This window comes from Pinus tabuliformis, chromosome X (genome assembly GCF_031772625.1).
Source record: "Pinus tabuliformis cultivar Carrire ecotype Pingquan chromosome X, CPIR1, whole genome shotgun sequence".
In the NCBI taxonomy this organism is placed as follows: Eukaryota; Viridiplantae; Streptophyta; class Pinopsida; order Pinales; family Pinaceae; genus Pinus; species Pinus tabuliformis.
The window spans coordinates 1,599,089,969-1,599,162,057 of NC_142308.1; positions in this window are offsets into that span (position 1 = coordinate 1,599,089,969).

The following is a 72,089-nucleotide window of genomic DNA, read 5'->3' on the forward strand; positions in this document are numbered from 1 at the left end:
CATTTAATAAGATAACTAAGAAACTTAAGATAATTTGGGAATGTACACAATAATTTGCCCTAACAGTGCGTAAGTACCTGAACCGTAGGTTAGGGCTGCGTGAAGGTCAATCAGGCCCCTTCGCGGAGATACCAAAGGGCGGAATTGATCAAGTGATCAAGTTCTAAGTGGAGAAAATGCTCAAATTTTGAATTGCTCAGAATTGGTAGAACCTAGAACAACGGGATAGGCCTCATTGATACGATCCTATAGCCACAAACGGCACTCAAATCTGACCCTGTATGTGAAAGTTATTCAAGTTTGAAGTTTACAATTTCCTTCAAAAATCAATTTGACCAGGGTTGACTTTCGACTTTGGCAAATATTAAAAAAAGAATATTCCACAAAATATTCTCTGTGATCCAATCACACACTGAAACTTGGCATTTAGTAGTTGGATAGGAGATTGACTATGTATGATGAGGATCAATCAATGAGCACCACGTGGCCTACTCGAAGGCCGCCAGGTGGCCCCAAGACTGCAAGTTTTGGTGTGGCAAAATTTTTGTGTGTTCGCAGGAATTGACCCCAAGTCGGGTGGCCGCCAACCCACAGGCCCGACCGGCCCGCCTACGAGTTGTTTCTTAACAGTCTTGGGACCGCGGAAATATTTATGTTGTTAATCATTGACAGCTTGGGAATAGACCGCCAGCAGTCCCGAGAAGCCTAGTCACATATGCTCTATCCGCCGGCAGTTACGGCAATGTCAACAAACCCGCCAGCCAACCTTAACCACCATCCACGTGGTCACATGTACGCGTTTTCAGCCAATGGTTACGGTCAACTTTTGGCGGTCAGTTTGGCAGAGTCTACCATTTTAGGCGCGTTTGCCAAAATTAGCGGAGTTAACTGCAGTTAATCCACATTTGGTGGAGTTTCATTAGGGAAGATTGGGAAAAATTTCAGTTGGTCATAACTTTCAATAGGGAGAACCTTTTGGAGCGAAATTGTTTTTGATTTTGTGTATTCTAAGCATTCCAGAGCCAATGGTACAGGTTTCAGAGCCATCAGATCTCATCTTCAGGTACTTTTACAACAAAGAAGCTTGGAGAGCCATCAAGGCCTAGGGAGTGTTGGAGCTGTATTGGGCTATGGTTAACCATTGGAGGTGAAGCAAAAGCCATTATTTACTGTTGTTTGTGTTCTGAACTCATTTCCCCAGCTTATTTTGCCTGTTTAGGCTTTCGTATCACTGTATAACCAATTTGAGCATCTAATAAGAGTAAGGACATGCCCATTTGGGAGCCTTGGACCCGGCAGATGTAGCCCAGGAGGGGTGAACTGCCTTATCAGCTGCTATGTTATATTATGTGATTTTATCTTACTGTGTTTTTCAGATTTGATATGCTAAACAGTAAAATGAAATAACACTCCTTCACACATAAGACTCAAAAATTTACCAAAAACACTTTGTTTCAATTGCAAGATATCAATAACAGTTTGCACATATAATTTAATGGAAATGAATACCTTGAATAGCAAATACAAGTAGTTTCATTTTTAGATCAGGAATAAAGGTCTAAACAGACAAAGCCCTAGAACTTAACGACCTGCGCGAAAGCAAGAACAGAAGGAATAAACCGACATCACGACCATCTTAGGGTGCGGAAACTTGGTTCCAGCATCCCCCCATACTGCTCCGGGTGAGACTTCAGTCTGCGCTCCGCGGGCTGATGCCGAAAGCGCCAGTAGTGTATGGATTTGTTTGGCTAACTAACATTGAACCTGGGTCAAGCGCCACGCAGCCAACACACTGAGTTCACCTTACATGTCCCCTTCATCATATGACACTGAAGGGTCATCACAGGGAGTTCATCTTGAGATTTCATAGTCACTTGAAGACCAAGGTCTTGAACTTGGAATTATCTCGAGTATTCAACCCCTTGCTTCTTGTCCTCCACCTCGAGACTCATCATCTCAAGAATCTGATCCAGAAACTCCTGAGAGTCCACAGAGGTTTGTTTTATTCCCTCCAAATCCACTTTTTGATCCATTGGTTATATCTCCTCAATAACCTTATAGTCCATATGATAATCCTAGTGTGCCTTTGGAGTTATCTCCATGATCATCTCAAATTCCTCCTCACCAACTGTTTCCACCCATGGCATCAGAAGGTGAGTTTCCAACCTCTTCTCAAGGTCCTCCAGAAGTCTCAGCCACTCATACTCCTGGTGTTGACAATGATTCTGAATATGACTTTCCACCTGAAGGTTATCCATATGTGGGAAGTGTTGCACCTCCACCGCCACCTGAAAGTAGTGAACCTCTCTTTCCTATTGGTTATACCTCTTTGGCTCAATTGATTTTAGGTACTCCAAGTGCGTCTTCACTTTATCACAATCCCATTTGGTCATTGGGTGCCATGCCTACTTCTGGTCCGTTTGTTTCAAACGTGGCCTCTCAAATTCCTGTACTGACTACAATTTCGCCAATTCCTATACAACCGACAGTCACGGTTGGGGCAATTAATGTCCCTATAAGTTTCTCAGGTCCTCCATTAAGTGGAAAATATGTGCCACCACCCATCCCACCGCATGGGGGTAGCAGCCACCTCCTCCATATGTACCTTCTGTTCCGGGTGGAACTTATGTGAGTGCACCTCAAACTCATGCTACTGGAGCTAGTCAAAGTGTCGGCAGTGTACCTTATCCTAGTGGATCATCAATTCCATTTGGATCAGGCCAAATCTCGTATCAATAGCCTCTTTTGGCCCAAATACCCTACCAGCAACCATACCCTCCATATGGCTCACAACAGCCTCAAAATTCACCTTTTACTCAACATGCACGCTCCAAAATGTAGCCTGGTTCAAATCCCTCGTTTGGGGGCATCCGGTGAATTTCAAGCTGGAACTTATCAGTACCAACTTGGAATTCAGCAAATTCCACAAGGAACTTTCTAACAACAATAGCCTTATGTACAACAAGGACCTTATGTGCAACAAGGGCTTTATCAACTACCATTGCAGCAGCAAGGACAACCTTTGTAGTGGCAAAAACCAATGTAAACTTTGAAATGGGAACTAATACGATTACCCGTTTTTTTGAGGTAGCAAAAAAATCAATCGATTTTGAAAAGTATTGATGCAAAATAAATCTTTTTTTTATTTTTGGTGCAAGTTTCTTTGTTGAGGAAGTACTTCAGAGGACCGAGACTTAGATGCTTGGATCATCCCAAGAATCATTTCAAAACTCCTTTCAGCAGGTTCATCAGCAGAATTGGCTCGTTGATAAGGAATCATTCCTTCTGGATTCCAGGCAATGGAAGACGTATCCACCTTTGGAACGACAGTATCCTAAATAGACCCCCGCTGGCAGAATTGAGAGACATGACAGAGTTGCACCGCTGGATGTCAGAGGCTAGCATCAACACATTGTGGGACCTCTCAATCTGGAAGGGTGATGTTTGGACGGGTTGGAAACAGCTCCCAGTTCCACCCGCCCTACGATCAGATCTGGAAATGTTCACCATGAAGTTACATGGGCTGGCTCCAATTCATGCACGCAGGCAGGATGTGAGAGGTTGGGGCTCAAATCGGGCAGGTTACACGGTAGCCCAAGGCTATGCTAAATGTCTAGAGCGGCCTCACGTGCCTCCCAATCCTGCCCCCTGGGTTGGCATTTGGAAAATACCTTCAATTCCTAAAGTCGACCACTTCTGCTGGCTTCTCTGCCATCAGAAAATTCTAACTGAAGACAGGCTTCAGAAAAGGGGCATCTTTGGGCCTTCTAGATGCACTCTTTGCAAGGAAAACTCATAATCCTCCTTCCACCTCATGATCGAGTGCAATTTCATAGCTTCCATATGGCAGGAGCTTCTTGTTTCCTCGAAGCATAAATTCACCTTCCCCTCCTCAGTTTCGGATCTGTTTGCGGGCTGGATGGCCAGATATCCAGGCTCATTTCCAAAAAATAAAAGAATCAGGACAGCGTGGAGTGCTCTGCCAAAATTCATCAGCTGGAAAGTCTGGCTGGAAAGGAACAGAAGGATATTCCGAAATAAGGAACAGGACTTTAGAATAGTTGTCAACTCAGTAAAAAGTCAGCTTGTTGAGTGGCTGGAAGACAAAGAAGATGATTCAAATCTAAGCCAGCAAGACATAGAGCTGGGAACTGCCCTCAATTTCAAATTTCCAAAATCGAACAGCCCTCCTCCATCTCGCAAAGAATGGTAAGTTAGGAAAAATGAAGTAGATTTTCAAACCTGGCTGTCCAAACAAACTCTTCACTCTCTCTTCTTTGATGGGGCAGCCAAAGGGAATCCAGGTATTGTTGGAGCTGGAGGACTCGTCATAAACCCAGATGAAACAGTTTTGCACAGATTTGCTTATGGATTAGGCCATTCCTCAAGCATTCAATCTGAAGCGATGGCCCTTTTTCAAGGAATCAAACTCCTCAAAGACTTGGGCTACAAGGAGGCAAATGTCTTTAGGGATTCCCAGGTTATCATCCAAGCAATAGCGACTAATTCTATTCCAGCAGACCTGCAGCTAGCAAGGATAATTACAAGGATCAAAGGCATGGCAAAGTCCCTGAATCTGAAATACTTCCATGTTTTGAGAACAAATAACAAAGAAGCAGACATTGAGGCAAACAAGATAGTCCATTTAGTTGTCAGTTCTATCCTCAGAGATAAGGAAATCCTTTGGGATCCAATCCCCTAAAGAGCCATGTTCTATTGCATCCTTTTGCAACAGTTTGTTTGTATCTTTCAGCTCAGGAAATCAGCAGCAGAAGTACACTATATTAAATGTAAAAAGAAGAGTTTGATGAGAGTAAGCGTTATATTCCTCTTGCTGATAAGGCATGCAGAAATCTGCCTCCTTTTGTAACCGAATTTGTGGCTCTCAGCTAATCAGTTAATGAAATCCCATAACCGTTTCTGTAAAAATAAAATAAAATAAAAAATAAAATTCAACATTTTTTTAATATATTCTTGACACTTTAAATTTTTTGCGTCTTTAGTATGCACAATTTTTTTTTAAATGTTGATTATTTAGCAATTTTTTAAAAAAATTATTTCTCTTCTTGTTTTTCATTCTATGATGTTAGTTTTTAAAGGGTTTTCCAAACAAGTGTTTTTTTGTTTTTGTTTGCAATTTTTTTTTATAATGAATTTTTTTTTTTTTTACAAAGTTAAAAAATTATTTCTCTTTGGTTAGACGAAGACCCTACTTTGGCTAGTAGGTACAAAAGGAGCTCTGAAGACCTCGGAGAAAATTTGTTTGGATCGGAGCTAGTCAAGCTCTGTAGTGCTCAGGATCTCATCATTTGCAATGGTCTAAAGAAGTGGCCCAATTCCAGCAAGATGACTTGCATCCATGGACTTGGTAGCAGCGTGGTAGACTACGTTATTTCCGATCTCCCAGCATACAACGAAATAATAAATTTTGATATCTTAAACGAGCACGAACCTGACTCTGATCATAGGCCTTTACTTATAACTCTCAATTTTGTCATGGATAGAGTTCCCACATAAAATAATACTTACAGCCAAAAGAACTTAATATTTGATAGAAATAAAAATGATCTCTTTCTAAATGAGTTAAAAACTAATTTTCTTCCTTTATCTAGTATAGACAACATAGAAGACCTCTACCATAATTTTACTACAACCCTCTCATATTCTATTAACAAGTTCTCAATTGAAGTTTCAAATAATAAAAGAAATAGCAAAACCAATCCATGGTATGACAAAGATTGTAAAAGTGCGAGGAGAGCAATTAAGGAAGCTGTTGATGAATCTCTTAAAATGGACAAGATAAAAATATACAAAGTCCTAACTAAAAGAAAAAAGAAGCAGTACATTCGTCAAAGACAGGAGAATCTCTTACACCTCTCTAAGGTAGCTCCTAAGAAATTTTGGAGGCAGATTCTGACTAGGAAGACTAAAGATAATAATAAAATTGCTCTTCATGATTGGAATTCCTATCTTAAAAAACTTTATGAGTCTCCAAATGTCATGGATAATTTAGAAACCTTGCTTACAACGAAAGAAGTTTTCTCTTTAGAAGACATTAAGTTTGGGGTTAATCGCTTCGCTAATGGGAAAGCTAAGGACATTGAAGGTTACCAGGCGGAAATCTTAAAAATTGGAGGTCCTGTCCTCATCCCCCACATTCACAAGCTTTTCAATCAAGCAGTCAAGCAAGGGTTCCCTAAAACTTGGACTGAAAGCCTCATTATCCCTATTTTTAAAAGTGAGGATACAAATAACCCCTCTAATTATCGGACAATTATGATCAGCCCTCTCTTAGCCAAGTTATATGGCAGTATTTTGGAAAAGAAGTTAAGCATATGGCTTGAAAGTGAAGGTAAGCGGGCTAAAGGCCAAGCAGGTTTCAGAAGGCATCACTCAACAACAGACCACCTCGTTACGCTTAGGATCATTGCGGAGGAATGTCGTAATGATAAATCCAATTTATTTTGTTGCTTTGTGGACTTTAGAAAGGCTTTCGATACGGTTCCTAGATACAACCTTTGGAATAGATTAGAAGAGCTAAAGGTTCCTCTTGAGTTAAGAGCTGCCGCTATAAGGTTATACGAGAATGTAATTGCCAAGCTAAAGAACAATGAGGGGTGGTCAAAAGATATTAAGTGTAACATCGGAGTTAAACAAGGTTGCCCCCTCTCCCCTACCCTATTTGGAATTTACATCGATAAGCTTGAAGGCTACTTAGAGGAAGCAGCATGTGATCGCACGATCTTAGCTGGGATAGTCGTCATCCTTCTTCTCTATGCTAACGATATTGTTCTTTTGGCAAGGTGCCCATCTGATCTTGATAAGAAACTCAGGCTTCTTAAGGATTTCTGCTCTACCATGGGTGTGACTGTTAACACTAACAAAACAAAAGTTATGATTATCAAATCCAAGAAGGACACTTACGCTAATTTTATGTATGACAATAATAACTTAGAGGAAGTGTATTCTTACAAGTACCTAGGAATTGATACTCATCACAAGCTCAACTGGAACCATAGTATTGAGAAAAGGATTAATGGGGGGTGGAAAGCTTATTTTGGTCTTGAAAATAATTGTAAAATAGTGAACCTCGTAATGTGGGATAAAAAGAAGTTCCTCTTTGAAACTTTAGTCACTCCTGTTATTTTATATGGCTGTGAGGTTTGGGGTTGTAGCATCTCCAGAGAATCATGGAGAAAGATTGAGCAAATTCAGAAGCGTTTTATAACTTATAACCTGAAAATTAAAAGTAATACACCATATCCTATTCTCCTTATCGAAGCAGGTCTTTCCCCTATTGAGAGCCTAGCTATGATTAGGTTTCTGTTGTACAAGCACAAACTCAATAACATAGACGATCATAGACTTCCTAAGCTAGCTTTAAATTCCAGCCAAAACCACCTAAGGCTCAATCGGGGGTGGCATAAAGACACAAGGGCCTGGTTAAACTATTGGGAGATCAACGAGAATGATGCATTGCAAGACATAAATAACATTAAAGATATTGTTACTTCTAAGTTCAAAGAAAAAATGTGGTGTGAGAAAGATTTAGCGGCTAAAAGAAAATTAAGTTATTATAAGAAGGTCATCAACCCCACCCTAGAAGATCAAAAGTATCTCTCTATTTTAACTAGCTCAAAGAAGAAAATTAATATAGCAAAAATTAGAACGAATTCTCATGAGCTCCATAGTGAAACTGGTCGTTGGGTAGTTCCTAAAACGCCATGGATGGAACGGATCTGCCATATATGTGAGAATAAGAACATCGAGGATGAAAACCACTTCCTCTTAGAGTGCCCCGCATACAACCACATTAGATCTCAGTTTCACAATCTTTGTTACAATACTGACCTTCATAGCCTTTTACAATGTCAAAATTATAGTGAGCTCGGAAGGCTTCTCTCCAAGCTTTTTGAGCATAGGAATAAAATCTTAAATCAAATTAAATAATTTGTTTTAAGGTCCGATAGACCAATGTTTGGTCTCAGGGGACGTTAACCATCATCATCATCATCATCATCATATATATATATATAACCCAAAAAATCAAATAATGTTAAACAAAAAAAATTAACAAAATTAACATATCAAAAATATTAAAAAACAAAAACCAAAAAATTAAAAAACTAAAAAAACAAAATAAATAAATAAAAAATTTTAAAAATTAACCTAAAAAAATCAATAATAAAAATAAACATTCAAATTAAATAAAAAAACATTTAAAAAAAACTTATAATAAAAATATAAAACATATAAAAAACAAAAAGAACTAAAAATATATATATAAATAATTAAAAACATAATTAAAAAAAAAAAAATTATGAACATTAAAATAAATAAATAAATAAAAATATGGCGCTTAAAAAAAAAATTATGAACATTAAGAAAAGAAAAATTAAAATATGGAGTCTAAAAAACAAAAACAAAAATAGAATAAAAATATATTTAAAAACAAAAAAACCACATAATTTAAAATAAAAAAATTATAAAGATTAAAATAAAAAATAAATAAATAAAATATGGCGCCTGGGCTGGGCAAGCCGATTCTGAGAATCGGCCTAGGCCCAAGGCCGATTCTCGGAATCGCCCTACCAAGCCTAGGGCCGCTCGCATAGCCACCAAGGCCACCCAGACCCATATTTAATTGTTGACCTTGTTTTATTTATTGATTACTTTTCTTTGCATTTATTTATTTATTTATTTGTTTATCTATTTTTATTTATTTTTTTATTTTTTTCGATGATGATGATGATGATGGTTAACGTCCACTAAGACCAAACTTTGGTCTATCGAACCTAAAGAAACGAATTATTTAGTTTGATTTAAGATTTTATTCCCATGCTCAAAAAGCTTGGAGAGAAGCCTATCGATCTCACTATAATTTTGACAACGTAAAAGGCTAGGAGGGTCAGTATTGCAACAAAGATTTTGAAACTGAGATCTAATGTGGTTGTACACAGGGCACTCTAAGAGGAAGTGATTTTCATCCTCGATGTTCGTATTCTCACATAGATGGAAAAACCTTTCAATCCATGGTGTTTTAGGAACTGCCCAACGACCCATTTCACTATCGAGCTCATGAGAGTTCGTTCTAATCTTGGCTATACTAATTTTCTTCTTTGAGCTAGCTAAAACAGAGAGATACTTTTGATCTTCTAGGGTGGGGTTGATGACCTCCTTATAGTATCTTAATTTTCTTTTAGCTGCTAAATCTTTCTCACACAACATTTTTCTTTGAACTTAGAAGTAACAATATTTTTAATGTTATTAATGTTTTGCAATGTAACATTCTCGTCGATTGCCCAATGGTTTAACCAAGCCCTCGTGTCTTTATACCAACCTCGTTTGAGCCTTGGGTGGTTTTGGCTGGAATTTAAAGCTAGCTTAGGAAGTCTATGGTCTCCTATGTTATTGAGTTTGTGTTTGTACAAAAGAAGCCTAGTCATAGCTAGGCTCTCGGTAGGGGAAAGACCCACTTCTATAAGGAGAATAGGATAGGGTGTATTGCTTTTAGTTTTGAGGTTATATGTTATAAAACACTTCTATATTTGCTCAATCTTTCTCCAGGATTCTCTAGAGATGCTACAACCCCAAACCTCACATCCATATAAGATAATTGGAGTGACTAAAGTTTCAAAGAGGAACTTCTTTCGATCCCACATTACGAGGCTTGTCATTTTACAATTATTTTCAAGACAAAAATAAGCTTTTCATCCCCCATTAATCATTTTCTCAATGCTATAGTTCCAGTTGAGCTTGTGATGAATATCAATTCCTAGGTACTTGTAGGAAGACACTTCCTCCAAGTTACTATTGTCATACATAAAATTAGCATAACTGTCCTTCTTGGATTTGATAATCATAACTTTTGTTTTGTCAGTGTTAACAATCATACCCATGGTAGAGCAGAAATCCTTAAGTATAAGTTGTTTATCAAGATCAGATGAGCACCTCTATATATATATATAGATATTTCTTTTGACTTGTGTATATTTTTGTTTTATTTTATTTATTTTCCATTAATTATTTTTATTTTTGTTTATTTTATTTCCATTAATTATTTTTATTTATTAAATGATCTTGTCTCGATTAGGGTCTTGACTCCCTTTTATAATTTTTTACTTCCCTCCTTGTTTAGGGTTTGATTTTGATTTTTTATTTTTTTCCAGTAATAGAAATTTTTAATAATATTTGATTTTAATAAATTAATTTATAGATATAAGTCTTTTGAATTAATCACATTGTTAGGATTTGGTTGACATTTCAAACCAACTAATGTGGTTCATCCTCAAGACAAAGTGAGAAATCAATCGATCTATAGGAATAAATAGCATGGATGCATCATTACCCAAAGTTAGTCATTGAAAATTAGTCATTGGTAAATTAGTTAAAATAATTTTTAAGAATATGTGGTAAGGAGTTATCTATTAAAATATTATATATTTAGTGAAAAAATAGTCGTTGTGGAATAATTACATATAAAATATTTTATTTAATAATATTATTTGTTAAGGGTTGATTTATTAAATATATTTAGTTGAAAATTAGTTGTTAGGACAAATTCAATTTAAAATATATTATATTTTAATAATTATTTATTAATATTATCTATTTATATAATATGATTATTTATTAATGTTATTGATTTTATATGTTCATTATTAGTTGGAGGATAGTTTATTTCCCTTAAATAGAAGTATAGCAATGTTAAATTATATAAAAGTTTAAGGCTAAGAATTATTACCAGAAAAATATTAAAAATCTATAAAATAAAAGGAGGTTACAACATGTTATATTATTAGGCGTATACATATTTTAGATGTATTAACCAATTTAATAATATTGCAACAAATAGATTCAATGAGAGGAATGGTCAAGAGGGCAACAAAATAATATAAAAACCAAAACCTAAGTGGTTTCAAAAAAGCAAAATTTCTAAAGAAATAAGAATAATATAAAGAGAGGTTTTATATATATATATATATATGAAATTAAAGAATATTAATAAGGATACTAGGGAATAAATGATGAAACCAGAAGAAGGAAATAACTAACCAGAAAGAAAAAGCTAAGAGAAAGGGGAAGAAAGGGAGGAAGAATCATGAAGAGAGAGTCGGAATCCATCTCTTACTCAATTTCCAACCATCATCCCTATTAATATTTTTGGCATGCCTTTCGATCTCAATCACTTCCCTAAGTTTCTTGTGGTGGAAGTGATCAACTCTAGCAATGACTTTGGATTCTTCAATGCAGACATGGTGTTTCGATTTCTCTGCATGTTCGGCTAGGGTTGATGTGCGGGAGCAATTGTGCCTGATGTCTACAGCATGCTCATTGGAGAAACGGGTAGGTCTATTAAATAGAGAATCAATGAGAATGATGCAGACATCAGGCACAATCGCTCCCGCACATCAGCCCTATCTGAACATGCAGAGAAACCGAAACACCATGTCTGCATTGAAGAATCCAAAGTCATTGCTAGAGTTGATCACTTCCACTACATGAAACTTAGGGAAGCGATTGAGATCGAGAGGCATGCCAAAAATCTTAATAGGGATGATAATTGGAAATTGAGTAAGAGCTAGACTTTGGCTCTCTCTTCATGATTATTCCTCTCTTTCTTCCTCTTTCTCCTAGTTTTTTCTTTCTAGTTAGCTATTTTCTTCTTCTATTTGCATCATTTATTCCCTAATATCCTTATTAATATTCTTTAATTTCAGGTATTTATCATATTAAGTGTATATATCTATATATATATATATATATATATATATATATATTAGCAGCGTCTCTTTATATTATTCTTATCTCTTTATCAAACCCCCCCCCCCTTTAAATAATTTTTTCTTTTTTGAAACCCCTTAGGTTTTGGTTTTTATCCCCTCTTGACCATTCCTCTTGCTGAATCTATTTGTTGCAATATTATTAAATTTGTTAGTACATCTAAAATATGTATATGCCTAAGAATATAACATGTTGCAACCTCCTTTTATTTTATAGATTTTTAATATTTTTCTGGTAATAATTCTTAGCTTTCAACTTTCATATAATTTAACATTGTTATACTTCTATTGAATGGAAATAAGCTATCCTCCAACTACTAATGAATATATAAAATCGATAACATTAATAAATAATCATATTATATAAATAGGTAATATTAATAAATAATTATTATAATGTAATATATTTTAAATTGAATTTGTCCTAACAACTAGTTTTCAACTAAATATATTTAATAAATCAATCCATAACAAATAATAGTATAAAAATTAATATTATTAAATAAAATAATTTATATTTAATTACTCCATAACGTCTAGTTTTTAACTAAATTTATAATATTTTAATAAGTAACTCCTTACCACCTATTCTTAAATATTATTTTAACTAATTTTCAGCAGCAAACTTTGGGCAATGATGCATCCATGCTATTTATTCCTAATCAATTGATTTCTCACCTTGACCTGAAGATGAACCACATTAGCTAGTTTGAAACGTCGACCAAATCCTAACAACGTGATTAATCTGAAAGACTTATATCTACATTATGGATCACAAAAGTCTTACATTTAAAATTAATTTTAGTATTATTTTTCCAAAACTAGTTGTTTAATATAGTCATTACTTATTAATATTTGTTTTAATAAATTAATATCATAATTTAAATATTTTTTTTTAAAACTGGTCGTTTAATATAGTTGTTATTTAATAATATTTGCTTTTAATATATTAAAAAATCAATATCATAATTTAAATATTATTGTTCAAATATAGTCGTCACTTGAAATTATGGTCTCTACATTGCTCTCTATTTAAGCCTTTGTCATGGTCTGTTTCTTCTTCTGTCCTGATGATGAACCACATTGATTGGTTCGAAACACATTAGCCACAAATTTCTCTTATGTGATTTCTACGAAAATATTTTTCTTAATTCAAATTTTTTTAGTTGTTATTTTTGTTTTTCATATATTTTATATTTTATTATAAGAAATTTTATTTAATTTGAATGTTTTTTTTTAATTATTAACCTTTTTTACTTTTGGGTTAATTTTTTAATTTTTTTAAATGGTGTGTTTTTAAATATTTGTATTTATTTATTTTTATGGTTTTTTTTTTATATTTTTTTCATGTTCATTAGTTCATTTTTTTAAACTATTTTTTTCATATGTTTTTAATGTTAATATTTTTTTCCATTAGTTTTTTTTTTATGTTTTTAATTTATTTATAATTATGTTTATGTTTTTGTATTTTTTTTAAATTGTTTTTTTTTTATTTATGATTTATGTTTTTACTCGTTGTTTATTTTTTTAATTTAATTTGAATGCTTTTTTGTTTTTTGAATTACTTAAAATTATTTCAATTTTGGCTTCATAATTTTTTTTATATTTGTTTAATTTTTTTTCATTTTTGTGTTTTTTTCTTTAATGTTTTATCTTTTAAGGTTAATTTTTTTTTGTTATTTGTTATGTTTGATTTTATTTTTTTTTTGTCTTTTATGTATATTTTTATTTTTGTTTTTCCTATGTTTTTTAATTTTTATATTGGGTTTTTTTGTCATGTTTTTATATTTGTTTTTTGTTATGTTTTTTAATTTTTATATGTTTTAATATATATTACTATGTACTTGTAATTATTTTTTAAATTTTTTTGTGTTTTTCTTTTTTTCAAAGTTTATTTTTTTGTTTTTATTTTTTTGTCATGTTTTTTTAATTGTTTAGTATTTACTTTTTGTGTGTTTTTTTATATTTCTCATATTTATTATTTTATTGTTTCCTACATGGTGTGTGTTGATACTCAACTAGTAACTCAATCTCATTATGTCTCAATTTGATTGTTGATTTTAAAGTTTTTGTTGTAAAGGATCCAGTCCACCCTCACAATGTGCCAATATCATGGTTGGTATTTAAGTTTTCATTACAATGGGTCGAGTTTGCTTACATTGTATGTAAATTTGATGGTTGACTTGAAATTTTTGTTGTAATGTGTCAAGTTGTCCTAGGCTAAGATTTTAAAGTCGTCATGTTTTTAATATTTAAAAAAGAAATTACTCCTGGTATAATGACTCTTTCATTCAGGTATTTTATTTTAAATGTTTTTAAATCATAATTTTTTTCCATAATGTCATAGTTGAAAATTTGTCAAAATTTTAAGATTTTCCTACATGCCAACATCAACATCTTTCGTTTTTACGTTGTTTTTCATGTTTTTTGGGGGTTTCTTGGCTAGAGTTCTTGTTTTGAGTTTATAGTTTTCGTTTCAAAGTTTACGTTGTTAAACCCAACCCTTGTATCAACAAGGCCAACCCTTACAGCCACAAGGTCAACCCCTGCAGTAGCAGGGCCAACAGTTTTATCACCAGGGTCAACAGTTGCAATAGCAACCTTATAATCCATATGCTTCGCAAGTTGTTTATCCACCTTATGGTTCTCAACGGCCCATGGCGGGTCAGTATCAACCTTACCCTGGTCAAAACCCACCTTTATGGGGACAAAATCCACCTTTGTATGGTCAGAATGCCCCTCAGTGGGGGAAATATCAAACTCCTTATAGTCAAAATCCATCACTTTGGGGGAAGAACCCATACCAACAAGGATAGAATCCAAAATTTGGGCCTTATCAAAGGCCTCCCATACCTTTCAATCCACAATTGTCATTTCTAGCAACGCTGGAACTACCGGATGTGTCAAGACTTACTAATGATCCAATACTTCATTCGCCATATTGGCCTTCGATTCCTACTAAGATTCTTGGCGATTGTCCAAAATTTGAATGAAATTTTGGAGAAGACCCCAAGGCCCACGTTATGACTTACCATTTATGGTGTTCATCCAATTCCTAGGTTAAAGACTATATTTGTCTACATCTTTTCCAGCGAACCCTGACAGGTGCTTACGCAAAATGGTACATCGAGTTACCTCGAGGTGCCTTTCAAGACTTCAATTCTTTCGAAATGGCCTTCCTTACTCACTTCCAATTACCAGTTCGATATGAAACCAGTACCCATCTTCTTACGTCTTTGAAACAGAATACTACTACCCACATCTCTAATCATATCCATGAATGGAGATGTCAGCGTCGCCTTATCAAGTTTGATATACCTGATGAGTTGTTAACTGAATGGTTTACCAAATCATTCGTCAACAAAATTTCCAAGGACATAGCTATGGGAGGTTGTGTAATCGAAGATCAAGCCATTTCCCATGCCCAATATTTAGATTTGGTATATTCCCAATCTGGCACATTATATGATCTCTTGCTTGATGCTTCGAGACCATCTACGGATCTAGCATCTTCTAAACCTCCAGACGTACCACCTGTCGATGGTATTATTGGATCAGTGACTCAAACTTCCAGTAAAGCTTCTTTGAAGCAAAAATCTATTTCAACTACTGCATCTAACCCTCCTTTGAATCCCTCTCCAAATCCTGGTAAAACCTCTGAGGTTAATGTCATTCACTCTATCGCGGCAGACAAAGCCTCAAAAGGTAAAAAGAAGAGTAAAGGAAAATCAAAATCTGATACCCAAAAACAGGATCCTCCAAAATCATTTGCTCATGATGCATCTAAATGTAAGCCCAAATATCCTTTCCTCATTTGTGAGGAAGATCACTATACCAAGTATTGTCCCTGTCGTGCGGAAGTTAGTCGCTTGTTAAAAGGCACTCAAGGGACACCGGTTGTACTGAAAGAACCTTTTCCATCACAACAGATCCAATTAGTAGAACAATTGTAATCTTCTACATCTTCGGGTTCTCAAGTTTATATGAGTGAAACAGTACCTATTTCTATTGCCACCTGGTCAAAACAGTATCCGACTCCTCCCAAATAGACTATGGAGAAACAAGTTATTGATACACCTTCTACTTCTACTCCACCCAATTTCGGTCCTCTTCATATTGAAATACCTAGTAATTACTCTGTTATCCAACCACCTCCCAAGGGTGTCCTTCACAAATCATCATATAATCTGAACGTGCGAGCTATCCAGCATTACAATATTGTTGAAGATTTAGCTCAAGCGCCTTCAATGATGTCTGCCTTGGAAGTTCTCCAAAGTTTTTCTTCACAATAGAAAGCATTACTATCCGCTATAGGAGGAATTGACACTACAGATTTGAGTTTGATTACTTTTGACCTAGAAAATCACGTTCCAAGTCTTCCCCATCAACTTGCTTTCTTAATCAAAGTCATTATAAAAGGGAAGATGATTCATTAGACTATGATTGATGTGGGTGCTTCCACCTGCATCATGTTTGTCTCATGTTGGAAATTTATCGGCTCTCCACCTCTCAACCAGTCTTCGAACGCCTTAGAAGACTTTGATGGCAAAGGATCTTGTCCTTATTGTATTCTCATGAGCTTGCCCATCATGTTGGAAGGGAAAACTGTTGAATTAGAAGTAGAAGTCGTTGATGCAAATTTGAATTATAACCTTCTACTTGGGTGAAGTTGGACTCATGTTATGTTTTTCATTGTTTCTTCTTTGTTCTGTGTGCTTCGTTTTCCTCATGAGGGGAAAATAGTCACCATTGATCAGTTAGCCTTTTTCTCTTCTGGTTCTTTGAATGGCAACGTGCCATATGTGGGAAATACTGACATCCCTTATGAGAGTGTTGGGGCGGGTATTTTCAAAGACTCTGCTCTTATGGGAACTTTTTCCCTCCCACCTCCAAACATCGCTTCTGTCAACATGATCTCCACTTCTCACGATCCTTGGATCGTTCCTTCCCCCAATTAGGTTTATTATTTTGGTGATGTCATGTCACTCAGCCCATCAGAACAAGCCTATCAATTTGTTGCTTTGGCTTCAATGGTCACTTCTGAAAGTCATGCTACTCTTAGTATGCATCTAGACGCATATTCACAATCCCCTTGGCTTGGTTCTTGGGATTCTCTGGATCCCTTTAACGAGACATTTCCCACTGAAAATAGTATCACCGAGGTTATGTTGGGTCCCTATAATACTAGTGATTACCCCATTACTATTGTAGTTATACCCCTTATTTATATTGATGTACCCATGTAGTGCCCATATTGTTACTATTGTGCCACATAGAAGCCCACTATTGTTATTGTTGTGCCCTACAATATTATTGTTATGTAGGTTTTGATTGTATTGGGACCACTTAGACTCCTATATATAGAAAGGAGGTATTTTCATTTGTATCATCCAAGAATTGTTCATTTATGTAATGTAAAGGAGGTTGCCCCCTCGAAGAGGCTGAATTCTAAGGCGTGGATCTCTCTTTTCTATCTTTTTGTGAGCTGGTTTCATAACATTTGGTATCAGAGCTTTGGATTCTAGGGTTTCGCTGCTCCAAACAGGTCATCGTGGAATTTTCGCTATAACTTTTTTTCTGTGACGTTTCAGAAGTCGCAAAAAAAACCCATTTGAGAAGAAATCGCGCTGAACCTTGGGTCCGAATTTCAGAGCTTTTCGCGCAATATTTGCGGAGATATGATCTGAGGAAGTTGGTCTTTTTGCAGACTCCTGAATTACATTCAAAACAGGTGACCTGGGGAAAATCGTCATAACTTTCTCTCTGAGGATCGGATTGAAATTTCGTAAGAAGGTACAGAAAGAGGACGGACTGTAGTTTCTTTTATGTGTGTTTCAGATTCAAAGGTTGAAACAGTGACTCGTGGCACGTCGTACAAGTTCGCTCTACTGAACCAGTCTAAAAGCAAGTCACTGTGGGAGATTTCACATAACTCTTCCTTGGAGAATCCAATTTGGCTCAGACTTGTGGCATTGGAAAGAGGACGCAGAAGGCTACTACAGGTAGCAATTTCAGAATTGGATGATCCGAAATTACAGAGATACATCAGATTCAATATCAGGCTTCTATAAAGAAAAAAAAGGTGTGTAGTTTTTTTTTAATTTTTGTGTAAGCTTGGTTTAACGGAATTCAAAGGGCATAGTAAAGCATTATTATCGGTAACTGATGCCCCGAGGAAAGAAAATGCAAACACCTAGTAAGGAACCTGAAAGCTCTAGCATGACTCATGAAGAAGAGGAAGAAATGCTACATGATATATCAAAATTACAAGAACAAGTGCAACAAATGTCACGCTCACAAAAGCTAACAGAAGCTAAGATAAGTGGCGTGGAATCTAAGGTAAATGGCGTGGAATCTAAGATAAAGGGAATGGAAGCTAAGATGGAGGATTCGATGGCAAATTTGAAGATAGATTTGAATACAAACATGGAAGAATTGAAGAAGTTGCTACAAGAAAGGGTCACTAATGGTGAAAAGGTAGTAAAGGAAACTCATGATGAGAACAAAAGAAATGTTAATCATGATTCCATAGACTCTAATGTTGGATCGAAGACTCACCATGTTCCAAAAATCGATATGAGGAAGTTTGATGGCAAGGATCCCGCCACATGGATATTACAGATGGAGCAATTCTTCGATCTCAATAATGTGCAAAACACACAAAAGGTACGTATGGCAACTTTATATTTGGAACCAAATCAGTTTGTATGGTATCAATGGCTTTGTTCTCGTAAACAATTTATCACTTGGGCAATTTTTACGGAAGAATTGATAGCACATTATGAGGATACAAAAAGCAACACTTTTTTTAGCCAATTGATAAGTCTCAAACAAAAGGGTTCAATAATGGAGCACATTGAGGAGTTCCAAAAATTGAACATAAGGGTAAAAGATATTCCAGAGGAGCATAGGATTGATGTGTTCATAGGGTCTTTAAAGGATAATATCCAACATGATGTGCGCCTTTGGGAACCTGATTCATTAGAGAAGGCATTCAGGTTAGCAAGAAAAATGGAAAGCAAAATTATGGCAACTAGGAAGCATACCATTCACAACTATAAAGACGGAAGTGTTGTTGCCCATAGTCTTCCACAACCTACAAGGTTGACACCACAACAATTGGAAGAAAAAAGAGCAAAAGGGCTTTGTTACAATTGTGATAGCAAATACACAAAAGGTCATAAGTGTGCTGAGAAGAAATTATTCTACATAGATTGTGAAGAGGAAGAAGAAAAGGAGCAAGAAAGGTCAAAAGAAGAGGATATATTCCAGGAACAAAGCCTAGATGAAGAACAAATAAATCCGACCATATCTTGTAATGCATTGGCGGGAATTACCACTCCTCAAACCATCAAGATAGAAGGACAAATCAAGAAGAAAAAGGTAATAGTGTTGATTGATTCAGGAAGCACCCACAATTTTATTCATTGTAGGGTAGCAAAAGAATTGAATTGCTTCCTATATCCAGCACCAGAGTGTCAAGTGATGATTGCAAATGGAGGAACAATAAATTGTTCTGGAAAGTGCCATAATATCAAGCTATCCATGGGAGAATATGTATTGACTAGCCCAATGCTTTCCATTCCAATGGGAGGTGCTGATGTTGTACTAGGAGTCCAATGGCTACAATCCTTGGGTACAATAGCTTTTAATTTTCAAGAACTTTTCATGAAATTTTCTGTGGAAGGAAAGGAAGTTGAATTAAGGGGTATTGCAGGGAAACCAGGAAAGATAATCAGCTCTAATGGTATGACAAAGCTTCTAAAAAAGGAGCAAAGAGGTGTAATTGCACAATTATGTTCGCTAGATGTTTCCACATTGGAATCATCTATTTCTCCAGATCTCCAAAAAGTCTTGGACAATCATTCCAAGGTATTTGAGACTCCCAAAGGTCTCCCACCTATGCGTGATCATGATCATGCTATTCATCTGATTCCAGGAAGTGTTCCTCCAAACATCAGGCCGTACAGATATCCCTATGTCCAAAAAAGTGAAATTGAACGTATGGTTGCAGAAATGCTAGAGGCTGGTATAATTCAACCGAGTCAAAGTTCTTTCTCAGCTCCAGTAGTATTGGTGCACAAGAAGGATGGATCATGGCGCATGTGTCCAGATTATAGGGAGCTCAACAAGCTCACTATTAAAGATAAGTTCCCCATTCCTGTCATTGATGAATTACTGGATGAATTGCATGGATCAATTTACTTCACCAAGTTGGATCTTCGTTCAGGATATCATCAAATCAGAATGAAGATTGAAGACATTCCGAAAACAGCATTTAGAACTCATGAGGGTCATTATGAATTTTTGGTCATGCCTTTTGGCCTTACCAATGCACCTTCAACATTTCAAGGTTTGATGAATTCAATTTTCAAACCATTCCTTAGAAAATTTGTGTTAGTATTTTTTGATGATATACTAATCTACAGCAAGTCTTGGAAGGATCATGTTGAACATGTTGACAGGGTGCTACAACTATTGGAGGAGAAACAATTATATGCAAAAAGATCCAAATGTTTCTTTGGAGTCCAGGAGGTGGAATATTTGGGTCATATTGTATCTCATGAAGGAGTTAAGGTAGACCCTAGCAAAATTAAAGCCATTAAGGAATGGAAAATCCCCACATCCATAAAGCATCTGCGAGGATTTCTTGGGTTGACAGGGTATTATCGCAAGTTTGTTAAGAATTATGGGAGAATAGCAGCACCTCTAACAACATTATTGAAGAAAGATGCATTTTCATGGACTCCGGAAGCAACAAAGGCCTTTGAACATCTTAAAGAGGCAATGTGCCAAGCACCGGTCTTAGCTACACCGGACTTCACAAAAACCTTTATTGTGGAATGTGATGCTTCAGGAAATGGAATTGGTGTTGTTCTAATGCAAGATGAAAGACCCATTGCTTTTGAAAGTCGTCCAATCAAGGGAAAGTTTTTAAGCAAAGCTATTTATGAGAAGGAAATGTTGGCAATACTCCATGCACTTAAGAAATGGCGACCCTACCTAATGGGAAGACACTTCAAGGTAAAAACGGATCATGATAGCCTTAAATACTTTTTAGAACAAAGATTATCCTCTGAAGAGCAACAAAAGTGGGTCACAAAGATGTTGGGTTATGACTTTGAAATCATCTACAAAAAGGGAAGCAAAATGTGGTGGCAGATGCACTCTCAAGAAAGGATGAGGATGTGGAAGCATTGTTGTGCGCCATTTCTATTATCCAACCAGATTGGATAAACGAAGCAAGGGAGGAATGGAAGAATGACGAAGAAGTGTGGGCACTTATTCGAAAGCTACAACAAGATTCCAGTACGTCTGATACATTTAGCTGGAAAAATGATTCGTTATGGTACAAAGATCGCTTATACCTCTGTAAGAATTCCCAGCTAAAACAAAAGATTCTTATGGAATTGCACACTTCTCCCTTAGGAGGGCACTCAGGATTTTTAAAAACTTACCACAGGGTTAAGAAGGAATTTTTTTGGGATGGCCTTAAATCAGATATTCAAAAGTTTGTGGCGGAATGTTTGGTTTGCCAGCAAAATAAAGTTGAAACAATTAAGACACCGGGTCTATTACAACCTTTATCCATTCCAAGCCAACGTTGGGAGGAGGTTTCAATGGATTTTATCACAGGTTTACCCAAGTCTGAGGGAAAGAGTGTCATCATGGTGGTAGTTGACAGACTTACCAAGTATGCACACTTTTGTGCATTATCACATCCATTTAAAGCCAGTACAGTTTCTACTGCATTTATGGAAACAATTCAAAAGCTACATGGAAACCCAAAGATTATTGTAAGTGACAGAGATCCCATTTTCACTGGAAATTTTTGGACAGAATTATTTTCTTGTCTTGGTACTCAGTTAGCTCATAGCTCATCTTATCATCCTCAATCTGATGGGCAAACTGAGATAGTAAACAAATGTTTGGAAGGATATCTTCGTTGCTTTGTATCTGATAAACAGACACAATGGGTCAAATGGTTGCCTCTGGCTGAATGGTGGTATAACACTTCCTTCCATACAGCAACAAAAATGACCCCATTTATGGCACTTTATGGGTATCAACCACCATCCATCACATCATATTTAAGAGAAAATTCTAAGGTTCAGGCAGTGGAACATCACATCGAACATCAACAACAAGTCCTCCAACTCTTAAAGGATAACCTCGTGTTGGCACAGAATAGAATGAAACAACAGGCAGATCAACATCGCAGTGAAAGAAGTTTTGATGTAGGTGATTGGGTATTCCTACGGCTACAACCATATAAGCAAATGTCCCTCAAGCAAGCTAAGAAGGATAATAAATTATCACCAAAGTATTATGGTCCGTACAAGGTGTTGCAAAAGATTGGTACTATGGCATACAAATTGGAGCTTCCTGCAGCTTCTCGATTGCACCCAGTTTTCCATGTTTCATGTTTAAAGAAGGTTATAGGTGACAAGCTCCCAGTTCAAACAATATTGCCAGAACTTGACGAGGAAGGAAAAATTATATTGGAACCGGAAGCAGTCATAGAAACAAGAACTCGACAGCTACGAAATCGATCAATTTCAGAGTATCTTATCAAGTGGAAGAACTTATCCGCTGAAGATTCCACATGGGAGGATGAGAATTTTATGCAGAAGTATCCAGAACTACTCAAGCGTTGAGGACAACACTTTTTTGAAGGAGAGGGGCATGTTGGGTCCCTATAATACTAGTGATTACCCCATTACTATTGTAGTTATACCCCTTATTTATATTGTTGTACCCATGTAGTGCCCATATTGTTACTATTGTGCCACATAGAATCCCACTATTGTTATTGTTGTGCCTTACAATATTATTGTTATGTAGGCTTTGATTGTATTGGGACCCTTAGACTCCTATATATAGAAAGGAGGTATTTTCATTTGTATCATCCAAGAATTGTTCATTTATGTAATGTAAAGGAGGTTGCCCCCTCGAAGAGGCTGAATTCTAAGGCGTGGATCTCTCTTTTCTATCTTTTCTATCTTTTTGTCTCTTCAGGAAACTCCCTAAAATGATGCTCATCATCATTCCTCATTTCTCCCAAGTCTCAGAGTGATTTCATCGTGTTTAGATACCTTTGTTTCCCGTACACTCACGCATCCGCTTCAAACGCCCATTTTGGTGCATGAAGTTTTGTCTAAGGGAAACATGCGGAAAATTACTGTTACGATGTCTATCGACATTTCTGCTAAACCAGGAATTGTCGAGAACATCCATGTTGGGGTTTCTTGTTCTCCAGATGAGATCAAGATTTACACTTCCCTTTTTAAGGAATTATGCGACGTCTTTACCTAGTCATATGAAGAAATGTCTAGCATAGATCCGAGTATAGTTGTGCATGAAATTCCTACCTATCCAGATGTGAAGCCTATTCATCAGTGACTTCGTCCAATGCACCCTAGAAAGGAAGCTGCTATAAAGGGAGAGGTTGAAAAACTTCTAAAGGCTGGTTTCATTTACCCCATTCCATTGACAGATTGGGTTTCGAACATTGTCCCTATGACTAAAAAACAAGGGACTATTCGCGTTTGTGTTGATTACCGTGATATCAATCAGGCATGTCCCAAAGACAATTATCCAACTCCTTTTATCGATCAAATCATTGATGAGTGTGCTGGGAGTGATATTTTTTCTTTTATGGATGGTTTTTCTAGCTACAACCAGATTAACATTCTTCCCGCCGATCAACATAAAATTGCTTTTATCTATCCATGGGGAACCTTTTCCTACAAGAAACTCCCTTTCGGTCTAAAAAATGTTGGCGCTACCTTCCAATGAGCAATGTCTTATGCTTTTCATGACATCAAACATGTCGTCCAACCATATCTTGACAATTTATTGGCTCATTCTGCTAAGTGGCACGATCATCCTAACCACCTACGAGTGATTTTTCTTCGCTGTAGAACTACAATATTCGTTTGAATCCGCACAAGTGTGTCTTCTGCGTTGAATCTGGTCATCTCCTAGGGCTTGTGGTATCTAAGGAAGACATCCATATTGACCCCCTCAAAGTTGAGGCCATTTTAAATTTACCCCCTTCGTTATCTTTATATCAATTACAGAGCTTGCAAGGGAAATCTAATTTCCTTCGTCGTTTTGTACCCAATTATGCTAAACTTGTCAAGGGATTTACTCGTTTGTTGAAAATGGGGATCCCATTTATTTGGGATGAAATCGCTGAAAAATATTTTGATGCATTAACAAACACCCTCATTAGTGCTCCTTTGCTGCATCCCCCCAACTATCACCGCAATTACTTATTATACTTCACCGCAGTCGATAATACTATTGCCATGGTACTGGTGTGAGAAGATGATGATGGAAACGAACACATTATCTACTACTTAAGCCAAAATCTTATCGATACCAAAACTCGATATGCCCATGTTAAGAAACATTCTTTAGCAGTTGTTTACATTGTTTAACACTTTCGACACTACATTCTCTTGCGGAAAACTACTGTGATTTCTGATTGCAACCCCATGACCTACATCCTAACTCGTCAGTTGCTGGGGGAGGGATATTCTAAGTGGATTGTTATCCTTCATGAAGTTGATTTGGAGTTTGCTACAGCCAAATCAAAGAAATCACTTTTTTTTCCCTGAGTTAATTTGTGACCTTCCCTCTGCAACCACATCTACGGCTTTTGATGAGCTCATTCCTGACGAGACTCTCTTTCTCATCAGCACTCTTGACCCATGGTACAGGGATATTATTGTCTATCTCTAGACCCAAACTTTTCGATCAGAGTTGTCCAATTTTGAATGTCATCACATTCGACATCAATCCCAACCATATCAAATCATTGGCGATACTTTGTACCGTGTTGGTGTCGATTCTATCCTTCATAGATGTTTGACACTCAAAGAAGTTGAGAGAGTCCTCAATGACTACCACTCTAGGGCTTGTGGTGGTCACATGTCAGGGTATGCTACTGCTTAGAAAATCCTTCATGCCAGTTATTTCTAGCCTTCGATCTTTAAATATTTCATTTTAGTAGTCCAAAAATGTCACGCCTACCAGATTTACAACCATAAACAGCACGCCCCACCTACACCCCTACACCCAGTTGTTACTGTTGACCCCTTTGCAAAATGGGTATTGATTTCATGACATGTAACCCTCACTCGGCCGGGGGACATGGTTATATCATTGTTATTGTTGATTATTTCACTAAATGGGTCGAGGCGATGCCCACACGTGATGTTGACGGTAAAACTGCTACTCAATTTCTTTTCAACCATGTCATAGCCTGATTTGGTGTCCCTCAAGCCATCATTACTAATAATGGATCTTATTTCTAAAATTACATGATGGAAGAGGTCACTGCTCAGGTGGGTTTGTGTCACAACTCAACTCCTTATTATCCATAGGCCAATGGAAAAGTTGAGGCAGTCAACAAATTCTTGGTTACTATGCTTCAACGCACCATTGGGATGCATAAATCAAATTGACATCTTATGTTATTTTCAGCTCTTTGGGATTACCGAACTGCAACTAACACTTCCGTTGGTTTCACACCCTTTTAGTTGGTGTATGGTATGGAGGAAACTCTTCCAATTGAGTGTGAAATTCCTTCACTGAAACTAGATGTCAAATTACTCCCTGATACCTCACCTGAAGAGGAACATTTACTTTATCTCGAAAATCTCAATGAAACTCGTTGCTTTGCAACGTTAGTAATTGAAGCCCAGAAGAAACGAGTTAGGACTCAATACGATACAACTGTTTCTCCCCGCATTTTTCTGAGGGTGACTTGGTCTTGCTTTATTATCAAGCCAATGACAAATTGGGAGTTGGGAAATTCAAACCAATGTGGCATGGGCCTTACATTGATAAACAATTTTTACAAAAAGGTGTCTATGAGTCAGTAGACTAAAGGAAATTCTTTGGCTGAGCCCTGAAATGGATTTTAACTAAAGAAGTATTATGTGTGATTATCTATGTAAATACTTATGTACATTAGTGTGTTTTCATTAGTGTGCAATGTGGTTTTGGTGTGTTAGTTTGCTTTTGCAAAAAATATCTTTTGCTCACCTCGTGCTCTACTTGGTTTACATATGTCATCCAACCTTTATGTCATTTTGGCTGATGGTGCTTGTCATAGTACACAGAATCTATCTTCCATTGCATGGGAAATCTATGACCTTAATTGTGACTTAGTGAATTTACAAGGTATATGTTTAGGTCGTACAACTAATAACATTTCCAAATATATGCAGTCATTGAGATTTTGTCAGAAGCTATTTCTCTTGGCATTAGAGAGTTAATCGTAAAACTTGATTCACAACTCATTGTAATGCAGCATAATGGACAATATTCAGTTAGAAACCCTCAGATTTTGAGAATGTATTTGTGAGTTCATCTATCGGAATGAGAATTTGATTTTATTACTTATGATCACATTCCAGAGGTGTGAACACATTAACAGATGCATTGACTAACTATGTGTTAGATAAACATTTGAGAAATGTGTAAATCATAAAGCATCACATATCATACATAACAAAAACACACACACATATATATAGTGTTTGCAAAAGTGTTTTCTACATCAAAATAACAAAATTTGTGTTCCAAGACACATGGCTTTATAAGCCCACAATAGTGCAAAAAGTAAACTAGATTTGGCTATTCACCCACATGGTGCTCATGATAGCACGAGACATCCCTAATGACTCGACCCAACAGCCGACGTAGTCTGGTGGAAACTCCTACATTTGTCTCTGGTAGCGTAATGACACCTCATCGATCGAGGCATACTCCGGAATCCCAATAGTCAAAACTTCCAGGTTACGCTTTACCTCGACGATAGGATCTTCTCCCTCCTCATAAGGAGGAGCCTCCTCAATCTAGCATGCCACTCGCCTGGATATTGAAGAAACCCTTAGAGGTCTCTCCGATCCCACATCTACACAACATCATAAGTCAAATCTCAGTACACATATAAAAAAAATAGAAAAACTTCAAAAATAGTTTTTACCTTAATCGATCCACTCTGCTCCTAGATGAAATGGAAGATCTGGATCTCCTCGAAAATTTGTGCCTGCATACGCCCAATCATCGACCATGATTAGCTGTTGATGTAACCATCCATAAAATTTCGGAGGGAAAGACATTTGTTTGTCGCCTCCATGTCGAGGAATCAACTCTCCCCATCTGAGTAATCATGGATCTTTGGGTGTTGATGGATCCACTTCCAACCACTGATAATGGAACAATGGCACACGTTCTAGGATGAACGTCACCAAAATAGATCTAAAACCAAATTGTTTTAGATTCCCTAACTTGCACTTGGTTAGTTGGCACTTCATGCACACCAACAAACCTTCGCTCCAATTGAAAATCGTGGGATTCAGACACTCAATTACATACTAGAAATGAGACTTTGTTGCCTCATGCAATGCTTGTGCCCCAGCTACTCGGGCCATGGTGTGTAGGATTATTCACAGTGGGAGGTTGGTAATGGTATTTATGTCAATTTTCCCACTGTGGGTCTTCTTGGCCCCCAGACAATGCCTCGCAATGAGCATATCCGTGCTCTCTCCTCCAGTGCATGATCCAGACAACTGCACCCGTTGTCCCTTTCTAGACAACCCAATGATGAAATAAATGTCGATGACCTCTATTTTGAGCTCTTGATCCCTGAACATGAATAGTTGGTGATCTACATCCCACCAACTGATCAGGTGCTGTAATAACTTAGGTTATGATCTGATCCCAGGAATCATGAAGAACTTGAGCAATAAACATGCTCATAGGGCATCAACACAATCTTGATCCTGCATAGCCTAATGGTCTTCAGCTTCATGACCCCTTTCTTTCCATTCAATCACCATTTTGGACTGGTTATCCTATGGAAAATAAATAAACCAACATTTCATGAGCATCCATGGAGAAAAAATCCAAGATAAAATATTTTACATGGAGGCTTTCACTTAAAAATGTTCACCTCAATGCCTAATTGACCACTGGGTGAGCAACATAAGTCTAATTGGTGAAACCCACACTGGTCACCACGATATGAATTTTTTGTGAGTCCTCCTTGCAGCCTATCTGTTGTGGGGAAAAATGCCTATTTAGGACGATCCTATCCACCTAAGGTGTGACAGCGCCTTAGCAACAAACGAATACAGCTATTATGATTTCTTCCTTTATGAAATGTGAAAGAGGGGAGATTGGCAGACTTACTGTTGTCTTCCGGTTGTCCCTCGATCTAGATCCTCTTTCCCTTTGTGTGTCTTCAGCTACTCGCCTCCCCGCTTGCTCAAGAGAACAGCTACTTGAATCCCACGAGGTCACAAGAGAACAGCTACCTGTAACAAGAGAACAGCTATTTGCGACAAGAGAAGAACACAATACAAAGGCAAATGTACATATTCATAAATGATTCAGGATTAGAAGTAAATCAAATACACTAATGCAATCATACAAAGTACACCAGCATATAGGAAAGAATCAAGATAGCTTTATTGAAAGTAACAGGGTTCAGGAAGAGATACAACCCATGGGGCTCCAATCCAGCATCTCCTTGCCAGCAGAATGGAATTCCCTCTTCAGCTCCCTTCAAAGCATAAACACCCAATGTATCCAGCCACAAACCAACAGCAATTCTTTACATTCACCAAATTCCAGCCTCTAGATCCCATGGAGGAGAGATCTATATATAGTTATTTGGAGAGAGGATGAGTCAGCTTGAGCTCTGACTAGTGTCCTCTCCCTCTATCAGTTCTTGAGTCCACTTGGAGGTTCTTGCTTCCACTTGGAGATTTGGAACCTCTTACTCATCACCAGTCGAATTCCCTGATACAAGTGTCATTTTGGAAGCTTCCTGGGCATTGACACCTTGAGAAATGAGCCTGCCACTTGTCCAGTTACGCTCAGCGCAAGTAGCCTTTGTTGCAGTTGACATTCAACGCAGGTAGACAGTGGAGCAGTTGACATTCAGCGCAGATGCTCAGTGGAGCAGTTGACATGATCCAGAATTGGCTTGTTTTTGAGTGTTTTCAGGTGGAGAACTTCTGTGAATTGCTGTGGTTACTTGGCCTTGTTCCTCTAGGGGTAGGAACAACATGTTTAGGGACTTTTGGATCCCTTGATTATCGACATTTCATGTTCAGTGATGCAAGGCACAAAAATGTCTATAACAGTTGCCCCCTAAAGTATGAGGCCGTTTATCGAGTGAAATGCTTTATCCAGGAGGGTCCGAAGTTTATCCATCTGCTGGGAGAAGACATGTAATAAAATACAATACAATACATTATGATTCATTCTGCTTTCATGATCTAGCTGAGGCGGGCATTCCCATGCTCAGATTTATAAATTAATTTTTGTACATAGAACAGACGATCATCTGATGGTAGACTGATAATTTTGGTGAAATTATCATCCTTTGAGTAGGATGATCATCTGCTGCAAAGATGTACATGTCAAATGTCTTTATCTTTCCTGAATATACATCGCAGCCCGGATGGATGAAACTAGATCCGGGGTCTTCAAACGCGTTCGATCTTCACTCTAAGTACAAGTCGATCCATGTGAGAATTGCGCTGAAGTCGAACATGGAAAGACATCGCTTGATTACCGGTCAATGATGTAAACCGTTAACAAGCGCGAGAGGAATCACCGATAATGATAATGACCCTCAAGGTACTGCAGTACAATTCACGTGGTGTGAATAAAGGACTTGGCGTCGAACACCACGCAAAATCTTCTGGTCGAAGGTCATTGATGTATACCTGTCGCCGGAAGTGAGAAACTTGCCATTGAGGCATGCAAGCTTCAAAGTACTGAAGGGGTTGTTCCTAGATCAACTTCTTGGATAATGAGCTGATGTCGACAAGAAGCGATCCATCACAGGAGGGCCTTAATGAATCCCACATCAGTGACACGGAACGGAGCTAATGATTTTAATGGAGGTGAAAACGATCTGTGACATATGATTCAGGGTGGCGGTCATGGATGGATGAAGGATAATGTATGGCAGTGGATGGGACACAGTTGACTCTTTCTGAACGACTTCTCTTGAACATATGGCGACACTGATACGATGGATTGGTAGCATTACCCCAAATATGGATGGTATGGTGAGACCATGGTGATGTGACCGGTGAATGAAACAACCCAACCCGAATGTGGTACGGAGGAAAAGTGTCATGTTCAAGAGCGACCTGCTACCATCAAAGTTTTCTTGATTTTTCCCAATTTTTCCCCAGTCATTGCTGACCAGTACCTCTTTATTTTTGTCAAGCTTGAGGATGATAACATATGCTTGTTCTATAACCTGCCCTTCGGGCAAGCTCATCGCTATGTTTTAACGAGCCTAGCGATAGGGAAACTCGTTCTCGTCTAAAGACAAGTTTGTCGCTATTTAATCATTTTAATGAGTCTAACAACAAGGATAACTCGATTCTTTTCATTTTTAGAGAGTCTGAAAAGATACATAAAGTTAACTCCAAAATTCCTTTTTCGTCATCTAATCCCTTGAGTCCGAAAAAGTATAAAACAATACAGAAGGGATGAGTTTTCGATAACTTTAACGAGCCGAATAAAACAAGTGCTCGACCTTTTTGTACAATAATCCCTCAGGTCCAAAAAGATTAAAATCTAGAGGAGGGATAGCTCTTCCAGTCACTTTAACGAGCTGGAAGGCCAAAACTCGGCAATCTTTTCATATTTTACGAGTCAGTTGAAAAGAGCTTAAAGAAGACTCGTCTTTTGAGGAACGAGTGATAAACATGGATAGAAACTGATTCCAGGTACAGGTTGGGATTTTCCAATCACGGCAGTGTCACAAGGATGGCTAGGTGAAATCACTCTTCGCAGCTGTTCCTCAAAATGGGTAAACAATCATATGGAGGTGAACGATCGGCCAAATGAAAAGTGGAGGTGGCAGGTGCAAACACGACCAAGGCTTTAACGGCTGATAAATTTACGATCACTGTGGTTATTTACCGGAATAGGTTCATTTTTTAGATAAAAATGAGCTTAAACACTGGAGGAAACTCTGCTCACTGCTTTTATTTATTTTTTAACGAGCATGAAGACCGCGTTAAAACTGCTCGGATCTTGCGTTTATTTTTTAACGAGCATGAACTTTATGCTAAAATTGCTCGATGATAAGTTTGCATGCCCCCAGCATAATCACGCAAATCGAGGTGCATGCCCCCAAGCTTCATTGCATTCAACTCGGTGGTTGGAATGAAGGTTTACCTTTGAGATTTGAAAAGGGGATTTGTTTCATTTTTTAATGAGGTTGACACAGTAAAAGAACTATCCTCATGACTCCTTGTTTCATTTTTTAACGAGGTTGACACGAGATAAGAACCGTCCTCGGAGTCCAAATCCATTAGATATAGAAGGTTTCATATTCCACTGCGGCTACTTCCGCCAGATTACTCGGAGGCGGTAGGGCAAAAGTACCCATTAAGGCATGGTCTTTTAGGAGACCTACTCTGATATTTTGGAGCGAATGATTACTTCCATGGATCATTGGAATGCTTCCCGTAACTTGAGAACCATTGGGGAGGAAGTTTTGCTGATCAACGATTGTAATCTCTCCTTGAAAGGGAAATGCAATCTTCCTAAAGTAGGTCGACACGACTGCAGCCATGGCATAGATCCACGGTCTTCCTAGTAGGATGTTGTAATCAAGATTCCCATTGATGACTTCAACATCTATTTCTATTGTTTTCCCTCCTAGTTCAACTTTCAAGTTACTTAGGATACCATACGGGGTATATGTACTTCCGTCGAATGATTTTAATGTTGTCGCAGATCGCGACAAGGTTGGAGATCCTAAAGTTTTCCAGCAACTCATCGACATAATGCATGTAGATGCCCCCTCATCAATAATTGTTCAATGAACAGTTTTGTTGAGGGCTTTCACTTGAATAAGGAAAGCTAGTTGAGCTGGTAACTGAGGGTCATATCCTTTATGATCAAAGGCCACAAGATTGGAATCCATTGGGTCAATCCCACCTATTGCTGATAATAAAGCTTGCTCTTGGGAGAAGCAATTTTGCGGTACTTCAAGTGTCGACATAGCGGACGGCGATTGGGCCAGGTCCTCTATCTGCGCTATTTTCGCACAAGGATTAAATGTCGATTTGTGTACTGCTCCCTTTTGCGACTTTATCATTGGCTCAGGAACGATGGGTGGCACAACTTCGGTCAAAGTTGTTGTCGAACTACTAGGTTGTTCATTAGCCTTGTTGTTCGACAGCTTTGGATTCCTGTAATCTTTATTCCTCGTCAAAGCATCATTTCGCTGCTTTGATACAGACAACATAAGCACTTGGGATCGGAAGGCATTTTGATTAGCAACCAGTTCGGTTCCCGGGCTTGGAAACGGATCAGTCAACACAACTGAGGTTTTCGAACTCTTAAAGAATATTTTAAGCTCAGCTTTGTATGGACAATCTACTGTCCAATGATCCTCATCGCATATATGACACCCCGTAGGGGGTTTCCTTTTTCTCCCTTTCTTTTTCTTCTTGCCCCTTGGTTGCTTCAGTCGTTTGCCCTTGTCGTCCAACACGACACTTACTTCCGAGGCAAGAAGTTCCTCATTTGCATTTTGACCGGAAATCATACGGGCCTTTTTAGATATAGCCTTTGTCGATTTCATGTCTGTTGCGCCAATCACGCCATCGCCGGCATGAGAGTCACTATTTGATTTAGGAGGAGGAGGAATTGAAAATTCCGGTCTAGGGGCGTCAGGTATTTTATCATAGAGCGTGTCGGACTGAGTATATACTAAGTCTAGATATTGTGCACGAGCAATAACTTGCTCCCCCGTTACAACTCCCCCCTTGGCCACATCTTCCGTTATGGCAGGAAGTAACGACTTTATAAACCATTCAGCTAACAGCTGATCTGGAACGTAAGTCTTTACCATCCTGCGACGACGACGCCACTCATGTATATGATCGGATATATGTGTGGCTGTCGTCTGCTTGAAGTTGGTTAAGATTTCCGTTCCAGTTTCATACCTTATCGGTAATTGAAAATGGGTTAAGAAAGTCGTGGCTAGGGAACTGAAATTGTCGAAAGAGGATCTAGGTAATTCAATATACCATTTAGCCGTTGGACCCGACAATGTCCTCTGAAAAAGGCGAAGCCTTATCGAATCATCGTTCAGGGTGTTCGACGAACACCACAGATGAAAAGTCATGACGTGATTCGATGGGTCTTCACCTGGATTTCCATTGAATTTAGGAATGTCCGATGGAAGTTTATGCGGAATCGCTGGCCACCAAGGGGCATAAGCAATTGGATCATTCGTCAGCCGGTTTAGATCTGGTAATTCTAGAGTTGCTACAAAGGGCAACTGTTGATTCAGGTTAGGCGGAGCATGCCCAGGATAAGATGGAATCGCCTGAGCAGTGGGTCTTTGCGTACCAGCATAATGTATTTGATGCTGGCAACTTTGACAAGTTTTATGGGCATAACCGTTATTATACGGTTGCCCATTACTTACAAAGACTTGTTGCTCGGGTCCTTGATATGATTGCTGGAATTGCGGTTGTTTAGTTTGAACCAGCTCTGGTTGTTGGACCATTTGCTGTTGTCCAATACTGGATGATTGACCAAGATGAGGAGTCTTAGTACTTGTTTGAGCCTGAGTCGCTCCAGATAAGGAGGCACTAACTGGAGGTTGTGATTGAGCTGTCGAGACAAGAGGCTGTTGTATGGAAACCTGAGAAACTTGGGGTTGACATACAACAGGTAGCGCTTGTACTTGCGACGCAATCAACATACGAGGTATAGTGGAAACATTCGACACAAGGTGGACTGGTTGCATTGAATATGCAACCCTTGGTTGCTGAGGCAGTATTGGTACCCATCCGCTGGATGTAATTCCAGTTTGACCTGAACTTGGTTGTAAACTCCCATATGGTTGTTCTCCAGGGGAGAACAATGAAAAGGCCTACTGGCCTCCATATGGTGGCAATCCAGTGCTTAAAGGGTAGATTGGCCTTTGAAGACACGTTGGATCAATTTGTTGAGTTTCAACATAAGAAATACCAGATGATAATCCGGATGAAGAAATAGGAACTAACCATGTCGTCGAAACAGTCTCTGATTGGACTCCAGCTTGTTGTTGACAATTTGCCGGGACAGATGGTATACCAGCAAACATCGTCGGAGTAGCAGCAGGAAGCTTTGCCGCTGCTGTGTCGGATGACATAGTCCTAGATGTCGACGGTTGTTCAGACATATTTAGTCTATCCAAAAGATTTCCTAACGATTCTACAAAAACTTTGTGATGAAGGCAGACTAACTTCGAAGATCAACGCAGGAATAAAGGGTGATTGTTCCGTTTAAAATAAATTGTTAACGACGCTTTAGAGACAACTTGATTTTTCAGTTTTAAAGAGTCGAGAAAAAGCTAAAGATGACTCTAGTCTCCTTCGATGTTTTAACGAGCCCGAAGTGACAAATGCTCGGATGGACTTTTTCTGTTATAGAGTCTGAAAAAGGCCAAAAGAAACTGCTCTGGAGATCTAGGCAGAGGGTGTGCCAAACTTTTCGCAAAACCACAGAATACTTTTTATGGTACGGGTGGTCGATCTTCGTGAATGTTGTGTTCACTGCATTGCGATCAGTAGGGCGGCCGACACGGCTTCCTAAGGATAAAGGATATGTGCCTATAGGGGTCTCCCAATATATACGCGACGGTACGTGGGAGCACAAATTCGTACTAGTGCTATCGTCCCTCAGGAGGAATCACCCACCTTCCACGAGATCGACAGTCACTAGGCTTAACGACGCCAGAACATGTCTCTAGCCTAGAACTCTATGTTGTGCGTTATGTTGCAAAGCGTTGTTAGGTTCATTCAGTTTATTTTAAGTTGATCTTTTTAAAGTTTGTCTTTCAGGATCACCACGAGATGTATGGTACAAATTCCTAAATGCAGTCTACGATGATAAGCAAGCTTTATAATCTTTCAACTTTGAAAATCCTAGCTACTAAGGGAAAAGAGAGAGACTATCTTTTCTCAAAGAGCAATCAACACACTCTAATGCACTCTTCCTAAACCAAGCATGCAAACTTATCAAAATGCAAATGTACAATGCAGGTGTTCGTTTTCCACTTTCTTAGTATAAATGCCTACAAAGAAAGCTTTTTGTACAATTTTGAATTTGCTTTTAAATGACTGAAACAAACAAGTTTACTTTTTCCAAAATCAACAAGGGTAGAAGAGATTACAATCACTTTGCGATTTTCGAAATGAAAACTTGTTTTGACATTCAAAAGTGACAAACTCAAACCAATAAGCAAAAGCAAATGTATAATCAAACTGCAAACAGCCAATGAACTCTCTCCTAAGATCACAATCAATCAATCAATCAGATCTGAATCAAGGGCTATAGGATGATTACTTTACTCATGCAAAGGAAAACTGTAAATGACGCCACAAACACATAAAAACACTTAAATTCTTTTTGTACAAAAATGAGGCGGAATTCAAGCAAAGAAAAGGGGTTATCAGACTGGTACCTATGCTGGTTAAAGGCTGCAAAAACAGAGATCAAAACAGGGCAAAAGACAGCAGAGAACCCCAGCTGCACAAGGCAAAACTGGTTCAGCGCAACCTCAACACTGTGGTTTTGACATTCAATGAAGGTAGCCTTCACGGGACCTGCGCTGAAATGCAGAATGCCTTCACAGCAGTCGCGCTGAAGGAGAAACTCTCGTTTCTCTTGGGTTCCGGGTCATAAAATGCTCAAAAATCAATTGTTTCAGGCCAAATCAGAAACACAAGCAAGGTATAAACAAAGGCATGCTTTGAGAGGGTACTAAAGACTATCACAAAGGATCATCAAGTCATTTGTGAGTCCATTGTTCAGATCATAGACAAAAACCCAGTGAAGGATCAAAGCAGCAACAGTCTACTTTGCGAAGCAGTTCGATTGTTGTTGTTGAGTGTATGAAGTAAACTATGATGTAAACACAAAAAAAATGACTAAAAAAAATGTCCCCAGTGGAGTCGCCAATTTGTTGTGGGGAAAAATGCCTATTTAGGACGATCCTATCCACCTAAGGTGTGACAGCGCCTTAGCAACAAACGAATACAGCTATTATGATTTCTTCCTTTATGAAATGTGAAAGAGGGGAGATTGGCAGACTTACCGTTGTCTTTCGGTTGTCCCTCGATCTAGATCCTCTTTCCCTTTGTGTGTCTTCAGCTACTCGCCTCCTCGCTTGCTCAAGAGAACAGCTACTTGAATCCCACGAGGTCACAAGAGAACAGCTACCTGTAACAAGAGAACAGCTACTTGCGACAAGAGAAGAACACAATACAAAGGCAAATGTACATATTCATAAATGATTCAGGATTAGAAGTAAATCAAATACACTAATGCAATCATACAAAGTACACCAGCATATAGGAAAGAATCAAGATAGCTTTATTGAAAGTAACAGGGTTCAGGAAGAGATACAACCCATGGGGCTCCAATCCAGCATCTCCTTCCCAGCAGAATGGAATTCCCTCTTCAGCTCCCTTCAAAGCATAAACACCCAATGTATCCAGCCACAAACCAACAGCAATTCTTTACATTCACCAAATTCCAGCCTCTAGATCCCATGGAGGAGAGATCTATATATAGTTATTTGGAGAGAGGATGAGTCAACTTGAGATCTGACTAGTGTCCTCTCCCTCTATCAGTTCTTGAGTCCACTTGGAGGTTCTTGCTTCCACTTGGAGATTTGGAACCTCTTACTCATCACCAGTCGAATTCCCTGATACAAGTGTCATTTTGGAAGCTTCCTGGGAATTGACACCTTGAGAAATGAGCCTGCCACTTGTCCAGTTACGCTCAGCGCAGGTAGCCTTTGTTGCAGTTGACATTCAACGCAAGTAGACAGTGGAGCAGTTGACATTCAGCGTAGATGCTCAGTGGAGCAATTGACATGATCCAGAATTGGCTTGTTTTTTAGTGTTTTCAGGTGGAGAACTTCTGTGAATTGCTGTGGTTACTTGGCCTTGTTCCTCTAGGGGTAGGAACAACATGTTTAGGGACTTTGGATCCCTTGATTATCGACATTTCATGTTCAGTGATGCAAGGCACAAAAATGTCTATAACACTATCCTATGGATTAAAATGCATGAAATGACTACCAAAATAAAGGGAAGGGACAGATCTCTTACCTGCAACAAGCGGCTCAGGGAATGGTGTCTTGGATTGATCGTGCTCCTTGCCTGAAAATTGAGGTAAAATGACGTAAAATGCTCTCACAGTTGAAAATCAGTAAAATGGTAAAAATAACTTACTTTTTGCACTACTTACTTTTTTACCAAATTAGGGCATATTTCACTCATTTCTTGATATCTTTCCTCGAAATCGGTAATGTGTGTTTCTTTGTGCAGCGACAGGTCATATGTTCTTGTGACAGTGATTTATCTTGATTGATTCAATGAGTTTTATTTAATCACTCTTTCGAACTTGTCAAAAATAAACGAAAAAGTGACCCCCTAGAGTCATCTTTAGGCTCTTTTCTGACTCTCGAAAAATGAAAAGATTGTCGAGTACTTGTCGTTTCAAACTCATAAAAGTAAATGAAATTATGTCTACTCAGTATAAGTTTAACCCTTTTCCGGACTGAGATAGACTTGTACGAAAAAGGAATACCTTAGTCGAACATGCTTAAGAGGTTCTCTTGGACATTGTTTTCTACCTTTTCAAGTTCAAGAGACGATTTACAAAAAGGGACCTTTGGAGTTTTCTTTTTCACTTCTTTTTCAAACTCTCTAAACATGAAAAAGATGTTGAGTTTCACCTCCGTCGGACTCGTAAAACATAAACGACGCAGGACTTGTCACCATGATGAGACTGAATTTCTCCTTCCTAGGGCTCGTAAAACTTACTATGATGGATTCATCTGAAGGATGAACTTATATGGCAAGTATATGTTATCCCCTTCAGACTTGCGATAAAAAATATATGGGGTACTCGCTAGAAATGGTGGGGGAAAAAGTGAAAGCAATCATCTCTTGTATTATGTAAAGGCAGCATGTCGCTCTTGAACATGACACTCATCTATTGCTCATGTCGAGTTTGGGACATCCTCACTTAGTCACTTTCCTTCCTGGGTTTGGGGAATCCATTTTGCCTCTCATCTGATTATACCACTTTGTCATCATGACCTCTGATCTTATGTTGAGTCAAATGTTGCCAAACTCTGGAGTTGTGTTGCCGATATGTTCAAGAGAAATCTTATCTATATTTCTTTACCGCCTATACATTCTCTTACTTTCTAACTAATTTAGGTGGATCTTTAGGAATACGCACAAGACAAGGAGGACTCGAGGATGCTCAAAAATCAAAGTCATCAGAATGACTTCTACCGAGGACTAGATCATAGATCTCGTCGTCCTGATCGCAAAGGTGTGAACGGTTTATCAAACCGAGCTCGTACGCAAAATATAGAACTCTTCAAAGTTTGCCATGACAAGAGAAAAAGTGGGGTCCACAGTGTGCCACATGTCATCCCAGTGAGCGAGTAAGACCCACATGGCAACCCATCAGCCATTGACACATAACAACCCATCATTAACCTCTTACACCTTCACAAAAAGACAAAATAATAACCATATCATTTTTAATATATATATATGGTTATTAATAAACCATAAAATAGGAATAATTTTAATATAATTATTAAAATAACTATATACAACCAAAAAACAAAAACCATATATCAAAAATCAACGTATATCAAAATCAAACAAAAGAAAAACCAAATATGAAATATGGTTAATATATATGTATGGTTTTAAAACAAACTTCAAAACAATAAAAATACCAACGCATGTAGGAGATGCCATATTCAATGGCGTGGATGGTCAACGGAATGTGGTATGGTTAGTTAAGCATACCATAAATGTAATACACCACCTACCCAAACCTTATAAACCACGAAAATTGCACCGTGCGGTTAATAGCAATGGGTATGAAGATGGGCGATTCCTATTTGTTACCTTACAGGAATTTTAATGCGCCCTGACATGGGTCGCATTAAGGCGATATAACACGCCGCTAAGTGGTTTTTCTCTCTCATCACTTAGCGATGTGTTGTATCGCTTTAATGCGGCCTATGTCAGGCCGCATTAAAATTCCTATAGGGTAAGAAATAGGAATTTCCTATGAGGATGGGTGCGCGTCGCGTGAAGGACAAACCCGCCACCCAAATTTGTTTATATATATATATATATATATATGTAGATAATAAAACAAAAATCTGTAATGTGAATTTGGGGACGGGTGGGATTCGACCACCCAACCACCTCTACAGTGTTTTAACGCTTTTGCTAATCCATCCAAATAAATTCAATGGTAAAATTGTCCATGAATTTATTTAAGAATTCAGTTTTCTCAGAGAAGGGAGGAGATGATGACTGCACGAATTTTGAGATAGGAGTGGGCATGCAAATCGAGGCAGTTTAATAATTTTTTAGTGCAAGAACCATGAATTTTGCAGAGAGGCAAAATTTGCACTTTGTTAGAATTTGACAAATTTTATATGGTTTTTACACCTCTCGTCACCACAAATACAATGGTGCTATTTGTTTCTTCATCAAAGGTCTGTATTTTCAGTCATTTCCAGAATGTACGTGGAACCATGATTTCAGCTAAAACAGGGAGCAAAACCATGAGCCATGAAATTTTCCCAAGGAGGTAAAATTTTGACATTTCAGAATATAATCAAGTTTATACTTGTTTTTCATGGTTTTCCATAGGGATCACAATGGTGAGACCAGATTTCTCATCTGAGTTGCATATTTACAGACCATCCATGGAACAGAATCTTTAAGGAATCCCGGGGGAATCTAAAAGATTCTTTAAGCCCAGAATTCTCAACTTCTCAGAATTCGGATTTTGGACAGTCGATTCAGTACTACTCGACACCACAAAGCTGATGGTGGCTTCAGATTTCTTATTCTCTCATTTCTTCTTCTAGTCACTTTTCTAAGTTCCAATGCAGATGTCCACATTCATGTGCAAGCAACCATCTTCATGAGATCGATGTCGTGAGAGCAATGGTCCAAGCAGCTTCAACAGTGGGACATCCACTTCTTCAGATGGCCCTTGGTTGTGAGGTATATGATGTGTTCATGTACTTCTTCTTTCTACATTATGTTATATAGAACCATGATTGATGTTGATGCAGGATCTTGTTTATTACATATTGTCATGATTCCTTGCTTGATTTGATGTGGAATCTTTCTATGTGATGTACTTTCTGTCATAAATATTTATTTTATGCTCTGAGATCCCTTGTTGTATGTTGTTGGGATACTTTTTTTGTCTTCATGCATGTGTTTTGCTTTGACATCCCTTTTCTGCCATGTTGGCGGGATGCACACCATGCTTGTTTTTGTGTCATACTAATAGGAGTCTTTTGATTGAGAGTTCTAGTTTTGGAACATCTCTTAGAGCCACTCCTGCGTGAGGGAATTCTTCCTTGTATGATCAAGACATCATCTCTGTGTACATCACCTTATTGACAACACATAATGCAGCGGCCTACACCATCTTGACACCGGGGCCTGGAGACGTAATCCCTCCTGGACGAACTTCGTTATCAACGGCTTTTATTTTCATGTGTTGATGATTGTTATGTTCCTCTTCCTTATAGTCTGCAACTTTATTTGTTAATATTCTTTCAAAATGCAATTTTAACACATCACGAAAGTAAAAGGTCTTGGAAAGGTCCTTCTTCACACCCAAACTTGGATCAAGTGGTATAAGAGCAAGTCTTAACGTTGATGTGAATTGCAGCGTGAAAATTGACAGAGGACAGAGGATGAAAGATAAATGTACAAGACCATGCTTAACATTTTCAAGAAGGTGGAAATTATGTATGAAACTCTACAGAAAGAGACAGAGGAAAAGGAGCGGTTGCAGCTTCAGTTGAAAGCCACAAAAGAGGCCATGAAAGAACTGAAGCAAGACATACATAATCTTCAAACAGAGAATGATGAATTGAAGATGTGTCTACATGAAGAGAAAGAGGAGAAGCAAAGTTTGCTACTACAACTGCAAGCAAAGGACGAGGCCTTGGGAAAGCTGCAGTGCGATCCATGTGAGGTAAAAAGTAGTTCTCCATCTTCATGTATGTTTCCTAATCATGATTTCGCTGTGTTTGAAAATCATACCACATGAATTGGCTCTAAAATACTGAAGAGAATGGGATATGAAGGAAAAGGCTTGGGTGTTAATGGCTAAGGAATTGTCAATCCCATCCAAGTAGAGGAATTATCGTGTTGAGCAGGACTTGGGTATGTCAGGAAAGAAGTTGGGGAATGCGATCCACCAACAACAAATGATGAGCAGCCCTCATCAGTTCTTTCCAAATCAAAAGAGAAGGTAAAAGAAGTTGATTTTCCTTTGATTTCATCTTCTGATAGTATGATGTCTGTTGGATATTTGGAGATCCCGATTACAGGGACAAATATGAGGCTCCTTACAAAGACAAGGCACGAGGAGAAAGAACTTGGTGTTAAGAACCAAGGCATCACTCAACCTTTGGAGGTTGTGCATGAGCATCGATTTGCAGGCTCGAGGTACATGTTATATACATATTTGGGCACTGTAACCCTAAACTCATATGTCCATAAACTGAGGGCTCTTTAGTCCCTAAAAGTGTTGTTTCATACCCTAAAGGATCATGGTCAACTGATTACATCATTTCCCAAAAATTCCACCTGAAAAACTACTCATAATTGGCCAAAACTGGGCCATACTGACTGCTCCATGGTCAAGGTGCGATGCATACTAGCTGCCTCACTAGCCAAGTGCAATGCATACTAAAATGTCCTGTTGGCATTATGATTCATGTTTGGCGCTATGGCACAGGTGTTGTACTTGATGGCAACCCACTCAAGTGGCAAAACTCTGTACAGGCTCTCAAAATGATGGAAAATAAGGGGTTCGCAGGTGCAGTGTTCAAAAGGTGCGGACCCACAGGTACGCCGACCAAGAAGTGCAGACATATCCGCAGGTGCTCCATTCAGAAGGTGCGGACCCTAGTTCACTCACTCCAATGCAGAGAAGTGCGCACACGTGGGGTTTCTTATGTTTGGCCCTTGGTATTTAGCCCGTCGATCATGATCCTATGGTTTTGGTCCATGGTATAGGATCTAAAGTATTGAACCCCGGTTTGGATCCCTTGTATTGGTTTTCGATGGTTTTGTCCCATGGTGTGAATAAGGGCTTGCCTATAAAAAGGAAAGGAGATCACTTGGCTAGTCACTTGTGAAAATTTGAATATCTTAAGATCTGAAATTTTGGGTAATCGATTTTAAAATCTAGATCTAAATCAAAGTGAAATCTGTAACGTGGAAGGCGGATCTGTTGATAGGGTGTGATCTCTTGGGCGCGTGATCAGATCGGTGGATCTGACAATCTGTGGTACATTGGTGGACTGTTAATTTGGGTCTATTTTGGAGGTCCGTAGGTGATCCACAGCTCAGGTGCGGAGGTACGCAGGACAGAAGAAGGCACAGTGCGGAGGTATGCAGCGCATCAGAAGGCGCAGGTGCGGAGGTACGCAGCGCGACAGAAGGTTCAGTGCGTGGGTACGCAGAGAAGCAGAAGGATCAGGTGTGGAGGCATGTTGTCGGGCAGACAGTGCAGGTGCGGATCTGAGCAGTGGCACGCAGTTCCGCAAAAGGGCTAAGTGCGGTGGTTCGCAGAGCACAAGACGGATCAGGTGCAGATCTGCGTAGTCAAGGCACAGAATAACTATGGATATCCGCAGGCTGCTATTGGTGAAGTTGCGGATCCCTTTTGAAATAATTATTGACTGCCTTTTATCTATTGCTGCAGAGTTCTGGGTTTAGATTTATGGTATTACTTTTCTGTTTACAGCATTCTGAGAAGTTGGGTGATTCATTGGTTGATTGTATAAGGAGATTGGGTGATTCACATGTACTTGATGATTATTTGATCTTCTTGGATCCAGTTTGAAAATTAATGAAATGTGGTCCTTAAAGAAGTAAAAGAGCTAAGGGGGTTGTAGCTCCCTTCCAGGAGAGACTGGAAAACGAGAGAGGGTTGTAGCTCCCTTCCAGGAGAGACTGGAAAATGAGAGAGGGTTGTAGCTCTCTGCAGGTTGCAGCCTACGTACTGGTAAAGGACTGCACCAGTACAAAATCATTGTAAAATAAGTTTCTAATTGAAAGAAGATAGAGACATATTGCAGCAGGTGGTTTTCACCCACATTGGGTTTCCACCTTATATCTGGTGTTCTTTGGTGTGATTATTTGTTTTCTTGTTCTTGCTCATTATTATATGGTACTGACATACAAACTAATGATCAATATCTGAAGAATAAATTAATTGAAAAGAATTTGATAATACTGATTCACCCCCCCTCTCAGTATTATTTCCAACAATTGGTATCAGAGCAGGTCCTTCTAAAGAAGCTTGATCGCTTGAAGGAATTTCTATCATCATGAGCAACTACGAGAGGGAAGCATCAATCAGGCCACCAATTTTTGATAAGACAAACTTCGTATATTGGAAGGTAAGAGTTACTGCCTATCTTCAATCTCTTGGTACAGAAGTCTGGGATATCATAGACACAGGGTATGCTTTTCCATCAGCAACTCCTACAGATCCGGCTAAGAAGAAGAAATATGAAACAAATGCAAAGGCGGTCAATACTCTTCTAGGATGTCTATCTCAATCAGAATTCGTGAAGGTTATGCAGTATAAATCCGCAAAAGAAATATGGGACAAGATTGTCCTGAGCTATGAAGGAGATGATCAGGTAAAACGAGCAAAACTTCAAACCCTCAGAATTCAGTATGAAAATATCAGAATGTACAATGATGAAAGTGTGGCTAAATATTTTCTTCGTGTAGATGAGATTGTTAATTGTATGAAAAATTTGGGTGAAGAAATAAAAGAGGCTGTTGTGGTTGAAAAAGTTCTAATATCTTTGTCCCCTAGGTTTGAATCTAAAGTTTCTGCAATAGAAGAAAAAGAGAATCTACAAAATCTTAAAATGTCACAGCTGCACGGAATTCTAACTACTTATGAAATGAGGAAAGGAGGTCCATCAGACAAGAGAGAAGCTACCTTCAAGGCTTCAGGCAAAGGAGAGTACTATGAGTCAGGACACGTGTCAGAAGAAGAAGAAGAATCAAATTTTGTCAAAAATCTTCAACGGGGTAGTGGAAGATTTAGAGGTAAGTTACCTTTCAAATGTTTTGCTTGTGGAAGAGTAGGTCACTATGCTTCCAAATGTCCTCATAAGGATAAGATTGACAAGGGGAAGGAACCTATTAGATCGAACAAGAAACAAAATGCAAATAAGAAAAGCTATTACACTCATGAAGACAGTGATGGACTATCAAATAGTGATGAAGATGAACGAGGTAATAACTATAAACTTTTAATGGCCTTTGAAGATGATGATTACATGGATTCTATAGATGTGGATGGCTTTTATGAAGAGATTTCTAGACTCAAGACATGTTTAGAAGAAAAGAATGTGATCATTAATACTCTGCAATTTCAACTTGATGAAAAAGAAAAATTTCTTGAGAAGTTAGAATGTGAAATTGTTGGCCTTAGGAAATAAATTGAGAAAACAAAGGCTCTTAATCTTAAATTTGTTAAAGGATCTAAAACCCTGGATGAGATCATCAATGTACGGCGTTCTCCACTAATCAAGACAGGTCTGGGGTATAATGGAGAAACATCTCAAGCATCCACCTCAAAGAGTTATCTCAATGTAGCAAGAAGGAATGAGCAAAAGCCCTATGGAGATCACCAAGTAAAATAGGGACGAATTACATCAAGATTAAACAAAGACTACCAGGTAAATCAGGGGCAATCCACCTTAAGGATGAACAAAAGCTACAACCAACCACAGGTAAAATCTTCTCAATTTGCCTCAAGAATGGATGACAATAGAAACTACAATCATTTGGCAGGTAGATTTGATAATCGCAAAAGTTTCTTCAATGGCCAATGTTTCTCTTGCCATAACTTTGGCCACAAAGCAGCTCAATGTGTTGCCTATAAAACAATCATGACTAGAGAAGCTCAAAAACAAAGAAATATGACTGGGATCACGAAAAGGACTTATAACAACTTTTCGGCCCTTGAAAATGAAATTGAATGTTCTATTTGTAATAACTTTGGTCATGAAGATTCTGAATGTAGGAGCAGGTTTTGGCAGACAAAGGAACAAGCCTCAAGTACCAGAACATGGAGAATAAAGGAACCACAACCAGAAAGATGTGGGATAGCTTTTTATGCAGAAGGACAGGAAAATCAATGGTACATCGACAGCGGATGTTCGAAGCATATGACATGTGATAAAGAAAAACTTGAATCATATACTACTTTAGAAAAGGGAAAGAAAGTTTCTTTTGTAAATGATACCCCTGCAGCCATAAAAGGAAAAGGCACTGCTCAGTTGAAAGAAAAGGTCAAAGCTGGAAATGTTTTGTATGTTGATGGCTTGAAGCATAATCTACTGAGTGTCAGTCAGATGTGCGATCAAGGAACCGAGGTAATATTTCAATCAAATGGATGTAGTGTTCGTGATCTTGATACAAGAAAAACAGTGATCAAAGGCAAAAGAACTCCAAATAATCTATACATATTTGAAGAAGGACAACAACAATGCTATTTGAGCAAGATTGATGAACACTGGTTATGACACCAGAGGTTGGGGCATCTAAGATTTTCACAAATAAGGAAAGCATGCAAATACCAGGCAGTTCGTGGTCTTCCAGATATCAAAATTCCAGACAAAACCATATGCAAATCATGTCAGTTTGGTAAGCAAACCAGAACTAACTTCCCTGAGAAGGAAGGATCAGCCAGCAGGCCTCTTGAACTAGTCCATACAGATGTATGTGGTCCATTTAGGACAAGGTCACCTCGAGGAGAAGAATACTTTATATTATTCATTGACGACTTCTCCATGATGATTTGGTTGGGACTTATGAAACACAAGGACGAAGCATTCGAAAAATTCAAATCTTTCAAAGCCTTGGCTGAAAATGAATCAGATCACAAAATTAAGTGCCTCAGGTCTGACAGATGTGGGGAGTTTACCTCAAATGAATTTTTCGATTTCTGTGAAGAACATGGAATAAGAAGGGAATTCTCTACAGCTAGGACTCCTCAGCAAAATGGAGTGGTGGAAAGGATGAACAGAACGGTTCAACAAATGGCTCATGCTATGCTTGATGAGTTTGGAACTCCTGCAACCTTCTGGGGTGAAGATGCATTTGCTGTAGTTGTTATTCTCAACAAAACAAATTTCCGAGTTAATAGCACTCAAACTCCTCATGAGCTCTAGTATGGTGAGACTCCTTCGGTAAAGCATTTCAAAATTTTTGGGAGCAAATGTTATATTAAGAATAATGATGAATAGCTTGGCAAACTTGAACCTAGAGCAGATGAAGGCATTCTCCTTGGTTATTCTCCCCACAGCAAAGCATATAAGTGTTACAATAAAAGACTTGGAAGAATTTTTGATAGAATTGATGTGGTGGTTGATGAAAAAGGAAACATTCCTAGGCAAGTAAATTATGAAAATATCGAAGAGGATGAAGACTACCCTCCAAATCAGACTGAAGATGAAGAAGAACCTCAAGAGGCACTAGAGGAACAGACGAGGATAGAAGAGAAGACTCCATCCAAGTATGTTCAAAAGAATCATCCAGAATCTCAAATCTTGGGGCAAAAGGAGGCAAGTGTACAAACAAGAAGAACAATTGCAGAAGCTTCAAGCTATTTGGCATTACTCTCCTCCACTGAACCATAAAATGTAATAGAGGCATGCAAAGATGAATGTTGGGTCAAGGCAATGGATGAAGAACTTGAGCAGATCAAAAAGAACAACACTTGGGATTTGGTTCCTAGACCAAAAGATAAGAATGTCATAGGGACAAAATGGATTTTCAAAAATAAGTTGAATGAAAATGGGGAAGTAATTAGAAACAAGGCCAGACTTGTTTGTAAAGGGTATGCTCAACAAGAAGGAATAGACTTTGAAGAAACTTTTGCTCCTGTTGCAAGGCTTGAGGCCATCCAAATGTTCCTTGCTCTCTCAAGCTTTCAAAAGTTCAAAGTATTTGAAATGGACGTGAAATCAGCCTTTCTGAATGGAGACTTAGAAGAAGAAGTATACATTGAGCAGCTAGATGGTTTCATTCTTGGGAATGATCCAAATCTTGTATGCAGACTGAAAAAGGCTCTCTATGGTCTTAAACAAGCTCCAAGGGCTTGGTACTACCGTTTGGACAAATACCTTCATCAACAAGGTTTTTCAAAAGGATCAACAAATAGAAATCTGTATATAAAAATTGAAAATGACAAATTGCTAATACTTGTTGTGTATGTAGATGATATTATCTTTGGCAGCAATGAAGAAGATATGATTCAAAGCTTTGCCCTGGTGATGCAGAAAGAATTCAAAATGTCTTTGCTTGGAGAACTGACATACTTTCTTGGTTTGCAAATCCAACAAAATGAAGATGGTATCTTTTTGTCTCAAACCAAGTATCTCAAGCAGATCTTGAAGAAATATGGCATGGAAGATGAAAAACCAGTATGTACCCCCATGGTTACAGGATGCAGCCTCAGTGCAAATGATGAGTTAGCAGCAGTGCATCAGCCAACCTATAGATCTATGATTGGAAGTCTACTTTATTTGACAGGTACCCGACCAGACATCATGCATGCAGTAGGAATAGTTGGAAGATTTCAGGCAAATCCAAAGGAAACTCATCTTCAGGCAGTGAAGATAATTTTCAAGTATCTTCAAGGAACTCAAAACTATGGCTTATGGTATCCTAGAGATACAGATCTCACACTTCATGCTTATACAGATGCAGATTGGGCTGGAAGCGTGGATGACCAGAAGAGCACAAGTGGTGGTGCATTCTTTATGGGTTCCAGATTAGTATCTTGGTTCAGCAAGAAACAGAGTTTGATTGCTTTATCTACAGCTGAAGCGGAATATGTGGCTGCTGCATCTTGTTGTACTCAACTCCTTTGGATGATGCAGACCTTGCAGGATTTTCAAATCACTTGTACACCACCTATCTCCATTCTATGTGATAATACAAGTGCTATCAGCATTTCAAAGAACCCGGTCATGCATTCAAAGACCAAGCATATACCTATCAAATATCATTTTCTTCGGGAACAAGTGCTTGAACAAAAGGTCAAGTTGGAGTATGTTCCTTCTAAGGAACAAGTTGCTGATATACTCACCAAACCATTGCCCAGGGAGACCTTTGAATACCTCAGGCAAAAGCTGGGGGTTGTTGATGCATCATTTTGTTGTTGAATCTCATATGTTTCAGAGATTGTTGGTTGTACGCAAGTTTCATATGGGGTATACGCGTACATTTGCTGGGTTACGGATTGGTCGAAGATCGAATGGCACAGGTTTAGGGGGAGCATATACTCTTCTAATAATGCATTGTTGGAATTATGGTAGAAGATCTTAGAGGAAGTACAGAAGGATAACATGGATGCTGATATGACTATTGTTGCTAATATGTCTCTATCTCTCTTGTCAAGGTCACTTTTGGTGTTTGGTGGATTATGGTTCTTCTTGAAGAATTTTTCTTTTACAGATCTGGTCTATAGTCAGGGGAAGCTCATTCAAAAATTTCAGCAGGCACTCAGGGGGAGTATGGACAGCAAAGGAAGAGAAAACCTTGGTCCACCCTTTGCCCTTGATGTCAAAGGGGGAGAATGACTTTGAGAATCTTGGGGTTGCCATCAAGTCCAAAGGGGGAGATTGTTGGCATTATGATTCAGGTTTGGCGCTATGGCACAGGTGTTGTACTTGATGGCAACCCACTCAAGTGGAAAAACTCAGTTCATGCTCTCAAAATGATGGAAAATAAGGGGTTCGCAGGTGCAGCGTTCAAAAGGTGTGGACCCGCAGGTACGCCGACCAAGAAGTGCAGACATATCCGCAGGTGCTCCGTTCAGGAGGTGCGAACCCTAGTTCACTCACTCCAATGCAGAGAAGTGTGCACACGTGGGGTTTCTTATGTCTGGCCCTTGGTATTTAGCCCGTCGATCATGATCCCATGGTTTTGTTCCGTGGTATAGGATCTAAAGTATTGAACCCCGGTTTGGATCCCCTGTATTGGTTTTCGATGGTTTTGTCCCATGGTGTGAATAAGGGCTTGCCTATAAAAAGGAAAGGAGATCACTTGGCTAGTCACTTGTGAAAATTTGAATATCTTAAGATCTGAAATTTTGGGTAATTGATTTTAAAAGCTAGATCTAAATCAAAGTGAAATCTGTAACGTGGAAGGCGGATTTGTTGATAGGGCGTGATCTCTTGGGCGCGTGATCAGATTGGTGGATCTGACAATCTGTGGTACATTGGTGGACTGTTAATTTGGGTCTATTTGGAGGTCCGCAGGTGATCCACAACTCAGGTGCGGAGGTACGCAGGACAGAAGAAGGCACAGTGCGGAGGTACGCAGCGCATCAGAAGGCGCATGTGTGGAGGTACGTAGCGCAACAGAAGGTTCAGTGCGTGGGTACGCAGAGAAGCAGAAGGATCAGGTGCGGAGGCATGCTGTCGGGCAGACAGTGCAGGTGTGGATCTGAGCAGTGGCACACAGTTCCGCAGAAGGGCTAAGTGCGGTGGTTCGCAGAGCACAAGACGGATCAGGTGCGGATCTGTGCAGTCAAGGCACAAAATAACTACGGATATCCACAGGCTGCTATTGGTGAAGTTGTGGATCCCTTTTGAAATAATTATTGACTGCCTTTTATCTATTGCTGCAGAGTTCTGGGTTTAGATTTCTGGTATTACTTTTCTGTTTACAACATTCTGAGAAGTTGGGTGATTCATTGGTTGATTGTATAAGGAGATTGGGTGATTCACATGTACTTGATGATTATTTGATCTTCTTGGATCTAGTCTGAAAATTAATGAAACGTGGTCCTTAAAGAAGTAAAAGAGCTAAGGGGGTTGTAGCTCCCTTCTAGGAGAGATTGGAAAACGAGAGAGGGTTGTAGCTCTCTGCAGGTTGCAGCCTGCGTACTGGTAAAGGACTGCACCAGTACAAAATCATTGTAAAAGAAGTTTCTAATTGAAAGAAGATAGAGACATATTGCAGCAGGTGGTTTTCACCCACATTGGGTTTCCACCTTTTATTTGGTGTTCTTTGGTATGATTATCTGTTTTCTTGTTCTTGCTCATTATTATATGGTACTCACATACAAACTAATGATCAATACCTGAAGAATAAATTAATTGAAAAGAATTTGATAATATTGATTCACCCCCCCTCTCAGTATTATTTCCAACATGGCCTTCTGTTGGGTGTGATGAGCGAGAATAGACAAATGGTAGAGACAGTTTGCTAAGTGGATGATCATGGAATCTTCTAGAAACTTCTCCTGTGACACTTGCCTCTCTGAATTCGCCTAGGGATGAGTACGAGATCAATGAAATCTCCAAGTGGAACCAAGAACTAGCAGTGGAATGACACTAATCAAAAACCTAGAGCTGACTCACACCCTTGCAAGACATCTATAAATGGATCCCTCATCTAAGAGATCTAGAGGCTGGAATTTTGTATTTTGTAAGGAAGTGTTGTTGGTTTATCTGTGAGAAGAGACATTGCATTGTTGGGTGATTTTCTTATTCATGAGGTGAAGAGGGCTTCTACACTAGGAGGATGATGCTGGATCATACAGCTAGGTTGTAATCCCCTCTTTCACTATTAATAAATTTCTTTGAGTTTTCCTCCATATAATCGTGTGTTTATGAATCTTATTGTTTATGAATGCAATTGTATGGTCAATGTTTTTCTGATTCCACATTGTTTATGATGTTTTAGATGGAGATGATTTTATGGTTTTCCGTTACTTTGACTCTACAGGTACTCTTTGAAGCGGGACAAGTAAGAGAGGGGTGGCAAATTCTATGAAGGGAGAGAAGAATCAAGTAAGGATCCAAGTGAGAGATCCAGGTTGGTCCTCTTTTCTTCCCTCTAATCTATCACACTTAAAGGAATTCGCGAAAGGCTTTGATTGTTTGTTTCTAAGATAGCTACCCATCTTAGTGGGACTAGCAATTCGAATCGACACTAGTTTTCCCTGAAACAAAATGGCGACTCCACTGGGGATCGAATAGTTTGTTTTGTTTGTTTATTGTTTGCTTTATAAACTACAGATGGAGCCTGAAGTTAACCAGTTAAACTTAGAAACGCCTTTGCTATGCAATTGCGAAGTAGATGAATGTTGCTTCAGTCAATCTCCGAGTTGGTTTATGAACTGAACATCTGACTTACAAGAATTCTAAGTGCCCTTGTGGTAGCTCAGAACCTCATAAGATCTTACCCCTATACTTTGTTTTTATTGTCCATCATAATTCAACCTAAATCACTGAACTTAGCTGCTAATTTTGAGCAAATACCAAGCTCAGTTTCACTCCTTGGTCCATAGCACTGTCTGTAATTGTGCAGCCTATATGCATCGCACCTCCCGTATGTTGCAGGTGAGATGCGTCCCTATTTCCCTGTGTTGCAAGTGCGATGATTTAGGGATACTGTTTCTTTCATTGAAATTTGGTTTTTTATCTCCTTGTTTTCAGCTCTATTTAGTAGTTTTGTTGTTCATGATCAGTATCTTCTTGCTGAAACCTTCTTCCTTCAAATATTCCAGCCTCCATTAGTTAGGAATTGTAAATGTTTTTGTGTATCTGTGAATCATTTACAATCTTCCTTTGTCGAAAGTAGCTCAATCAAACTGTCGTTCCTTTTCGACTCCTTAAAAGAAAAGGTCCATCTGAGCACTTGTCACTTCAGGCTCATCAAAAATCAAAGGTGACTAGAGTCACCTTTAGCTTTTTCTCGACTCTTAAAAATTGAAAAATCCAGTTGCGTCAAAGTGTCTTAAAATTTATTTAAATCGGAATAACATCCTTGTTCCTTCGTTGATATAAGGTTGAGATAATGGATCCACCAATCAAGGAATCCCTCTTGGAGGGAATCCTGGTCCTTTCTCCTCTTGGGGAGATATTGGTTCTCCATATATGGTTACATTGTCCCTTCCAGGAATCATAATCGGCCTGCCGGTATGGCTTTTTTCGACCTTTGTCGTTCAAATCACCGTAATTCCTCAACAATCTAATCAGCAACCAAATGATACTGAAGTTACCCCTTCACCTTCTACTTCGCTTGTTTCTCCTTCCCCTTCTTCCTCTTCGCTTGGTGAAACTAGTGACACTAAAAACCAAGTAGCTGAGAAGAAAAAGAAAGGGAAGGAGAAGAAGAAGAAGCCAGCTAAACAAGGGGGCAACCATGCATCATCCAGTGAAAATCTACACACTAAACTTTCCAAACCAAAATCTCCATGTGCAATTTGCAAGAGGAGCCATTACCATCGAGATTTCCCTTGCATCCTGCGGATCTTGAGAGAATGGTCTCCCCGTTTGCACCATTCGGCGTCATCAACCTCTAACAGTCAGGTTGACAGCACACCATCAACTAGTGAAAATGAAGTCAATAAACATAAAGGAAAAGTCATATTTCCATGTAGATTATGTGAAGCTAATCATACTCTTCACTGTTGTCCTTTTCTGGATGAAGCCAAGATCATTTTGGATAACCGTCCTACTTCACCACAGCGACTTCCACCTGGATACAGGAAACTCTTGCCAAGTCCTTCGCTAGTTGAAAACTCGATTGACATAGCTCAATTTTCAATCGAATCGTATATCATTGAAAGTGAACCTTCTGAGTCCATATCGAACCAAAGTCAACTGGTCGAGATGGCAATCAACCCAGTCTTGCCTTCAGAAGGCCCACCTTCGGATGATACAATTTCCAAAGAGAATGAGAACGACACCGTTCAAATTTTTTTTGTCGATAGAGAGTCTAATGAACTTGGGGGCAATCCACCCGTTCCTTTACAATGGGAAGAGACCCACCCCCCAATTCATGATATTTATCCGGCCATCTATCTGGTACCTCCTCCAAGCAGTCTAGTCATTTTCTTTGATTGGGATCAACTAGCAAAACCCTGCCGTCCATCTAATGTACCCTCTGAATCATAGTACAAGTTTACAAAATGATCATGTCTGGAACTATCATAGATGAAGGGGCTTCAGTGAGTATCCTTTCCTCAATTTCTTGGAAAGTGCTTGGTTCGCGATCGCTTTTTCCTAAAAGACAAAATTTGGCAGGCTTCAACAAAGGAACCAGTCAACTGTTAGGGATCCTTCCAAAGTTACCGATAACTTTGAGAAAGAAAACCATTCATTTGAACGTGATGGTATTCCACGGGCCATTAGATTACAATCTACTCCTTGGACGTGACTATATATATATAGCATGAAAGCTATTGTTTCCACATTCTTTCCAGTGATGTGTTTTCCACATGAAGGCAGATTGGTACAACTTGTCAACCAGCTTTGATTTCCTGGTTCAAACACAACTATGAATCAAACATCATCCCTAAATGGTCTCTTCGTGTCAACAATGTCTCTTCAACCTTCATTCAATCCACCTAATTACAGCGGGTAGTTCAGTGAATGTTCTGAAGTTTAGGGGGCATGCACCCTAGTCTGCTTCGGCAGGCGAACCCAGAGGAAAAGAGATATTTTCTGGAAAGGTCATAATGATTGGACTAAAGAAACATTCCTGTCTAGGTGATGTGATCAGTCTGAAACACATATTTCCTTGTACATTATGTGATTGGAAGCTCACACCATTCACCTCTTGTAGGTTATGTGATTGGAAGCTCACACCACTCACCTTCGTCTATTTTGATGGACAAAACAAAGGAAGAGTTTTTGTCTGCTGATAGAAACAATCCTGCCTAACCGCAGGGACTTCCATTCGGTAACCTGGAAACTCTCCTTTCACTAAAACACCTGGGGGCATGCAAACCTTTTTATCTAAGCGAAAAACAACCTTTGAATTTTTTTAGTTTGTAGGTTCTCAACCCTTTAACCTCGTAGCTTGGTCATTTCTAACCTACATAAAAAGGCAATGAGCACATGTTATAGTAGTGTTCAAGCTCATTAAAAAATAAATATACCAAAAGACATTTTCAAATGACTGGTAAGAGCAATGTTCCCGCGAGGTTCATGCTCGTTAAAAAATAAACCTACCACTGAGCATAGTTTATCCTGGTTCAAGCTCATTAAAAAATGAAACCACCTTTGGTAAATAACCTTTGTGATCGCTTTGCTATCAACCTTTTTGAACCTTGGTTGTGTTCCTACTGTCACCTCCATCCATTTGGCCGACCATACACTTCCACTTGATTGTTTACCCTTTTGAGGAACAGTTGCGACAAGTGATTCTAATTGCCACCCTCTTCACACTGCCATGTTTTGAGAAGTTCCAAACTTACCTGGAACTAGTTGCTACCAAAAATATCACTCATTCCTCAAAAAACGAGTCCCTTTTAAACTCTTTTTAGACTCGTTAAATATAAAAAGATTGTCGAGCCATTGGCCTTTCCATCTCGTTAAAGTAAGGGAAACACCATCCCTCCCATATATTTTAATCTTTTTGGACCTGAGGGATTATTAAAAAAAAAAGATCAAGCATTTGTCTTTGTTGGCTCGTTAAAGCGATCGAAAATTCATCCCTTTCATATTATTTTATACTTTTTCAGACTTAAGGGATTATGCCACGAAAAAGGATTGTTGGAGTTTCCTTTTTGTCCCTTTTCAAACTCTCTAAACATGAAAAGTACCGAGTTATCTTTGTCGTTAAACTCGTTAAAACAATAGCGACAAACTTGTCCACACAGACAAGAACGAGTCTCACTGACGTTAGGCTCGCTAAAAACAGAGCGACATGTTTGCCTGAATGGAAAATTATAGACCAAGCATATGTTATCCTCCTCAAGCTTGAAAAAAATAAAGAGGTACTGGTCAGCAATGACTGGGGAAAAGGGAAGAAAACTTGAAGAATTTTATTGGTAGAAGATTGCTCTTGAACATGACACTTTCACTCCATCACCATGATTGATTCGGGTTGGGTTTTTCCGTTCACTATCACCATTGGTCCTCCATACCATCAATGGGGTTAACGCTACCAATCCATATCAGTGTTGCCAATATGTTCAAGAGAATTCATTCAGAGAATTCACCATCCAGCAAACGCCTCATCCATTGTAATACCTTCACCCTTCATTTTTCATGACCTCCATTCCTGAACCTTATATCATCAAATCATTTTCAACTCCAGAAAAATCATTTGCTTCGTTTTGCGTCGTAGAAGTGGGATACATCAAGGCCCTCCTATGACAGGTCACTTCTTGTTGACATCAGCTCATTATCCAAGAATTTGACTTAGAAACAATCCTTTCATTACTTTGAAGCTTGCATGCCTCAATGGCAAGTTTCTCACTTCCGGCGACAGGTTTACATTAATGACCTTCGACCGAAATAATTTTGTGTGGTGTTCAACATCGGCTCATATATTCACACCACGTGAATTGTACTGTAGTACCTTGAGGGTCATCATCATTATCGGTGGCTCTTCTCGCGTCTATTAACAGCTTACATTATTGGCTGGTAATCAGGCGATGTCTTTCCATTTTCGACTTTAGAACATCTTTTCACATGGATCGACTTGTACATCGGGAAAAGATTGAACGAGTTTTGAAGACCCCGGATCTAGTTTCATCCATCCAGGTTGCGATATATTCAGGAACATAAAGACATCAAATGTGCACAGAATCTACACAGATAGTCATCTAAGCAAAAGAAGATGACTCTTCATGTGAAGAATCACCAGTCTGCAACAACAGACGATTTTCTGTCCTATGTACATGAAAATGAATTTATAAAGCTGAGCATGGGAATGCCCGCCTCAGCTAGATCATGAAAATAATATGATGATGATGTATTGTATTGTATCTTATACAGGTCACCTTCCAGTTCGAATACCTCGGATCCTCATGATAAAGCATTTCACCCGACATCAGAAGATTTACGACCTCATGCTTTAGGGGGCAGCTGTTATAGACATATTTGGGCACTGCAACCCCAAACTCATATGTCCATAAACTAAGGGCTATTTAATCCCTAAAAGTGTGGTTTCATACCCTAAAGGATCATGGTCAATTGATTATATCATTTCCCAGAAATTCCATCCGAAAAAACTACTCAGAACTGGCAAAAACTAGACCATAGTGACTGCTCCATTTCAAGGTGTGATGCATACTAGCTGCCTCACTAGCCAGGTGCGATGCATACTGAAATGGCCTTCTATGGGGTGCGATGAGCGAGAATAGACAAATGGTAGAGACAATTTTCTAAGTGGATGATCATGGAATCTTCCAGAAACTTCTCATGTGACACTTACCTCTCTGAATTTGCCCAGGGATGAGTAAGAGATCAATGAAATCTCCAAGAGGAACCAATAACTATCAGCGGAATGACACTAATCAAAAACCCAGAGCTAACTCACACCCTTGCGAGACATCTATAAATGGATCCCTCATCTGAGAGATCTAGAGGCTGGAATTTTGTATTTTTTAAGGAAGTGTTGTTGGCTTATCTGTGAGAAGAGACATTGCATTGTTGGGTAATTTGCTTATTCATGAGGTGAAGAGGGCTTCTACACTTGGAGGATGATGCTGGATCAGACAATTGGGTTGTAATCCTCTCTTTCACTATTAATAAATTTATTTGAGTTTTCCTCCATATAATCGTGTGTTTATGAATCTTATTGTTTATGAATGCGATTGTATGGTCAATGTGTTTTTTATTCCACGTTGTTTTTGATGTTTTAGATGGAGATGCTTTGACGGTTTTCTATTACTTTGACTCTACAGGTACTCTTTGAAGCGGGACAAGTAAGAGAGGAGTGGCAAATTCTATCAAGGGAGAGAAGAATCAAGCAAGGATCCAAGTGAGAGATCTCAGCTGGTCCTCTTTTCTTCCCTCTAATCTATCACACTTAAAGGAATTCTCGAAAGGCTTTGATTGTTTGTTTCTAACATAGCTACCCATCTTAGTGGGACTAGCAGTTCAAATCGACACTATTTTTCCCTGAAACAAAATGGTGACTCCGCTAGGGATCGAATAGTTTGTTTTGTTTGTTTATTGTTTGTTTTATAAACTACAGATGGGGCCTGAAGTTAGCCAGTTAGCCTTCAAAACGCCTTTGCTATGCAATTGCGAAGTAGATGAATGCTACTTCAGTCAATCTCCGGGTTGGTTTATGAACTGAACATCTGACTTACAAGCATTCTAAGTGCCCTTGTGGTAGCTCAAAACCTCATAAGATCTTACCCCTATACTTTGTTTTTACTGTCCATCATAATTCAGCCTAAATCACTGAACTTAGCTGCTAATTTTGAGCAAAAACCAAGCTCAGTTTCACTCCTTGGTCCATCGCACTATCTGTAACTGTGTAGCCTGTATGCTTCGCACCTCTCGTGTGTTGCAGGTGAGATGCATCCCTGTTTCCCTGCGTTGCAGGTGCGGTGATTGAGGGATATTGTTTCTCTCATTGAAATTTGGTTTTTTTTCTCCTTGTTTTCAGCTCTATTCAGTGGTTTTGTTGTTCATGATCAGTGTCCTCTTGCTGAAACCTTCTTCCTTCACATATTCCAGCCTCCATTAGTTAGGAATTGTAAATGTTTTTGTGTCTTTGTGAATCATTTACAGTCTCCCTTTGTCGAAAGTAGCTCAATCAAACTGTCGTTGTTGATGCAAGTGTCATAATTGTCATTTTGAATCAAAAGAAGAGTGTCGTAAAGTTTTCCTCTTCTAAATAGTTGATTGTACTTTTTTCATTGTGTTTTATTTGAGTTATTAGTATTTGAAGTGTCGAAAACAGTTTTCAATTCGAAATTGAAAAGTTGCGTCTTAGTATTGCTTTCATTTTGAAAATAAATTGTTAGAAATGTCGCTTTAAAAGAAAATAGTTCAGATCTGTACTTAGCTTTCCTTTTTGGCATTCACACATTAAGGAAGCAGAAAACAAATACATGCATGTGCATTTGCATTTTGACTGCATGCGAAATTTGATTTAGGAAAGTGAATTTAGTGTGTGCTCTATGCTCTCTGCTGAAAGAAAAATCATAATCTTCTTTCCTTTGTAGCTAGGATTTTCATTGCTAAAAGAAAATAAATGACTATTTATCATTTTAGATTGCATATTTAGGAATTTTACATCTACATCACGTGGTGAACCTTGAAAGACAAACTTCTAAGCAAGATCAACTCTAAAATAAATCTCAATGAACATAAAAACGCTTTGGAACCTAACGCAACACATCTAGAAGTCTAGGCTAGAGACGTGTTCTGGCGTCTTAAAACCCGGTAACTATCGTTTTCATCAAAGGTTGGGTGATTTCTCCTCTTTGATGCGACAAGTGCCAGTACGGACTTGTGCTCCCAGTACCGTCGAGTAAATATTGGGAGACCACAATAGGCTAATATCCTTTATCCTTAATAAGTTGTGCCTGCTGCTCTATCAATCTCAATGCATTGAACACAGCATTCAGGAAGATTGACTGCCGTATATAAGTCCTTGGTAATTTCTCTATCATTTATCACCGAGGTATATTTTGCATTTTTTCGATCGGTTTGGTAAACCCTCTGTCTAGATTTCCAGAGTAGTCACTTTCGTTCCTTTTCAACTCCTTAAAAGAAAAGGTCCATCTGAGCACTTGTCACTTCAGGCTCATTAAAAATCGAAGGCGACTAGAGTCACCTTTAGCTTTTTCTCGACTCTTAAAAATTGAAAAAGCAAGTTGCGTCAAAGTGTCTTAAAATTTATTTAAATCGGAATAACATCCCTGTTCCTTCGTTGATCTGAGGTTGAGATAATGGAATCCACCAATCAAGGAATCCCTCTTAGAGGGAATCCTAGTCCTTTCTCCTCTTGGGGAGATATTGGTTCTCCATATATAGCTACATTGTCCCTTCCAGGAATCACAATCGGCGTGAAGGTATGGCGTTTTTCGACCTCTGTCGTTCAAATCACCATAATTCCTCAACAATCTAATCAGCAACCAGATGATACTGAAGTTACCCCTTCACCTTCTACTTCGTTTGTTTCTCCTTCCCCTTCTTCCTCTTCGCTTGGTGAAACTAGTGACACTAAAAACCAAGTAGCTGAGAAGAAAAAGAAAGGGAAGGAGAAGAAGAAGAAGCCAGCTAAACAAGGGGGCAACCATGCATCATCCAGTGAAAATCCACACACTAAACTTTTCAAACCAAAATCTATGTGTGAAATTTGCAAGGGGAGCCATTACCATCGAGATTGCCCTTGCATCCCGCGGATCTTGAGAGAATGGTCTCCTTGTTTGCACCATTCGATGTCATCAACCTCTAACAGTCAGGTTGACAGCACACCATCAACTAGTGAAAACAAAGTCAATAAACAGAAAGGAAAAGTTAGATTTCCATGTAGGTTATGTGAAGGTAATCATACTCTTCACCATTGTCCTTTTCTGGATGAAGCCAAAAGCATTTTGGATAACCGTCCTACTTCACCGCAGCGACTTCCACCTGGATACAGGAAACTCTTGCCAAGTCCTTCACTAGTTGAAAACCCGATTGACATAACTCAATTGTCAATCGAATCGCCTATCATTGAAAGTGAACCTTCTGAGTCCATACCAGACCAAAGTCAACTAGTCGAGATGGCAGCCGACCCTGTCTTGCCTTCAGAAGGCCCACCTTCGGATGATACAATTTCCAAAGAGAATGAGAACGACACCGTTCAAATTCTTTTTGTCGATACAGAATCTAATGAACTTGGGGGCAATCCACCCATTCCTTTACAACAGGAAGATACCCCCCCCGCCCAGTTCATGAGATTTATCCGGCCATCTATCCGGTACCTCCTCCAAGCAGTCTAGTCGTTTTCTTGGATTGGGATCAACTAGCAAAACCCCGTCGTCCATCTAATGTACCATTCCGAATCATAATACAAGTTTACAAAATGATCATGTCTGGCACTATCATAGATGAAGGGGCTTCAGTGAGTATCCTTTCCTCAACTGCTTGGAAAGCGCTTGGTTCGCCATCACTTTTGCCTGAAAAAAAAAATTTGTTAGGCTTCAACAAAGGAACCAGTCGACCGTTAGGGATCCTTCCAAAGTTACTGATAACTTTGAGAAAGAAAATCGTTCATTTGAACATGATTGTAGTCCACGGACCATTAGATTACAATCTACTCCTTGGATGTGACTATATATATATATATATATATATATATATATATATATATATATATATAGCATGGAAGCTATTGTTTCCACATTCTTTCGAGTGATGTGTTTTCCACATGAAGGCAGATTGGTACAACTTGTCAACCAGCTTTCATTTCCTGGTTCAAACACAGCTATGAATCAAACATCATCCCTAAATGGTCTCTTCGTGTCAACAATGTCTCTTCAACCTTCATTCCATCCACCTAATTACCGCGGGTAGTTCGGTGAATGTTCTGAAGTTTAGGGGGCATGCACCCTAGTCTGCTTCAGCAAGCGAACCCAGAGGAAAAGAGAGATTTTCTTGAAAGGTCATAATGATTGGACTGAAGAAACATTCTCGTCTAGGTTATGTGATCAGTCTGAAACACATATTTCCTTGTACATTATGTGATTGGAAGCTCACACCATTCACCTCTTGTATGTTATGTGATTGGAATCTCACACCACTCACCTTCGTCTATTTCGATGGACAAAGCAAAGGAAGAGTTTTTGTCTGCCGATAAAAACAATCTTGCCTAACCGCAGGGACTTCCATTCGGTAACCTGGAAACTCTCCTTTTACTGAAACACCTGGGGGCATGAAAACCTTTTTATGTAAGCGAAAAACGACCTTTGAATTTTTTAGTTTGTAGGTTCTCAACCCTTTAACCCCGTAGCTTGGTCGTTTCTAACCTACATAAAAAGGCAATGAGCACATGTTATAGTAGTGTTCAAGCTCATTAAAAAAAAAAATCTACCAAGAGACATTTTCAAACAACTGGTAAGAGCAATGTTCCCGCGAGGTTCAATCTCGTTAAAAAATAAACCTACCACTGAGCATAGTTTCTCATGGTTCAAGCTCATTAAAAAATGAAGCCACCTCTGGTAAATAACCTTTGTGATTGCTTTGCTATCAGCCTTTTTGAACCTTGGTTGTGTTCCTATTGTCACCTCCATCCATTTGGCCGACCATACACTTCCACTTGATTGTTTACCCTTTTGGGGAACAACTGTGACAAGTGATTTTGATTGCCACCCTCTTCACACTGCCATGTTTTGAGAAGTTCCAAACTTACCTCGAACTAGTTGCTACCCAAAATATCACTCGTTCCTCAAAAAACGAGTCCCTTTTAAACTCTTTTTAGACTCGTTAAATATAAAAAGATTGTTGAGCCATTGGCCTTTCCACCTCGTTAAAGTAAGGGAAACGCCATCCCTCCCATATATTTTAATCTTTTTGGACTTGAGGGATTTAAACAAAAATATCAAGTGCTTGTCTTTGTCGGCTCGTTAAAGCGATCAAAAAGTCATCCCTTTCGTATTATTTTATACTTTTTCGGACTTAAGGGATTATGCCACGAAAAAGGATTGTTGTAGTTTCCTTTTTGTCCCTTTTCTAACTCTCTAAACATGAGAAGGACCAAGTTATCTTTGTCGTTAAACTCGTTAAAACAATAGCGACAAACTTGTCCACCCAGACAAGAACGAGTCTCACTGACGCTAGGCTCGCTAAAAACAAAGCGACAGGTTTGCCTGAAGGGAAAATTATAGACCAAGCATATGTTATCCTCCTCAAGCTTGACAAAAATAAAGAGGTACTGGTTAGCAATGACTGGGGAAAAAGGGAAGAAAACTTGAAGAATTTTATTGGTAGCAGGTCGCTCTTGAACATGACACTTTCACTCCATCACCATGATTGAGTTGGGTTGGGTTTTTCCATTCACTATCACCATTGGTCCTCCGTACCATCCATGGGGTTAACGCTACTAGTCCATATCAGTGTTGCCAATATGTTCAAGAGAAGTCATTCAGAGAATTCACCATCCAGCAAATGCCTCATCCACTGCAATACCTCCACCCTTCATTTTTCATGACCGCCATTCCTGAACCTTATATCATCAGATCGTTTTCACCTCCAGAAAAATCATTTGCTCTGTTTCGTGTCGTAGATGTGGGATACATCAAGGCCCTCCTACGATAGGTCACTTCTTGTTGACATCAGCTCATTATCCAAGAAGTTGACTTAGAAACAATGCTTTCAGTACTTTGAAGCTTGCATGCCTCAATGGCAAGTTTCTCACTTCCGGCAACAGGTTTACATTAATGACCTTCGACCGAAATAATTTTGCATGGTGTTCGACATCGGCTCATATATTCACACCATGTGAATTGTACTGTAGTACCTTGAGGGTCATCATCATTATTGGTGGCTCCTCTCACGTTTGTTAACAGTTTACATTATTGGCTGGTAATTAAGCGATGTCTTTCCATGTTCGACTTCAGAACATCTTTTCACATGGATCGATTTGTACATTGGGCGAAGATTGAACGAGTTTTGAAGACCCTGGATCTAGTTTCATCCGTCCAGGCTGCGATATATTCAAGAACATAAAGACATCAAATGTGCACAGAATCTACACAGATAGTCATCTAAGCAAAAGAAGATGACTCTTCATGCAAAGAATCACCAGTCTGCAACAACAGACGATTTTCTGTCCTATGTACATGAAAATGAATTTATAAAGCTGAGCATGGGAATGCCCGCCTCAGCTAGATCATGAAAATAATATGTTGATGATGTATTTTATTGTATCTTATACAGGTCATATTCCAGTTCGATTACCTCGGATCCTCATGATAAAGCATTTCACCTGACATTAGAAGATTTACGACCTCATGCTTTAGGGGGCAGTTGTTATAGACATATTTGGGCACTGCAACCCCAAACTCATATGTCCATAAACTAAGGGCTCTTTAGTCCCTAAAAGTGTTTTTTCATACCCTAAAGGATCATGGTCAACTGATTACATCATTTCCCAAAAATTCCACTCGAAAAACTACTCAGAACTGGCCAAAACTAGACCATATTGACTGCTCCATGGTCAAGGTGCGATGCATACTAGCTGCCTCACTAGCCAGGTGTGATGCATACTGAAATGGCCTTATGTGGGGTGGGATGAGCGAGAATAGACAAATGGCAGAGACAATTTGCTATGTGGATGATCATGGAATCTTCCATAAACTTCTCTCGTGACAGTTGCCTCTCTGAATTTGCCCAGGGATGAGTAAGAGATCAATGAAATCTCCAAGTGGAACCAAACTATCAGTGGAATGACACTAATCAAAAACCCAGAGCTAACTCACACCCTTGCAAGACATCTATAAATGGATCCCTCATCTGAGAGATCTAGAGGCTGGAATTTTGTATTTTGTAAGGAAGTGTTGTTGGTTTATCTGTGAGAAGAGACATTGCATTGTTGGGTGATTTGCTTATTCATGAGGTGAAGAGGGCTTCTACACTACGAGATGATGCTGGATCAAACAGCTGGGTTATAATCCTCTCTTTCACTATTAATAAAGTTCTTTGAGTTTTTCTCCATATAATCGTGTGTTTATGAATATTATTGTTTATGAATGCAATTGTATGGTCAATGTGTTTCTGATTTCGCATTGTTTATGATGTTTTAGATGGAGATTCTTTGATGGTTTTCTGTTACTTTGACTCTATAGGTACTCTTTTAATTGGGACAAGTAAGAGAGGAGTGGCAAATTCTATTAAGGGAGAGAAGAATCAAGCAAGGTTCCAAGTGAGAGATCCAAGTTGGTCCTCTTTTCTTCCCTCTAATCTATCACACCTAAAGGAACTCTTGAAAGGCTTTGATTGTTTGTTTCTAAGATAGTTACCCATCTTAGTGGGACTAGCAATTCGAATTGACACTAGTTTTCCCTGAAACATTACACTAAAGGAGAGTGCTCAAAGGTGTCAGATTCGTCCGAGACATCGTCGAGGAAAGAGAATGATGGGAAAACATTCCCATCATCCCATGGCAGTTTCCATTGTAGGGAGAGAACTGAGGCAAGCTCTCATCACCATACTAACATTAGAAACAACAAAGGAAGGTATAACCATTTTCGATCTTCGAATGTTAATTTTAATTATGATCATGTTGTTAATGATGAACGAAGATTAAGGCATCGGAAAACATGCACCTTTTGTGGTTTACCTAACCATACCTTTTCCAAGTGTTGGAAAAGAATGGTAGCACTCACAAGGATGAGGCATGAAAGACCCTCTCAACAACATGAAAAGAAACAGGTTAAGAAAACATGGAGGAAGAAAGCCTACTACAGTCATTGCGACAGAAATGGCCATCAAAGAGCCACTTGCTGGAAGCTCCATCCAGAGCAGCACCTTACAGACAAAATGTCGGTGCATGAACCAGGAAGAGCAATTGTTCGACAACCAAAACCACCTCAAAGAGGTGACCCATTCACATTGATAAGTGAAAAGTGGTTTTTTTGACATGATGTCATTTCATGGTCATTCTTTGTAAAGCATTTGTTGCATTTTTAAAGTGCAAAAGTGATGATGTGTTTCCATCACTTGGTCAACAACAATGATGTTCGGTCATGTTTTGAGTCACATGCTAAAACTTTGAAAGTGATGTTATGTTTCTGTCACTTGTCAAAACAATAGTGTTTGGCCTTATGAATGTAAATCATGTGTTGCAGTGATGCTATTTTTCCATCACTTTTTGAAGCAACCATGATGAGTTGGCCTTGTTGTCATAGCTGGGGTATTACGTCCATCTTGTTGTAAACTTGACCACCGAGTATGTGTTATAAACTCATGGCAAGTGTGGGATGTTTGGATCTTTAGTTGGTCATGTCATTCAAGCATGTAATTTGTAAAACCATGTATTACAGGTTGCAAAGGTAGCAGGTGTCGACTCGTCGCTTAAGGCTCTGAAGAACAAAGGTGAAGGAGATGGAAGCGAGACCTTTTCAGGATGCTTGTGCTGCAGGCAGGGTATAGAGAAAGTTGCAGATTATTTTCCATGCTTTTGGAGGACCAAAAGCTTCTCAGTGGAAAGGATTGATCTAGGTGGATCTTCAGGAACACACACAAGACAAGGAGGACTTAGGGATGCTCAAAAATCAAAGTCATCAGAATGACTTCTACCCAGGACCAAATCATAGATCTCGTCATCCTGATCGCAAAGCTACGAACGATTCGTCAAACCGAGCTCGTATGTAAAAGATAGTGCTCTTCAAGTTTGACATGAGAAGGGAAAAAATGGAGTCCACACACCACATGGCATCCCAATAAGCGAGTAGGACTCACATGGTAGCCCATCAGCCATTGACACATGGCAGCCCATCATTGACCTCTTACACCTGCACAAAAAGACAAAATAATAACCATATCATTTTTAATATATATATATATATATATATATATATATATATATAGATAGATAGTTATTAATAAACCATAAAACAAAAATCATTTTAATATAGTTATTAAAATAGCTATATACAACAACAAAAAGACAAAAACCATATATCAAAAATCAACGTATATCAAAATCAAACAAAAGGAAATCCATATATGAAATATGGTTAATATATATGTATGGTTTTAAAACAAACTTCAAAACAATAAAAATACCAATGCATGTAGGAGAAGCCATATTCAATGGCATGGATGGTCAACGAAATGTGGTATGGTTAGTTAAACTTATGATAAATGTAACACACCGCTGACCCAAACCTTCTAAACTACGAAAATTGCATTGTGCAGTTAATAGCAACGGATATGGGGATGGGTGCGTGCCGCGTGAAGGACGGGCCCGCCACCCCGTCGATATGGAGTGCAAGACCCTGGATTTTTGTCTGATAAAGTTCAGGTTGCATGGAGTTATGGGTTATTCATGATTGTACACAAGTTTCCTCTGGATGGATGGCTGAAACCATACCGTGGGTCCATATTCATGATCCTTTTTATTCGAATGGTTGCGACCATACCGAGGATCTTTGCACATGATCCCTCCTATTCGAATGGTTATGTCCATATTGCAGATTCATGTATTATTAGATGCTTATTCTTGTATAATTAGGCATGATCATCAGAGATGTCAGATATGTATCTGTATATGTATATGCTTGATTTGCAAGTCTCCTGACGGTTTTGTTCTTGTCCTTGCACTGACTTGTAAAGAATCTTAGCCATCACTCCTTGTTATGCCTTCATGCTTTAGGGGGCATCTGTTACACAGTATTTTTTCATACCTCATGTTCACTTCCTGTTCCATATCCCAAAGTGCCAAAACATTGAATATTGTGCAGCATATCCATCATGATATACATACCAAAAGCTCCCTGAAGAATCAAATGAAAACTGCCCTGAATCCATTCTAAATAAGGTTGACTAAAAACTGAAGTTTTAGCATCAGCGTGTTTTTCTCCACTTCCTGCTTGTGATGACGGTAGGTTGCATAGTTATACACTAGCGCTACGAGCGCAGGTTTTCACAGGAAAACCCGCATTTAACCTTTTCTGACAGGTTTTCCCAAATTGGAGGAGAAGCTTCGTGCACTAGAACCTTCGAGAACCGCGAGATGGATATTGGTTGTTGTTGATATAGTCGAACTCTCCCATTTGTACCCCTTTATCTTATCATCATGGGCTTTCCCCTTGACATGTGGACCTTCCTCCCTCTTTTGTGGATCCCTAACTCCCTTCCTATAAATCCACTCCCTTCCATCCCCAAATGGTTGGTCATTGATTGTTGCATCCCTATGCTGAGATTATGCTTAAATGGTACCCATTCTAGCTTGGAGAAGAAATGCTTGAAGAGCCTTTTCTTGGACTTGTACATCCACCAAAAGGAGGTCTCCAACATCAAGGCATAGGTTGTATGCTTCCCTTTTTAGCTTATTAATATATACATTTGATATTCACTTTCCATAATTGTGGAAATTTTTATGCTTTTAGCTTAATACTCCTTGATCTATTAAGCAGTTTATGTTTAATGTATGCCATATATGCTCTTGTATCTTGAATAGTTCTTTGATATTCCTTGCAGGCACCTAGACGTGAAGAGCAAGTAAGGAGCGAGTCTTGGAGTGAAAGATTCAAAGTCATCTTCAAAGGATCAAGCAATTAGCATTAGAACGAGGTAGGTTTCTCATTCTCTTTGCATTTGCTAAACATAATTTTGTTGCTAGACCCACTCATTAGGCTAGAGGGATCGCCTCTGTCCGCAGATGGGATTTGCTTTTGCAACATCCTTCTAGCAGATTTAACCATTTATCTACGACATTTGTGTCTATTTGGACTTCAAATGTGGGGATATCGAAGTTAACCTATACCTTAAATGGGGCAACATCTCTGAAGTGACTGCTCGATGAAGATGTGTTACATGTTGGCATTCGAAGAAGGATTTGGGAAAAATTTTCCATCAACTTGTTCCTTTGGAACTCGAGCGCTTCTTCGAGCAATAGTTTGTGTTGAAAATAGCAACAAGAAATGATAAAAATAGAATCCAGAAATTCCAATTTTAATTTGTTCTTGAATTAAAATTGTGAAATAAAATCGAATTTAGTCTCACCAGCTACTTGAAATTAATTAATTAATTCATTATGGAGAAGTTACTTGTAGAAATTCAAGTTAGAAGTCTTTCTGAAGTCATGCAACAGTTATTCCTCAAATTAAGGAGATTATCCCTTAATTAAGGAGATAAGATTGAGTTATATTTGAGTTCTAATTAGTTAGCTCAGTTTACTGAGTTAAGTCCAGATAAATTAGTTCCAAACTATTTGAGGAACTAATTGTGATTTATCAGTCAGTTGATGCATGCATGCACTCAACCATTGTACTCCAGATAACTGAAGATTCCCTTATCAAAAACTCATGCATGTCTATTTAGAGAAAGACCCAATTGAGCTAAATGTCAAGGACATGTTACTATTAGTTGCATGTGTTTTCATATAAAGGAAACTCATCCATGCAGTCAAGGTAAGGTTCCTTTAGGATTGTGCAATTCTGACAGTGTGTTAGAGCAATGTTACACTGGGTGAAGGAGCTCATCCTAGAGGTAACTGCGCAAGGAAATAGGAGCTTGGAGGGCAGAGAGAAAGGCTTGTGAGAAGCCAAGTTTGCCTGTGAGCATCCAGGAGGATTTTACTGAGAGGTGGCTAGCTGTGAGAGCTAAGGCTTTGTGTAATCCTGATATATTTCCACCTTGTATGATAATACAGATAGTGGGGTTTTTAGATGAGGCTTTCCCCTGAGTATTCTTTTGTGTTTCATGTGTATTGATTCTTCTTCTGGTTATATGTGTTCAGTTTGATCTTGCTCAAATATTTTAAGCTTCCGCAAAATTGATTGTAGAAGTAGATTAAAGTATTTTGCTTTAGTTATATTGCATTATCAGGTTAATCTATAGTCATAATTTCTACATGGTATCAGAGCCTAGTTTATCGAAGCTGTGAATAGTATACGGAGAAGATAATTCGAAGTTTGAAGTTCGGGGTTGCAGGTACAAATTGAATTCTTATCATACTTCAAGGTTGGACAATGGCGTTCTATGGCTTGAGACTCGAGCATGCCTTGGAAGGCAACTCGAATTACATAGAATGGAAAGATTGCATGGAGGCTATATTAGAAGACAATGGCTTGAAGGATTTCATTGATCAAGAAATCCCAAAGCTAGGTTCAACTAATGCACAAGAGTTGGCTAAGTGGAAGAAGTGTGTGGCGATGGTGAGACAGATCATCCTTGAGGGAGTTTGAGACCATATTGTCTCGAGTCTCCATGTGAAGGATACTCCATATTCAATGTGGAAGACATTGAAGGACCTCTACCAAAACAGTAGTGACCATAGGAAATTGGCACTCAAGGATAAGCTTCGAAGAATCAAGATGGAGAACAGAGATACTATTTCCACATATCTGAACAAGCTCACCACTTGCAGAGATGATCTTGGAAGTGTGGGAATAACTATTGTCGATGATGATATGGTGAGACTCGCTCTCCTTGGCCTTCCAAAGAGCTGGAATAGCTACCAAGACTCTGTGAATGGAAGGAAGAAACTGCCGGATTAGGAACGACTGTGGTTAGATCTCATGCAGGAGGAGATCAAGAGGAGCACACAAGATGGTTCTTCATCCAAGGATGATGATGAAGAAAATCTGGCCTTAGCGAGTAAGGCAAGGAAAGGGAAGGGGAAGGCGTCCCATTCCGAATTGAATTCTTCTCATGGAGGGAAGAAGGTTGACAAGTCTAAAGTGACATGCTTTAATTGTCACGAGATGGGTCATTATGTGACTAATTTCCCATCAAAGAAGTCCAAGAAGGGATCCTCGGAAGGATCGGAAGGTGAGGCATTAGCCTCTCAATCTGAGATGGACTTCACCCTCATCGCATGCATGGTGTCATCAATGATGGGTTGTGGTTGGTATCTTGACAGTGGAGCCTCATTCCACATGACCGGCGATAAAAGTTTATTCAGTACCTTGGAGGAGAAATACCTCAAGATATGCATAGAGATGGGTGACGATGAAAGGTATAATGTTTCAGGAGTGGGCACGGTTGCTTTTCAGAGGGAGCATGGAGCTCTTATCACCTTGACAGATGTGAATTATGTGCCTGCACTGAAGAAGAACTTAGTATCAGTCGCGATGTTGGAGGACAAAGGCTACGTAGTTCTCGTTAGTAAGGGAAAGGTTTTCCTTAGACACATCACCATAAAACAGGTGAAGCAGATTGGTTCATGAGTCAAGAATCTGTATGCTCTTAAGGTTCAAGATGCATGCAAAGCCTTGAGGAGCAAAGGCAAATTTCGAGACTTGGTGGTTGAGAGGGAGAGTATATTACCTCTCAACATGCAGCCCCAGAAGAAGTCTCAGACAATTGTGGAGGAGTCACAATTAGAGTCAGCAAAGGGATCACATGCAGCCATACCTCCAGGTGTGAGGTGGGGTGATGTGAAGTGATAGTCCCAAGAAGGCTGAAATTGGGCAGGGTCCATTAAGAGGTTTTATCTCATGGATCATACCTTGCTACGGGAACCCAAATACATAGTAGCAGGAGGAATCAGTGGGATGATGTAGTCAGAGATCAAAGTGACAGAGGCTAGAGCAGTCAGATACTAAAGAGCACAGAGAAGGATTGACAACAATGCAGAAAGGTTGATTCAGTAGAAGCGTAGAGTTTTCAGTCGACAGAGGCAATAGTAGTTAGAGAATTTGATGACAAAGGCATCATTCTGATTCAGGTTGGATGTTTTTTTGTTTCTGGAGTTTTTGGAGCAACAACACTAGAGAGAAGTGTTGCATGCAAAACATTCCAAAGGTTCAAGATCGGGATCGAGTTGAATTCCTTTCTTGTTGAGAGGGAGTGTTGAAAATAGCAACAAAAAATGATAAAAATATAATCCAAAAATTCCAATTTTAATTTGTCCTTGAATTAAAATTGTGAATTAAAATCGAATTTAGTCTCACCAGCTGCTTGAAATTAATTAATTCATTCATTATGGATTAATTACTTGGAGAAATTCAAGTTAGAAGTCTTTCTGAAGTCATGCAACATTTATCCCTTAAATTAAGGAGATAAGATTGAGTTATATTTGAGTTGTAATTAGTTAGCTCAGTTTACTAAGTTAAGTCCAGTTAAATTAATTCCAAACTGTTTGAGGAACTAATTGTGAGTTATCAGTCAGTTGATGCATGCATGCACTCAACCAGTGTACTCCAAATAACTGAAGATTCCCTCATCAGAAACTCATGCATGTCTATTCAGAGAAAGACCAAGTGAGCTAAATGTCAAGGACAGGTTACTATCATTTGCATGTGTTTTCATATAAAGGAAAATCATCCATGCAGTCAAGGTAAGTTTCCTTGAGGATTACGCAGTTCTGACAGTGTGTAAGAGCAGTGTGTGAGAGCAGTGTTACACTGGGTCAAGGAGACCATCCCAGAGGTAACTACGCAAGGAAATAGGAGCTTGGAGGGCAGAGAGGAAGGCTTGTGAGAAGCCAAGTTTGCCTGTGAACATCCAGGAGGATTGTACTGAGAGGTGGATAGATGTGAGAGCTAAGGCTTTATGTAACCCTGATATATTTCCACCTTGTATGATAATACAGATAGTGGGGATTTTAGCTGGGGCTTTCCCCTGAGTATTCTTATGTGTTTCATGTGCATTGATTCTTCTTCTGGTTATATGTGTTCAGTTTGATCTTGCTCAAATCTTTTAAGCTTCCGCAAAATTGATTGTAGAAGTAGATTAAAGTATTTTGCTTTAGTTATATTGCATTATGAGGTTAATCTACAGTCAGAATTTCTACAGTTTGTTAGGATCTCTTGCTCCCTCGTCTTTATTTTATTCCACCATGGGAGGTCATCGATGTCGCCGGCTACGGTCTTGCAAGGGTTCGACTAGTTGAAGTCCCAACTCATTATACCCGACCTCATTGGGGACATGCACGTAAAAATAGATAAATAGCATATTACTATAATACCACTAATCTGAATATATGAAGGAATTATATAAAATATATATTTAAACAGAACACAGAGATACAACAAAAGAACAAAACTTCAGTTAATTAATAACAAGTACTGAAATTATTTACATGGAGAATGGAGTAAACAAGCTCGGGTGATGGTAGCTTATCTTTGAGAAGAGATGTGATGGCTACATTCCTTTTGAACCATCTTACAATGAGGCTTGGAGGCCTTTTTATTATTGAAAAACAATGGAAAACCCTAAACATCCAAAATCTAACCCTAGGAGATGAAGCACCAAAAGTTTGTGGGCCCTATTGGGGGTTAGTTGGCACACCAACTTCCCAGCATCGTAACTTTGGCATACGATATCCATTTGATGCGTACAATACCTTGTTGGAAATATTTATTTGAGGACTACAACTTTTGACAGCAAACCCCGACTATTATGGGTTTGGCCGTTTTCCAAAAAACATGTTGTTTAGGGCCTCAAAACGACTATGAAATTTCAAGACCCGAAAAACTATCAAAAATAGTAAATTGTGCTACAATTAAGGAAACTAAAAGAAACAGTGGTGGGGGTCCAAGTGGAATAGGCAGGTCGCCACCAATATCCACCCACATCATTGTTTTTTTTTAAATCTTAGTTTTCATTCATATACACAAAAATCATTTTGTGTGTATTTTAACATTTAGACTCTCTACAGAGAATTCATATGACTGAAACATCGAAAATCCAAATTCAAGAAAAGATATGGGCATAGGCCCTTACAAGAACTTCAAACAATTTTA